This window comes from Pan troglodytes, chromosome 20 (genome assembly GCF_028858775.2).
Source record: "Pan troglodytes isolate AG18354 chromosome 20, NHGRI_mPanTro3-v2.0_pri, whole genome shotgun sequence".
Lineage (NCBI taxonomy): Eukaryota > Metazoa > Chordata > Mammalia > Primates > Hominidae > Pan > Pan troglodytes.
Genome location: NC_072418.2, coordinates 2,624,015 through 2,680,021, shown reverse-complemented (window position 1 = coordinate 2,680,021; position 56,007 = coordinate 2,624,015). Strand labels below are relative to the sequence as shown.

At 56.3% G+C, this 56,007-nt stretch overlaps 1 protein-coding gene and 1 long non-coding RNA gene across 7 annotated transcripts; one reads left to right on the top strand and one right to left on the bottom strand.

The window, feature by feature from the left end:
* Positions 1 to 20,262: 20,262 nt before the first annotated feature.
* LOC107969602 (uncharacterized) lies at positions 20,263 to 26,466 on the bottom strand. The gene is made up of 3 exons (XR_001711538.4): positions 24,395 to 26,466; positions 22,607 to 22,698; positions 20,263 to 21,243 (listed from the first exon to the last, which is right to left on the bottom strand). It is a non-coding gene; the product is annotated as an uncharacterized LOC107969602 (long non-coding RNA).
* A 6,075-nt stretch (positions 26,467 to 32,541) lies between these two features.
* Positions 32,542 to 50,069, top strand: SPMAP2 (sperm microtubule associated protein 2). Of its 6 annotated transcripts, XM_024351326.3 has the most exons (9): positions 32,550 to 32,917; positions 34,165 to 34,287; positions 34,575 to 34,646; positions 35,055 to 35,116; positions 35,886 to 35,955; positions 37,312 to 37,429; positions 42,862 to 43,021; positions 49,666 to 49,810; positions 49,845 to 49,963. In XM_024351326.3, the coding sequence occupies exons 1-9, from the start codon at positions 32,610 to 32,612 to the stop codon at positions 49,924 to 49,926; spliced, it is 1,140 nt and encodes a 379-aa protein (XP_024207094.1). In that variant the 5' UTR covers positions 32,550 to 32,609; the 3' UTR covers positions 49,927 to 49,963. The 6 variants fall into 6 exon arrangements, with proteins under 6 accessions (XP_024207091.1, XP_024207093.1, XP_054529674.1 ...); XM_024351323.2 differs by having other exon boundaries at positions 32,542 to 32,917; positions 49,666 to 50,069; XM_024351325.3 differs by lacking the exons at positions 49,666 to 49,810; positions 49,845 to 49,963 and adding an exon at positions 43,417 to 43,516 and having other exon boundaries at positions 32,547 to 32,917.
* Positions 50,070 to 56,007: the final 5,938 nt, after the last annotated feature.

Below are 56,007 nucleotides of genomic sequence, written 5' to 3'. Positions count from 1 at the left end.
TGGCTGTTTAATAACGAGAGAGTTCTGTGGTGAACTCCAGGGAGGAAGGAGGAGAGGATTCCAGATTGGCAAGGTCCTTTCCACTGCCCTCCGCATTCTCCTGCCCCGGGTGGAGGCAGGCGGGGGCAGGAGCCCAGCCCCTGATAAATCACCTCCCTTGGAGCGGCAGGTCTGGGTGCTGCTTCACGGTTCCAGCTCTGTGACTACACGGATGTCAGGAAACAGGACTCTGACCCTACACGGTGCCTACAGGGTGGGTCCCGCCTCCCCTCAGGGCAGGACCCCGTCCCCCCTCACACCCCTCAGGGCAGGACCCCGTCCCCCCTCACACCCCTCAGGGCAGGACCCCGTCCCCCCTCAGACCCCTCAGGGCAGGACCGCGTCCCCCCCACACCCCTCGGGGCAGGACCCCGTCCCCCCCCACACCCCTCGGGACACGACCCCGTCCCCCCCCACACCCCTCGGGGCAGGACCCCGTCCCCCCCCCACACCCCTCGGGGCAGGACCCCGTCCCCCCCCCACACCCCTCGGGGCAGGACCCCGTCCCCCCCCCACACCCCTCGGGGCAGGACCCCGTCCCCCCCCCACACCCCTCGGGGCAGGACCCCGTCCCCCCCCCACACCCCTCGGGGCAGGACCCCGTCCCCCCCCCACACCCCTCGGGGCAGGACCCCGTCCCCCCCTCACACCCCTCGGGGCAGGACCCCGTCCCCCCCTCACACCCCTCGGGGCAGGACCCCGTCCCCCCCTCACACCCCTCGGGGCAGGACCCCGTCCCCCCCTCACACCCCTCGGGGCAGGACCCCGTCCCCCCCTCACACCCCTCGGGGCAGGACCCCGTCCCCCCCTCACACCCCTCGGGGCAGGACCCCGTCCCCCCCTCACACCCCTCGGGGCAGGACCCCGTCCCCCCCTCACACCCCTCGGGGCAGGACCCCGTCCCCCCCTCACACCCCTCGGGGCAGGACCCCGTCCCCCCCTCACACCCCTCGGGGCAGGACCCCGTCCCCCCCTCACACCCCTCGGGGCAGGACCCCGTCCCCCCCTCACACCCCTCGGGGCAGGACCCCGTCCCCCCCTCACACCCCTCGGGGCAGGACCCCGTCCCCCCCTCACACCCCTCGGGGCAGGACCGGTCCCTGTGCTCTCAGCCCAGGCTGGGCTGCTCTGTCTCTCCTGCTGCCCATGGGGTCCAGATGTCTCTGCCATCTCAAATCCACCAGGAGCTTTTGGGAATTGGGGTTCAGCATAGCCCGGCCTCCTGACCGCGGCCTGATGAGCTCCAGTCAGGGCCTGGGATGGGTTGACAGGGCTACGGGCGCCTTGTAGCCTCTTCAGCCGCAGCCACTCATCCCTAGGCTGCGTGGGTGTGTGCATGTGCGTGCCAGGTAGGTGCACGTACGTAGCCGTGTGCTTCCGCATGTGTGTGCAGTGTGACTGCGTGCGCCCACGTTACCGTGCTCATCTGTTGGGCATATGTGACAGTGCCCGTGGCCAGGTGAGCGCCTGCAGGCACTCGAGTATAGGTGCCTGTGTGCTGGCGTGTGCACGTGTAAGCACGTGAGCTGTGTGTGCATGTGTGTAACTGCTCGTGTATGCCTGTGTCACCGCGTGTGTGCTGGCGTGTGCACGTGTAAGCATTGAGCTGTGTATGCATGTGTGACCCTGTGTGTGCTGTGTCTGTCACCGCGTGCGTGCTGGTGTGTGCACGTGTAAGCACGTGAGCTGTGTATGCATGTGTAACCCTGTGTGTGCTGTGTGTCTGTCACCGTGTGTGTGCTGGTGTGTGCATGTGTAAGCATTGAGCTGTGTACGCATGTGTGACCCTGTGTGTGCTGTGTGTGCCTGTGTCACTGCTGGTGTGCACTTGTGTGTGTGTTTGTGTGTGCTGGTGTCTGGGAGCTGCAGCTGCCCATGCCCTGCCCCCTCCACTTCCAAGCGGGCGTCATCCAGGGATGCTGCGCCTGCGTGGTGTCTCGCCCTGCCTCAGGTCTTGGCCCACTGCCCTTCAGGTCAGCCCCCACGCTGGGGGAGTCAGATGCCCTTGTTCACTCCTGGCTGTGGCCGTTTGCTGCCTTGTGATGTTGATCCTGAGCAGAGCGAATCTACTGTTTGCACCTCCAGCATCCCTGGCGCCACAGAGCGCTCGGCCCCAGTGGGTGCTGTGCGGTGAAGGAGGCAGGCACACCTGCCAGCAGTCTCTCCTTTCAGACTGGCGGCCATCCTGAGTCTCCCAACACTCAGGAAGGCCATGGGCACCACAAGCGGGGGGCACCCCATTTGGGGCAAATTACAAAAAGATGCCCCTTCTTCAGAGTGGAGCCATCATAGGGAACAACAGATGAGGAGTTAGAAGCCTGGAGACATTGCGGACACCTGGATCCAGCTGTGCATGAAGTCCATAACTGCACACCATTTCAGCTCAGAGGGTGGGCCAGTAAAGTGCCTTGTTTGCTCAAGCCGGCTTGTTTCAATTTTTTTGTTTTGTTTTGTTTGTTTTTTTTTTTGGAGATGGAGTCTTGCTGTGTCGCCCAGGCTGGAGTACAGAGGTGCAGTCTCGGCTCACTGTAGCCTCTGCTTCCAGGGTTCAAGTGATTCTCCTGCCCCAGCCTCCCAAATAGCTGAGATTACAGGTGCCCGCCACCACACCCAGCTAGTTTTTTGTATTTTTAGTAGAGACGGGGTTTCACCAAGTTGGCCAGGCTCGTCTCGAACTCCTGACCTCAGGTGATACGCCTGCCTCGGCCTCCCAAAGTGCTGGGATTACAGGCGTCAGCCACCACGTCCAGCTGATTCATTTTTTCAGCTGACAGAACACTGATCCAGTGGGTCTCTCCCATCCGAGGAGGAGTAACACCTTCCCAGGGCCCCTGCCTTGTGGCCTGTCCTCTCTGGGGCCTTGAACCTCTAACCCTGACTTGTGTGGGGAGCCGCAGGGCGAGTTTCAAGCCCCACCTGGGGTGTGGCCCGGGCCAGCGTGTGGCTTCTCTGGGTCTCAGGCTCCCGAGGCCAAAGGCTGTGTCTGTGATGAGCCCTGGCGGCTTGTGTGCAGTAGAGCTCAATCCACAGGCTCGCCGGGCGGAAGCCGGCACAAAATAGCGACGATAATTAATATAATCACATCAGGGCCATAATTACAGGCGGCCTCAGACCCACCCAGGCGGGGGCTCCCTCGGCCTCTCTCTGCGGCACCCACCGCCCCAGTGCCGGATTCGATTAAGCTTTTGTTTTCTTCTCAGCTCCTGGGGGTGGGAGGGAGGGGCTGCCCACGGCCAGTTCCGCTGACAGGAGGAGAAAAATGACTTCAATAAAAAGGAGGAGGCGGACGCCGACCCGCACACATGCTCCTCCCATGAGGGCGGGCCATTCCCGCGGGCCGGTGCCCGAGCCTCAGTTTACCCTACTGTAGAGTGACGTGGTCCCAGAGCCTCCCTCCGGGGTCACACGCAGGGCAGGGCCTGTTGATTAAGCGCATCGTGGGTGGGTGGGCGGGAGGACCCGCTGAATCCTCAGCAAGACGCTGCCGACTGCCATCCACAGATGGAAACACCGAGGCACAGAAGGCAAAGGGGCCTGCGCACACCTCCCAGCTGACAGGACAGGAATTCGGACCAGGGCTGGACCCACGCTGCCCTTCCCGGGTGGGACTGGACACCTGCTTGCATGGCCGGCCCCTGCCATCCGGCTGAGAGGGCCCCAGGGAGCTGTGCTCTGCTAGCCATGGGTCAGAATCCTGACAAGTCCCTCCGTTCTCTGTGACTCGGTTTCCTCTGCAGCGCCCTGTACCCTCCCTGCCTGCTGGTGGGGCTGGAGTGGGCACGGACCCAGCACCTGTGGCACCCAGTCCTGGTCACCGGCTGAGCCCTGCTGCAGCGCCACGGATGAGACCCTCACCTTCCCCCGTGGGGTGAGGAATCCTCTTGTGCGGGGTGAGGTCTGGGCTTTGCCTTGGCTTTGGGAGGTGATTTCTGCCCTGCCTGAGGGGAGCGTCTTGGTCTAGGGTGGGGAGGGTCACACCAGCAAGACCAACCGTGGGACTTGGGAGCGCCTTGGGTCCCACAGCGTCAGACACCCTTGGAGTTCGAGGGCAACCCCGTGGCAAGCAATCAGTCAATCAAGCCCCCACGAGGGAGCCCTCGTAGAGCTCTGGGCGCCTAGGCTGCTGTGCCCTTTCCTGGTGGTCCGTGCGCCCTGTGAATGAGCAGTTCCCGGCTTCCCCGGACAGGACCACAGGGCTTCTCCGGGATGCTGCCTCATGTGCTCTTCACCAGCCCACGGCACCTGCACCCCGGCACTGTGACAAATCCTACCTGTGACGAGAACAGCTTGCTGGGAGTTCCGTGCGTCCTCGCAAATCAGCAAGAGTGAGGGTGAGCCTGGGAACCCCTGCAAGAGTGAGGGTGGGCCTGGGGACCCCTGGAAGAGTGAGGGTGGGCCTGGGGACCCTGGAAGAGTGAGGGTGGGTCTGGGGACCCTGGAAGAGTGAGGGTGGGCCTGGGGACCCTGGAAGAGTGAGGGTGGGCCTGGGGACCCCTGCAAGAGTGAGGGTGGGCCTGGGGACCCCGCAAGAGTGAGGGTGGGCCTGGGGACCCCTGGAAGAGTGAGGGTGGGCCTGGGGACCCTGGCAGAGTGAGGGTGGGCCTGGGAACCCCTGCAAGAGTGAGGGTGGGCCTGGGACCCCTGCAAGAGTGAGGGTGGGCCTGGGAACCCCTGCAAGAGTGAGGGTGGGCCTGGGACCCCTGGAAGAGTGAGGGTGGGCCTGGGACCCCTGGAAGAGTGAGGGTGGGCCTGGGGACCCTGCAAGAGTGAGGGTGGGCCTGGGAACCCCGGAAGAGTGAGGGTGGGCCTGGGAACCCCGGAAGAGTGAGGGTGGGCCTGGGAACCCTGGAAGAGTGAGGGTGGGCCTGGGAGCCCTGGAAGAGTGAGGGTGGGCCTGGGAACCCCTGGAAGAGTGAGGTGGGCCTGGGGAACCCTGCAAGAGTGAGGGTGGGCCTGGGGACCCTGGAAGAGTGAGGGTGGGCCTGGGAACCCTGGAAGAGTGAGGGTGGGCCTGGGAACCCCTGGAAGAGTGAGGGTGGGCCGGGGAACCCTGGAAGAGTGAGGGTGGGCCTGGGGACCCTGGAAGAGTGAGGGTGGGCCGGGGAACCCCTGGGCTGCCGTTGGGGCTGGAACGGGGGCACTGTTGTTGGGCCACTGCCCTCTGATCTTTCAGCGTGGTTCACTCCAATCCCCGGGCCACAGAGTCCTCGTGGCCTCCCTGGGAGTGTGCACCTGCCCGGCCGTGGAGACACATGACCCTTGCCCCCAAGCTCCCCTCTCACCTCCCTAACCCCTTTGCCTGTGGCCCAGGCGGCTCAGAGGCACCCCCCCGCCCACCAGCCACTGTGTCCCCACCCTCCCCTCCCACCTGGGCTCCCCCAGCCAAGCCACAGAATGCTCCTTCCTCATCTCCCAAAGTCACGGGGACAGCTCAGATCAGGGACTGCAGCTCCCACACTGCCAGCCCCTCCCCCTCTCTGAGCCTCAGTTTCCTCCTGTGTAAGTGAGGTGCCCAGTGCACACTGCCCTCTAGGCTTCAGGTGATGGCAACATTGAGCTTTCAAAGCTCTCATCGCATAAACCTCATTCAGACCACGGGCCACCGTAGGTCAAAGGTGCATCCGAGTGCGTACTGAGGAACGGCAGGACTGGACTGAGTTTTATACGCAGCAGGAGGAAGGAGGCACCTGCCGCTCAGGGACAAAACTCATCCGCATTTGTCAATCCCAAGCAGCGTCCAACTCCAGAGCCGGGACACTGGCAAGAGTGGAGGGAAGCGTCCACAAAGTGACCCCCTGGGTGGCCGGGCTGGTCGAGGCTCTGGAATAGAACTGATCCTCTGGGTGATTCGGCCCCTCGGGGACATGGGGCAACGTCTGGGGCTTCTGTGGTTGTCACGACTAGGGGAGCTCCTGGTGTGGAGTGGGAGGAGGCCAGGGACACTGCTCAGCACCCAGCAGTGCCCAGGACGGCCCCACCCCAGAGAATGATCAGCTCTGGGGCCCACCGTGCCGAGGGTCCAGGATCCAAAGAGCAGGCAGTGATGTTTTTACCCCTTTCCAAGTTCTGGATAATTTTCCCAAACCTGAGGATGAAACGAGAGAAGGCACATAAGCTGCCTAGCAAGGTGACTGCACACGGTGAGGGTCACGCGTCGTCTGCACACGGTGAGGGTCACGCGTCGTCTGCACGCGGTGAGGGTCACGCGTCGTCTGCACGCGGTGAGGGTCACGCGTCGTCTGCACGCGGTGAAGGGTCACGCGCGTCGTCTGCGCGCGGTGAGGGGTCACGCGTCGTCTGCGCGCGGTGAGGGGTCACGCGTCGTCTGCGCGCGGTGAGGGGTCACACGCGTCGTCTGCGCGCGGTGAGGGGTCACGCGTCGTCTGCGCGCGGTGAGGGGTCACACGCGTCGTCTGCGCGCGGTGAGGGGTCACGCGTCGTCTGCGCGCGGTGAGGGGTCACACGCGTCGTCTGCGCGTGGTGAGGGGTCACACGTCTCGTCTGCGCGCGGTGAGGGGTCATACGTATTGGCTGTTCCCCTTTCCTTTGGCAAATGTGGACTGAGTGCTGCTGTGCCTTATGCTCGTGTCGGGGATACCACAGCTCCAGGGTGTCCCTGACATGATGTTCCCGGCCCTGCGCTCTCCAGAGCTGAGACTCTCCCCCATGGAGCCGTGGCCACTGGGCCTGTCCCCTCCAGACTGCTCCGCGCAATACAAAGTGGCAGTGGGTAGCTTCCAAACCCAGGCCATGAAAAGGAGGTGGCCCAGGGAGGCAGGTGCAGCTGGCAGCCCAGGCGGGCCCCAGCCTCCTGGTCTTAGAGCAGACTCCCAGCTGTCATGGAGAAGGGGCACTGTCCCTGGTCTGCCCGAGTTCCTTCCTGACTGAGGCTTTCTCATCGACAAGCATTGGGGTGGGTGCCTAGTCTGAGTCCTGCAAGGCTTGCCCTTGGAGGACTTCCTGGAAGAGGAGGCCAGAGGACAAAAGGGTTGTGAAGCCCCAGAGCAGAAAGGACTCAGCCCCAAAACTCCAAGGAGGCCTGTGGGTCACAGGACTGTAAGAGGATTGTGGACTTTATCCTGTGGGCAAAGGGCTTGGATGAACGTTTTAGGATGACCTGAACTGTCTGGAAGGAAGGGGCACGGCCGGGCAGCACAGAAGCCAAGGGGAGGGCAGGGCACTGGTGCTGGGTCTGGATGGGCAAAGGCGGATGCCTAGCACCAGGGTGAGCAGAGAGGAGCAAGACACATTTGGAAGAGACTGAGGCTGCAAAGCTTCCAGGATGTGCGAGGACTAGGTGTTCAGGATGGTGGATGGGGGTGAGGGGGTGCGCCGGCCGAGTCCTCTCTGTCAGCGCGTTCACCTACCTGCAAGCCCAGGAGCCTCTGCCTTCCAAACGCACCGGGAACCTTCTCAGCAAGCAGGTGGAGCCGCTGAAGGCAGGAGCACGACACGTCTCTGCCACACTCGGTGGATCACGCGGGGCAGCCCAGGCAGGAGGAATTCAAGAGCGGCCGACATGAACCTACCTGCTGCCAGCAACGGAAGTCAGGATGGGGCCCCCGGGGCAGGGACCAGGAGGGACGAGGGGCCTCTGGGGGCCGTCACAGGTGGCGTTTTCATTGGAGTGGGGGCTGCTATGGTCAGTTTGTTTATAAATGTTCACTGAGCTCATCAGGATCAAGTATCCAGAACACATAAACTATGCATACAACTCAGCAACAAAATGACCAACAACCCCATTAAAAAATGGGCAAAAGACTTCAATGGGCATTTATTGAAGAAGACACACAGCTCGTTTACATCATTCGAAACGTAGAAACAGCCCAAATGTCCATCGGCAGAGAGAGATGAACCACTGTGCGGCATATTCGTACGCTGGAATAGTACTCAATCACAAAAAAAATGGAGCACGGCCTTAAAACATGACACTCAGTGAAAAAACTCAGGCCAAAAGGACGCATATTGTCTGCTTATATTTACATGAAATGTCAAATATAGCTAAATCCAGAGGATTTCTTTCTGAGATAAGAAGAATGGTTTGGGGAGCTGGACATGGTGGCTTGTACCTACAATCCTAGCAACGTGAGAGGCTGAGGCAGGAGAATCCCTTGAGCCCAGGAATTGGAGGCTGCAGCGAGCTGTGAATATGCCACTGTACTCCAGCCTGGGCCAAAAAGCAAGACACTGAGAATTTATTTATTTATTTATTTATTTATTTATTTTTTGAGACGGAGTCTCGCTCTGTTCCCCAGGCTGGAGTGCAGTGGCGCGGTCTTGGCTCACTGCAAGCTCCGCTCCCGGGTTCACACCATTCTCCTGCCTCAGCCTCCTGAGTAGCTGGTACTGCAGGCGCCCGCCACCACGCCTGGCTAATTTTTTTTTGTATTTTTAGTAGAGATGGGTTTCACTATGTTAGCCAGTATGGTCTCGATCTCCTGACCTCGTGATCCGCCCGCCTCGGCCTCCCAAAGTGCTGGGATTACAGGCGTGAGCCACCATGCCCGGCCCGACAATTTATTTTAAAAAAATGTTTTGGAGCTTAATAGAAGTCATAGTTGCACAACATTGCGAAGGCACTAAAAGACCCTGAATTGGTCGTGTTAAAGTGGTTAATATTACTTAAGGCGCGGTGGCTCACGCCTGGAATCCCAGCACTGTGGGGGCCGAGACAGGCAGATCACGAGATCAGATCGAGACCATCCTGACTAACACGGTGAAACCCCCTCTCTACTAAAAAATACAAAAAATTTGCCAGGCGTGGTGGTGGGCGCCTGTAATCCCAGCTACACGGGAAGCTGATGCAGGAGAATGGCATGAACCTGGGAGGCAGAGCTTGCAGTGAGCCGAGATCGCACCACTGCCCTCCAGACTGGGCGACAGAGCGAGACTCCGTCTCAAAAAAAAAAAAAAAAAAAGGGAGTCTCAAAAAAAAAAAAAGGTGTCACCGAATCTCTCACTTGGTGCCCAATCACCCATCCTATGATCCCTTTCATCACCCATTCCATTCATCCTTCCCATCATCCTTCCCGTCGTCCTTCTCCATTCATCCCTCCCGTCGTCCTTCTCCATTCATCCTTCCCGTCGTCCTTCCCATCGTCCTTCCCGTCGTCCTTCTCCATTCATCCTTCCCGTCGTCCTTCTCCATTCATCCTTCCCGTCGTCCTTCTCCATTCATCCCTCCCGTCGTCCTTCTCCATTCATCCCTCCCGTTGTCCTTCTCCATTCATCCTTCCATTCATCCTTCCCGTCGTCCTTTTCCATTCATCCTTCCCGTCATCCTTCTCCATTCATCCCTCCCGTCGTCCTTCTCCATTCATCCCTCCCGTTGTCCTTCTCCATTCATCCTTCCATTCATCCTTCCCGTCGTCCTTTTCCATTCATCCTTCCCGTCATCCTTCTCCATTCATCCCTCCCGTCGTCCTTCTCCATTCATCCCTCCCGTCGTCCTTCTCCATTCATCCTTCCATTCATCCTTCCCGTCGTCCTTTTCCATTCATCCTTCCCGTCATCCTTCTCCATTCATCCTTCCCATCATCCTTCCCATCATCCTTCCCATCATCCTTCCCATCATCCTCCTCCATCATCCTTCTCCATCATCCTCCATCATCCTTCCCATCATCCTCCATCATCCTTCCCATCATCCTTCCCATCATCCTTCTCCATCATCCTTCCCATCCTCCTCCTCCATCATCCTTCCCCATCATCCTTCCCATCATCCTCCTTCATCATCCTTCCCATCATCCTTCCCATCATCCTTCCCATCATCTTCCTCCATCATCCTTCCCATCATCCTTCCCATCATCCTTCCCATCATCCTTCCCCATCATCCTTCCCCATCATCCTTCCATCATCCTTCCCATCATCCTTCCCCATCATCCTTCCCATCATCCTTCCCATCATCCTTCCCATCATCCTTCCCATCATCCTTCCCATCATCCTTCTCCATCATCCTTCCCATCATCCTTCCCATCATCCTTCCCGTCGTCCTTTTCCATTCATCCTTCCCGTCATCCTTCTCCATTCATCCTTCCCATCATCCTTCCCATCATCCTTCCCATCATCCTTCCCATCATCCTCCTCCATCATCCTTCTCCATCATCCTCCATCATCCTTCCCATCATCCTCCATCATCCTTCCCATCATCCTTCCCATCATCCTTCTCCATCATCCTTCCCATCCTCCTCCTCCATCATCCTTCCCCATCATCCTTCCCATCATCCTCCTTCATCATCCTTCCCATCATCCTTCCCATCATCCTTCCCATCATCTTCCTCCATCATCCTTCCCATCATCCTTCCCATCATCCTTCCCATCATCCTTCCCCATCATCCTTCCCCATCATCCTTCCATCATCCTTCCCATCATCCTTCCCCATCATCCTTCCCATCATCCTTCCCATCATCCTTCCCATCATCCTTCCCATCATCCTTCCCATCATCCTTCTCCATCATCCTTCCCATCATCCTCCTCCATCATCCTTCCCATCATCCTTCCCATCATCCTTCCCATCATCCTTCCCCATCATCCTTCCCCATCATCCTTCCCATCATCCTTCCCCATCATCCTTCCCCATCATCCTTCCCATCATCCTTCCCATCATCCTTCTCCATCATCCTTCCCATCATCCTTCTCCATCATCCTTCCCATCATCCTTCTCCATCATCCTTCCCATCATCCTCCTCCATCATCCTTCTCCATCATCCTTCCCATCATCCTTCCCCATCATCCTTCCCATCATCCTTCCCATCATCCTTCCCATAATCCTTCTCCATCATCCTTCCCATCATCCTTCCCATCATCCTTCCCATCATCCTTCCCATCATCCTTACCATCATCCTTCCCCATCATCCTTCCCATCATCCTTCCCCATCATCCTTCCCATCATCCTTCCCATCATCCTTCCCCATCATCCTTCCCATCATCCTTCCCATCATCCTTCCCATCATCCTTCCCATCATCCTTCTCCATCATCCTTCCCATCATCCTTCCCATCATCCTTACCATCATCCTTCCCATCATCCTTCCCCATCATCCTTCCCCATCATCCCTCCCATCATCCCTCCCATCATCCTTCTCCCTCATCCTCCTCCATCATCCTTCCCATCATCCTTCCCATCATCCTTCCCATCATCCTTCCCATCATCCTTCCCCATCATCCTTCCCATCATCCTTCCCATCATCCTTCCCATCATCCTTCCCATCATCCTTCTCCATCATCCTTCTCCATCATCCTCCTCCATCATCCTTCCCATCATCCTTCCCATCATCCTTCCCATCATCCTCCTCCATCATCCTTCTCCATCATCCTCCATCATCCTTCCCATCATCCTCCATCATCCTTCCCATCATCCTTCCCATCATCCTTCCCATCATCCTTCCCATCCTCCTCCTCCATCATCCTTCCCCATCATCCTTCCCATCATCCTCCTCCATCATCCTTCCCATCATCCTTCCCATCATCCTCCTCCATCATTCTTGTCCATCATCCTTCCCATCATCCTCCTCCATTATCCTTCCCATCATCCTTCCCATCATCCTTCCCATCATCCTTCCCATCATCCTTCTCCATCATCCTTCCCCATCATCCTTCCCATCATCCTTCCCATCATCCTTCCCATCATCCTCCTCCATCATCCTTCCCATCATCCTTCCCATCATCCTTCCCATCATCCTCCTCCATCATCCTTCCCCACCATCCTTCCCATCATCCTTCCCATCATCCTTCCCCATCATCCTTCCCATCATCCTCCTCCATCATCCTTCCCATCATCCTTCCCCATCATCCTTCCCATCATCCTCCTCCATCATCCTTCCCATCATCCTTCCCATCATCCTTCCCCATCATCCTTCCCATCATCCTTCCCATCATCCTCCATCATCCTTCCCCATCATCCTTCCCATCATCCTCCTCCATCATCCTTCCCCATCATCCTTCCCATCATCCTTCCCATCATCCTTCCCATCATCCTTCCCATCATCCTCCATCATCCTTCCCCATCATCCTTCCCATCATCCTTCCCCATCATCCTTCCCATCATCCTCCTCCATCATCCTTCCCCATCATCCTTCCCATCATCCTTCCCATCATCCTTCTCCATCATCCTTCCCATCCTCCTCCTCCATCATCCTTCCCCATCATCCTTCCCATCATCCTCCTCCATCATCCTTCCCATCATCCTTCTCCATCATCCTTCCCATCATCCTTCCCATCATCCTCCTCCATCATCCTTCCCCATCATCCTTCTCCATCATCCTTCCCATCATCCTTCCCATCATCCTTCCCATCATCCTTCTCCATCATCCTTCCATCATCCTTCCCCATCATCCTTCCCATCATCCTTCCCATCATCCTTCCCCATCATCCTTCCCCATCATCCTTCCCATCATCCTTCCCATCATCCTTCCCATCATCCTTCCCATCATCCTCCTCCATCATCCTTCCCATCATCCTTCCCATCATCCTTCCCCATCATCCTTCCCATCATCCTTCCCATCATCCTTCCCATCATCCTTCCCATCATCCTTCTCCATCATCCTTCCCATCATCCTTCTCCATCATCCTTCCCATCATCCTTCCCCATAATCCTTCCCATCATCCTTCCCATCATCCTTCCCATCATCCTTCCCATCATCCTTCCCCATCACCACCTATCCCCACCATCCTTCTCCATCATCCTTTCCCACCATCCTTTCCTATCATCCTTCACTGTCATCCTTCCCCATCATCACACACCCCCACCATCCTTCCTTATCATCTGTTCCATTGTCTGTCCCTAGACCAGCTCTGTTGCCTCCTCCCTGGTCTCTGGACTGTGAGCACCAGGCTTGCCACCTGCTGACTCTGTACACCGCCCTCCGTCTCTCCCATCTCTGTCACGGTAAAAACCCAACTCCTTCCCATTCCCACCAGGCCCTGCATGACCTGCCTGGCCACCTCCTTGCTCTCACCTCCTCCCTTTCTCTCCCTTGCTCAGTCTGCTGCAGCCACATGGGCCTGCTTTTGGTTCCATCTGCACAGCAGGCATGTTGGTCTCAGAGTCTTTGCTCATGCTGTGCTCTTCCTAGACACCCTCACGGCCTTCACCTCAGTGGCCTTCCCTGCCTCCACCCTCCCCCAACTCTCCTTTGCTTTCTTCTCAGCACTCTGTGGGGTCCAGGACCACCTCCCAGCCTCTTCCCAGGCCCAGAACCGTGCTTGACACACAGCAAGTGTTCAAGTTTTAGCGGAATAAATGTGTGTGATGGCCAAGGTGCTCAGATGTTTTTCTGAGAAATCAACAGGATGGGGGCCTGGGGCCTCTTCCCACCTTCACAGGCAGCTGCAGACACCACCTCCACGGCCCCCAGGCCCTCCTCACACCCACTCACACTGACGGGCTCTCTCTGGCTGAAAGGAAGGGCTATTTTTAACCACGTCATCCTCCGCCTCAAGTGTTTAATTGCACAATAATGAGGGTGGGCGACGGGAGAGCAAACCTCAGATTACACCAGCACATGGGGCAGGGCTGCCGGCACTGCCTGCCCACGTGGTCCCTCACGTGGAGACCCTCACACACTCCACCCCTAAGGCCAGGGAAGACCTTCGAGGCATGCGTGTTCTGAGGAGCCTGCAGGCCCAGAGAGAGCTGCTGCAGAGAGGGATGTGCCTGCTTGGCACAGGGCTGCATAGACGTCTGTCCAAACTCAGGGACGGCTGGTCCTGTAGATCCACAGGCCCCACGGAATGGGGACCACGCCGATGCCCTCCTCCCCAGCCCCACTCACCCCATTGTGTATTGGTATCTCCCCGCTGTCCCTGCAGGCTCTGGCCCCATCCCACCTCCAGGCCTTTCCTCCTGGTGCACTCTCCCCTGATCACCTCCCAGTCCCTTCCTCACCTCCTTCACTTCTGTCTTTGTCCAAAGTCCCCTTCCTGGGAAGGCCTCCCCGACCTCCCTACCTTCCTGCCTTCCCCATGACTCTGCCATCTCCTCCCTGCCGCGTTCTCCCGGCAATTCACCAATCGTGTTTCTTGCCTGTCTTCCCCACTAAGACGCCACCTCCAGGAGGGCAGGGATTTTGCCGATTTTGTTCATAGCTGGGTCCCCAGGGCCTCTGCCAGGACGGGCGTGGCACACAGTCGGTGCCCAATGTATGCTTGACGTACTCGCGAGTGAATGAACAGCTGTGCAGGACTCTGGCAGCTCTTCCGGAAGCTTTTGGACGTGGCCAGTGCTGCCCCTCCTCGCGGACTGAGCAGCCGCCACCTGGGGCTGCCGTAGCAAAGGCACACGGCCTGGGTGTTCCCACAGCAGAGATGTGTCCTCCCGGTTCTGGAGGCCAGAGCTTTGCCATCCAGGTGTCGGCAGGGCTGGTTCCTTCCAGAGGTTCAGAGGGAGACTGCGTCTGTGTCCTTCTCCAGCTGGTGGTGGTGGCCGGTGGCCCTCGGCCTGTAGATGCCTCAGTCCAGTCTCTGCCTGTGTCCTTGCACGGTCGTTGCCCCTGAGTGTGTTGTGAGCCCACTCCTCATCTTAGAGAGACGCCGGTCATCAGATTGAGGGTCCTCCGGACTCCAGGGTGACCTCATCTGAACTCATCACATCTGCAAAGACCTTATTTCCAAATAAGGTCCTACTCATGGGTTCCAGGGATGGGCCGTGTTTTGGGGGGAGACACAACTCAACCCATCATACTCTCCTTGATGCTGATTAAATCAAAGTCTGAGCCCATCTAGACCTGCAGAGTTGGGGTCTCTGTAGGAGGTAAGGTGGGGGGCTGGCCCAAGACTCTATGCTTTGGATATTGTTTTCACATCTTTTAGTTTTGATATCATTTTGACCTTACAGGAAAGTGGCAAGATTACTTGTCATACAGCAGGAACTCCCCCTGACTCTACCCAGAGTCACCAGTGGGCTGGATTTTCCCCATTTGCTGTGTCATCTTCGGTGTCTGTACCTCTATCTGTATCTACAGCCACCTGTTATCTACGTATGGTACAATATTCATATTTATACACATTTTCAGAACCATTGAAGACTATGCTGGAGGTGCAATGCCCACTTCCTCCTAAACGTATCAGCGTATCTTTTCTAAAAACCAGGATTCTCTTTTATAACCCTGGGGCTGTTGTCAACGTCGGGAAATTCCACATCCACACAACGCTCAGATCTAATCAGCTGCCTGCATTTAAATCTCACCGGCTGCTGTGGTGATGTCCCACTGTGGGTGGGGGGGGCCTTGCTACCCCAGCAGGTACCATGGCAACAGATGCTGCTGGCCAGGCCTGCAGTGGAGCAGCGTGGGCTGGGAGCCAGCCGGGGCGGGGGCCGGGGGGCCAGGCCTGGAGGTGCTGCTGGCCCTGGGGTCGGGTTAATGGCACCCTGAGGACCACAGAGTGAAGCTCCTGGGCCTCTCAGACCACTTGGCCTTGGCTAAGGGTTGAGAAGGGTTCTGAGGCCTTGCCAGGGCTCAGAGGGAAACAATGTGGCCCTCAGCATTTGGCTGCTGATGTCTGCCTCAGGCTGGCCACGGCGTGGGCACAGTGTGCTGTGTGTTTGTGTCCAGCCCTCGTGTGCACAGATGAGGAACGGCCTCCTTCTGAGTCTCTTGGCAAGCGCGGAGGAAGCAGAGCCCGGTTGCCCAGTCCACGGGCTTGACCGTACCCAAATGCTGGGGAGAAGGGGCTGCCACATCAGAGCTGCTCACAGCCGGGCCCTGGGGAGCCACTGATGTCCCTGCACCTCCGCGTTCCCATCTGTGACAGGGAGCAATGGTGGCTGCACCTTCAGGGCTGCTTGAGGACTCACCTCAGGGTTCCCATCTGTGACAAGGAGCAATGGTGGCCGTCTCGGTGTCCGCATCTGTGACAGGGAGCAATGGTGGCTGCACCTTCAGGGCTGCTTGAGGACTCACCTCAGTGTTCCCATCTGTGACAGGGAGCAATGGTGGCTGCACCTTCAGGGCTGCTTGAGGACTCACCTCCGCGTTCCCATCTGTGACAGGGAGCAATGGTGGCTGTGCCTTCAGGGCTGCTCGAGGACTGAGTGGGAGGATGTTGCTACACGCAGTTTTGTTGATGGCATCTGTGGTTGTACAGTGACCCTACTCTCAGGCTACATGGGCTGCATCTGTTACAGCCATGGGTCTGCATTGTTTAGAATCATGTCTTGGAGGCCACGCTCTACCCACCTCTGTCTCCCGTTACCGTGGGGTCTTGGCCTGTGCTGTTGTAGAACCCCAACCCCAGCTCAGGCCCCAGGAGAGAAATGGATGGGTCCCCACAAGCCAGACCGCGGCCTCCCAGAACCAGCTCATGGGGGATACGGGAGCGAGCAGAGACGCGAGGGCAGGAGCCACGGGCAGGGCACGTGCAAGAGGCCAGTGGTGGACTCAGAGGACAGGCAGACACACGGAGGACAGAGAAAGAGGGAGGGGAGAGAGAGAGAGACAGAGAGACGGAGAGGGGCATTGCCCTGTGTCTGGAGGGGAGGGGCTTGTCAAGGGCTGGGTTGGGGGTTGGGGCTGCAGAGGGATTGGGGGACTCGTCCCAGCCTCTCCTCCAAGGGCATCTTGGGCTGTTCCCCAGAAGCCGGCTCTTTGGACTGAAAATAGACCTCAGAGCTCAGACACTGTCTCTGCAGCCACCCTGGTGGCCCCTCACGTGTCCCCAGCTTCCCCGGAATGCCGAGTGTGTTGGTGAATTTTTTGTGTGAACTCGACTGGGCCGCAGGATCCCCAGAAGTTTGGTCAAACATCATTCTGGGCAGGTCTGTGAGGATGTTTTTGGATGAGATGAACATTTGCAAACCACCCGCTCTTAGGAACACACCCAAACTCTGCTGTTGTGTTGAGGGTCTCATTACCATGAGTAAATCTGGGATGAATATTCATGTGTGAACGTCACTGACTACGTGCTCTGTGACATGTTTGGACATGTGTCCCTCCAAATCTCATGCTGAAATGTGATGCCCAGAGTTGGTGTGAGGCCTGGTGGGAGGTGCTGGCTCACGGGGGAGATCCCGCCTGCAGGGCTTAGCCCATGCCCTTGGTGACACGTGAGTTGAGTTCTTGCTCACCTGAGAGCCGTTTACGATTGCGGCACCTTCCCACTTGCTACCTCTCGCTCACCTGAGAGCTGTTTAGGACTGCGGCACCTTCCCCCTTGCTGCCTGTTGCTCACCTGAGAGCTGTTTACGATTGCGGCACCTTCCCCCGTCCTGCCTGTTGCTCACCTGAAGCCGTTTAGGAGTGCGGCACCTTCCCCCTTCCTGCCTGTTGCTCACCTGAGAGCCGTTTAGGAGTTAGGAGTGCGGCACCTTCCCCCTTGCTCCCTCTCACCCATGACACACCAGCTCCCTCTTCACCTTCCTTGATGAGTAAACCTCCCTGGCCCCCCCAGAAGCGGCCCAGAGGCCGGTGTCACACTTCCTGTACGGCCCGCAGAACCGTGAGCAAATGAACCCTCTTCGTTATGAACGACCCAGCCTCAGGGACCTCTTCATAGCGACACACTCCACAAGACAGATGACCGGGGGTGAAGATCCTGGCCCCAAGGACGGAGCATCTGTGATGCAGGTACCTGCCGCCCAGTTCCCTTCTGAGGGCTGCGCCCGTGCAGGGCTGAGGGTGTGGGGCCTGCCCCCACGCCAGCCCATCCTTGTCAACCCTGCACGTCTCTCTCTCTCTCTCGGCTCAATGCAACCTCCAACTCCGGGGTTCAAGTGATTCTTCTCCCTCAGCCTCTCGAGTAGCTGAGATTACAGGCATGCACCACCACGCCCAGCTGATTTTTGTATTTTTAGTAGAGACGGGGTTTCACCATGTTGGCCAGGCTGGTCTCGAACTCCTGACCTCAGGTGATCCGTCCGCCTCGGCCTCCCAAAGTGCTGGGATTACAGGCCTGAGCCACTGTAACAAGTTAAGGCCCCGCCCTTAACTTCAATTTCTTAAGGCCGGATATGTGTTCCTAAGATCTTGGCCACCGTATTTCTTCCATTTGTAACTTGCTCATCCAAGTTCTCACTCATCCTCCTGCCGGGGTTTTGACCTGTTACTAATTTATGTGAGATTATTGTATAACAAGGATTCATGATCAAGGCCGAGGCTCAGACCCTGCCGTGTACTCACAGACACACACGGCCGAGGCTCAGACCCTGCCGTGTACTCACAGACACACACGGCCGAGGCTGAGACCCTGCCGTGTACTCACAGACACACACGGCCGAGGCTGAGACCCTGCCGTGTACTCACAGACACACACGGCCGAGGCTGAGACCCTGCCGTGCACTCACAGACACACACGGCCGAGGCTCAGACCCTGCCGTGCACTCACGGACACACACGGCCGAGCCTGAGACCCTGCCGTGCACTCACGGACACACACGGCCGAGGCTCAGACCCTGCCGTGCACTCACGGACACACACGGCCGAGGCTGAGACCCTGCCGTGCACTCACGGACACACACGGCCGAGGCTGAGACCCTGCCGTGCACTCACGGACACACACGGCCGAGGCTGAGACCCTGCCGTGCACTCGCGGACACACACGGCCGAGGCTGAGACCCTGCCGTGCACTCGCGGACACACACGGCCGAGGCTGAGACCCTGCCGTGCACTCGCGGACACACACGGCCGAGGCTGAGACCCTGCCGTGCACTCGCGGACACACACGGCCGAGGCTCAGACCCTGCCGTGCACTCGCGGACACACACGGCCGAGGCTCAGACCCTGCCGTGTACTCGCGGACACACACGGCCGAGGCTCAGACCCTGCCGTGTACTCGCGGACACACACGGCCGAGGCTCAGACCCTGCCGTGTACTCGCGGACACACACGGCCGAGGCTCAGACCCTGCCGTGCACTCGCGGACACACACGGCCGAGGCTCAGACCCTGCCGTGCACTCGCGGACACACACGGCCGAGGCTCAGACCCTGCCGTGTACTCGCGGACACACACGGCCGAGGCTCAGACCCTGCCGTGTACTCGCGGACACACACGGCCGAGGCTCAGACCCTGCCGTGTACTCGCGGACACACACGGCCGAGGCTCAGACCCTGATGTGCACTCGCGGACACACACGGCCGAGGCTCAGACCCTGCCGTGCACTCGCGGACACACACGGCCGAGGCTCAGACCCTGCCGTGCACTCGCGGACACACACGGCCGAGGCTGAGACCCTGCCGTGCACTCGCGGACACACACGGCCGAGGCTGAGACCCTGCCGTGCACTCGCGGACACACACGGCCGAGGCTGAGGCCCTGCCGTGCACTCGCGGACACACACGGCCGAGGCTGAGGCCCTGCCGTGCACTGGCGGACACACACGGCCGAGGCTGAGGCCCTGCCGTGCACTGGCGGACACACACGGCCGAGGCTGAGGCCCTGCCGTGTACTCGCGGACACACACGGCCGAGGCTGAGGCCCTGCCGTGTACTCGCGGACACAACACGGCCGAGGCTGAGATCCTGCCGTGCACTCGCGGACACACACGGCCGAGGCTGAGGCCCTGCCGTGTACTGGCGGACACACACGGCCGAGGCTGAGACCCTGCCGTGTACTCGCGGACACAACACGGCCGAGGCTGAGATCCTGCCGTGTACTCGAAGACACGCACGGCCGAGGCTGAGACCCTGCCGTGTACTCACAGACACACACGGCCGAGGCTGAGACCCTGCCGTGCACTCACAGACACACATGGCCGAGGCTGAGACCCTGCCGTGTACTCGCAGACACACACGGCCGAGGCTCAGACCCTGATGTGTACTCACAGACACACACGACCGAGGCTCAGACCCTGATGTGTACTCGAGGACACACGGCCGACGCTGAGACTCAGAGCCCCTGTGGTCCCAGCCACTCGGGAGTCTGTGTTGGGGGGATCGCTTGACCTCAGGAAGTTGAGGCAGCAGTGTGTGGAGATTCACTGTTGCACTCCAGCCTGGGTGACAGAGCAAGGCACTGCCTCAAAAATAAATAAATACATAAATACTGAAATTTTTAGGGGTGGAGGGGCATGACATCTACAACTTAGCTTCAAATGTTCAGGAAAAAACCGACAGGAGGATAACACAGGGCGGCAGGTCGTTCACAGCAGGTGACCAGGTGAAGGACACACAGAGTTCTTAGTGGGACCTTAAAGCCAGTTTGACCTGTGAAGGGGTGTGTTGCCCCTCCACACCTGTGGGTGTTTCTCGTTAGGTGGAACAAGAGACTTGGAAAAGAAAAAGACACAGAGACAAAGTATAGAGGAAGAAATAAGGGGACCCGGGGAACCAGCGTTCAGCATATGGAGGATCCCGCCAGCCTCTGAGTTCCCTTAGTATTTACTGATCATTTTTGGGTGTTTCTCGGAGAGGGGGATGTGTCAGGGTCACAAGACAATTGTGGGGAGAGGGTCAGCAGACAAACACGTGAGCAAAGGTCTTTGCATCATAGACAAGGTAAAGGATTAAGTGCTGTGCTTTTAGATATGCATACACATAAACATCTCAATGCTTTACAAAGCAGTGTTGCTGCCCGCATGTCCCACCTCCAGCCCTAAGGCGGTTTTTCCCTATCTCAGTAGATGGAGCATACAATAGGGTTTTATACCGAGACATTCCATTGCCCAGGGACAGGCAGGAGACAGATGCCTTCCTCTTGTCTCAACTGCAAGAGGCATGCCTTCCTCTTTTACTAATCCTCCTTAGCACAGACCCTTTACGGGTGTCGGGCTGGGGGACGGTCAGGTCTTTCCCTTCCCACGAGGCCATATTTCAGACTATCACATGGGGAGAAACCCTGGACAATACCTGGCTTTCCTAGGCAGAGGACCCTGCGGCCCTCCGGCCTTCTGCGGTGTTTGTGTCCCTGGGTACTTGAGATTAGGGAGTGGTGATGACCATTAAGGAGCGTGCTGCCTTCAAGCATGTGTTTAACAAAGCACATCTTGCACCGCCCTTAATCCATTTACCCCTTAGTGGACACAGCACCTGTTTCAGAGAGCACTGGGTTGGGGGTAAGGTCATAGATTAACAGCATCCCAAGGCAGAAGAATTTTTCTTAGTACAGAACAAAATGGAGTCTCCTATGTCTACTTCTTTCTACACAGACACAGTAACAATCTGATCTCTCTTGCTTTTCCCCACATTTCCCCCTTTTCTTTTCGACAAAACCGCCATCGTCATCATGGCCCGTTCTCGATGGTCGCTGTCTCTTCGGAGCTGTTGGGTACACCTGCAGACTAACAACAGACAAAACAGGCACGCAAGGATTAATATGAGATTTATAATCATAGAACTTCCGATGGTCGTAACCCAAGCGACAGGGTTAAGATTTGCGAGGCCATCAGCCACTCCTGCGATTGCCTCCGTTCCTGGCACCAAATTTAAATGGGCTTTTGATGCTTCGAAAATTTGTTCTTTTAATTTGGAAATGTCTAAAGTGAGATTATCTTCTCTTCCCTGTAGATGGCATCTAACCATGTCCCAGTGATGCTCAGACTCATTATAAATTTGGGGTGTAATACAAAAGTCTGACGTATTCCAGTCACACTGTAACTGGAAATAATGTTCTAAGCTCATGAGCCTGTCTCCCATCCAAATGACAGTTTGTCTAAGATCATTAATTTCATTTGCCAATTTTTGATCAATACTAGATTGTGAATTCCATAATCTTGTAGAATTTTTTTGCCAATCATTAACAAAGTTTACCGACTGAACAGAAGAGTGCAATGCAACTCCTGCCACAGCCGCCGTGGCTGTGACTGCAATCCCATAATCACTGCAATTAAAGTAAAAATGAATCTTTTGGATCTGTTTAAAACGCCTTTTAATACTTCAGTCAAAATACAGATGGATGGCGAGGCCTCCCACAGTCGGTCCATGGACACAGGGACCCACACGCCCTCTCTTGCCCTCACCAGCAGAATACGGTGTTGCCAAATAAAAGTTGAATCAATGCAAGTAAACAATCTGCAGTTTTCACAGGTTATAGTTTGGGAGTCTGGTTTAATAACTATATTTCCTACAACTAGCATATAAGGGGGCTTTACACAACTTTGTAAAGGAACCGTTGGACTGGAATATAGGTGGATAGTATAAAATGGCTTACGATCTCTTGTTTCTAAAGTTTGATTTCCAGACCAAATTCTAATGTGGTGTGAGGCCACAGTAAGCCTCCATAATTCTGGATGTTCAGGACCAGAAACAGGACTTATTATTTTTGTCTTGGGGTAGAGATTCCTTTTTCTCCCTATACCCAAGGGTAGAAAGACTGTAATTTTTTATGCTTATGTTTGTCTAGAGTTTCTGTGAAGTCACTATCAATAGCTGGACTCACTTGTGCACTTGGACACGACCAAGTTTGTCCTGAGCAATTGTGGTAGAATTGACTCGAGGTGCCCAATCTATAATAGTTCCGAATTCATTGTTTTGTAATACCGCACTATTGGCCACACATTCTTCCCAAACTAAAACTTCTGTATTTTTTGATCCTTTGGGAATTTCCTTGGGGCAAGGTTTCCCTTTAGGTCTAAATTTTAATGATCTTTGATAAGAAAAGTCTTGTAAATAAGCTACCCGTGGCCTGAGTGACATCCCACTTACCATGTAAGAAGTGAATCTACTGTTAGGACTGACAGTAGGTACTTCTACCAACCAATTTTGGACTGTGGGCATTAAACATCCTGGTGCTTTCCCTAGGCAAATAGGAGGATAAGGATAACTATATTTGCCGACGTGACCTCAGTGACACAAAGAAACCTTCTGCCCTCACCTCCCTCCCAGTCACAGCTCACCAGGCCCCTTCTGCCCCCACCTCCCTCCCAGTCACAGCTCACCAGGCGCCTTCTGCCCCCACCTCCCTCCCAGTCACAGCTCACCAGGTGCCTTCTGCCCCCACCTCCCTCCCAGTCACAGCTCACCAGGGGCCTTCTGCCCCCACCTCCCTCCCAGTCACAGCTCACCAGGCGCCTTCTGCCCCCACCTCCCTCCCAGTCAGAGCTCACCAGGCGCCTTCTGCCCCCACCTCCCTCCCAGTCACAGCTCACCAGGCCCCTTCTGCCCCCACCTCCCTCCCAGTCACAGCTCACCAGGCGCCTTCTGCCCCCACCTCCCTCCCAGTCACAGCTCACCAGGCCCCTTCTGCCCCCACCTCCCTCCCAGTCACAGCTCACCAGGTGCCTTCTGCCCCCACCTCCCTCCCAGTCAGAGCTCACCAGGTGCCTTCTGCCCCCACCTCCCTCCCAGTCACAGCTCACCAGGCGCCTTCTGCCCCCACCTCCCTCCCAGTCACAGCTCACCAGGTGCCTTCTGCCCCCACCTCCCTCCCAGTCACAGCTCACCAGGTGCCTTCTGCCCCCACCTCCCTCCCAGTCAGAGCTCACCAGGGGCCTTCTGCCCCCACCTCCCTCCCAGTCACAGCTCACCATGCGCCTTCTGCCCCCACCTCCCTCTCAGTCACAACTCACCAGGGGCCTTCTGCCCCCACCTCCCTCCCAGTCACAGCTCACCAGGCGCCTTCTGCCCCCACCTCCCTCCCAGTCACAGCTCACCAGGCCCCTTCTGCCCCCACCTCCCTCTCAGTCACAACTCACCAGGGGCCTTCTGCCCCCACCTCCCTCCCAGTCACAGCTCACCAGGCGCCTTCTGCCCCCACCTCCCTCCCAGTCAGAGCTCACCAGGGGCCTTCTGCCCCCACCTCCCTCCCAGTCACAACTCACCAGGGGCCTTCTGCCCCCACCTCCCTCCCAGTCACAGCTCACCAGGTGCCTTCTGCCCCCACCTCCCTCCCAGTCACAGCTCACCAGGGGCCTTCTGCCCCCACCTCCCTCCCAGTCACAACTCACCAGGGGCCTTCTGCCCCCACCTCCCTCCCAGTCACAGCTCACCAGGGGCCTTCTGCCCCCACCTCCCTCCCAGTCACAGCTCACCAGGGGCCTTCTGCCCCCACCTCCCTCCCAGTCACAGCTCACCAGGCCCCTTCTGCCCCCACCTCCCTCCCAGTCACAGCTCACCAGGGGCCTTCTGCCCCCACCTCCCTCCCAGTCAGAGCTCACCAGGCCCCTTCTGCCCCCACCTCCCTCCCAGTCACAGCTCACCAGGCCCCTTCTGCCCCCACCTCCCTCCCAGTCACAGCTCACCAGGGGCCTTCTGCCCTCACCTCCCTCCCAGTCACAGCTCACTAGGCCCCTTCTGCCCCCACCTCCCTCCCAGTCACAACTCACCAGGCGCCTTCTGCCCCCACCTCCCTCCCACTTCATCAGTTCCAGGGAGCTTTCTTTCAAAATGATACTACTTTTCTTGAAAGTTCGCAATTACTTCAAAACAACAACACAAACAAAGTCAGAAAGGCATGCAAACAAACAGCAGTGAGAACAAAACAAGGTTACTAACCAGCTTCTATGCTCTGCCCCAGGCTTGGGCCTGCTCTCTCTTTGTTAAAAACCATTGACAATGCTGAGGACAGTTGAGCTTTCATTAGCACCAAGCTGCGACTTTCCCCTTGGGGTAGCCAGGACTGGCCCTGAAGGAAAAGGGGAGTAATTTCTCATCACAGTATTTGGTGTTCTGTAGTCTGGGCCTTGTGTTGCTGGCGGCACCTGGAGGACACCGCTCCGAGCCCCTCCTCTGGGAAACAGGCTGTGAATTGTGGATGACACCGCGGGTCACTGTGCGAGGGAAGAGCACGGCTGTGCCTGTACCCAGGGGAAAGCCCGGCCCCACCCGTCACCCTCGTCCAGTGACATCTGTGGGATTTCTCCTCAGCCACGCCCAAGGCTGTTCTGTTCCTCCCCACCCAACGCTGCGAGAGCAGGCCCGGAGGGAGGTGGCAGCGAATGATTTAGGTTCTGCGGGAGCTGACGTGGGTTCGCACCCGGTCCAATCCCGGGCCAACGCACTGCCTCTCTGAGCTCGTTTTCTCCTTGGGTTCGCGCCCGGCGCAATCCCGGGCCAACGCACTGCCTCTCTGAGCTCGTTTTCTCCTTGGGTTCGCGCCCGGCGCAATCCCGGGCCAACGCACTGCCTCTCTGAGCTCGTTTTCTCCTTGGGTTCGCGCCCGATGCAATCCCGGGCCAATGCACTGCCTCTCTGAGCTCGTTTTCTCCTTGGTGAAACGAGGGTGGTAATGGGGAAAGCCGCCTCGCAGGACAGACTGTGGGGACGATGCGGTTCGGGAGCCCTCGGTCCAGGGTTAATCCCGGCGAGGGGAGACCAACTGCCCTTGACTGCGGCGGCATCTGGTGGTCGCCTGTGGTATTGCTGCCTCCTCGCCGGGGGGCCGCGGGCCGTCACTCACTCTCGAGGCTTCCTGGAATTCTCTTCTGCACTTTGGGAGGCCGAGGTGGGCGGATCACTTGAGGACGGGAGTTCGAGACCAGCCTGACCAACATGGAGAAACCCCATCTCTACTAAAAATACAATTAGCCAGGCATGGTGGCGCGCGCCTGTAATCCCAGCTACTCCGGAGGCTGAAGTAGGAGAAATGCTTGAACCCAAGAGGCGGAGGTTGCGGCGAGCCGAGGTCGCACCACTGCACTCCAGCCTGGGCAACAAGAGCGAAACTCCATCTCGAAAGAAAGAAAGAAAAAGAAAGAAGTTCTGTTCTGAATGCTGCTGGAAGTCCAGGCATGAACAAGATAAATCACAGTCTCCACCCTATTGGACCACATATGCTAATGAGATAAAGACAATAAATATGTAAAAAGGCAACACAAAGCAAGATCATGCTACATGCAACTAAGCAAACAAACTCCCCATAGATTTAGGTAGAAAAATGAGGAGGCCCTATTTAGACGAGGTGATTGGGGAAGGCTTTTTGTAGGAGGTGATATTTAAGGAGAATCTGGAAGGAGTCACGCCCCTGAATTGGGAGGGGGTTACTGAGCCCCGAACTGAGCTGGCGTGTGCAGCAGAAAGGCCCGCGTGGCTATGAGAGCAGGCCTGAGAGAGGGACTAGCCTGGCGGGCCTGGGGAGGGAGCCAGGCAGCAGGGGGTCTCCATCCTGAAGTAGAAGTGCTGGGGGCCCACAGCCCCACTTGGGTGGCTCTGACCACTGGGAACAGGAGAAGGGTGTGCTTCCGTTGTGCGTTGCTGCATGACAGGCAACCCGGTGAGCAGCTGACGGCGGGCATTCGTCACTCTTCGTGATTCTGCGTTCTGCGCTAGGACATGACCTCACTAGGCAACAGGAGATTTCCAGCTCCGTCACAATCTTACACAGCTGTTGTGGACCGAAACGTGGTATGCTGCTGAAGCTGTAATAGGTGCTCAGCAGCATCAGCCATGCTTTCCCTCTGTAGGCTTAATCTGGAGTTGTTTCAAAACGAATCTGCCATTTTAGAGACTGGCGAGAGTGAATTTGAATGCGACTCCTTCCCCTGTCTCCTCTCTCTCCTCCCTCCGTTTTCTTTTGCAAGGACCTTAGGGGCATAAAATTAGGTGAACCATAACTATTTCCATCCACCCGTTCATTTACCCATTCACAATTCAACCATGAGCTCATTACCCAACCGGAGAATAAGAATGTGATCAACCACTTCCTGCCACAGCCCCAGCAACAGCAACACCTCCTACATCTGTTTATCAATCACCACAGTTCTGCTCCACCTCCTACATCTGCTTATCAATCACCATGGTTCTGCCCCACCTCCTACATCTGCTCATCACCACGGTTCTGCCCCACCTCCTACATCTGCTCATCACCACGGTTCTGCCCCACCCCCTACATCTGCTCATCACCACGGTTCTGCCTCACCTCCTACATCTGCTCATCACCACGGTTCTGCCCCACCTCCTACATCTGCTCATCACCACGGTTCTGCCCCACCCCTTACATCTGCTTATCAATCACCACGGTTCTGCCCCACCTCCTACATCTGCTCATCACCACGGTTCTGCTCCACCTCCTACATCTGCTCATCACCACGGTTCTGCTCCACCTCCTACATCTGCTCATCACCACGGTTCTGCCCCACCTCCTACATCTGCTCATCACCACGGTTCTGCCCCACCTCCTATATCTGCTCATCACCAGGGTTCTGCTCCACCTCCTACATCTGCTCATCACCACGGTTCTGCCCCACCTCCTACATCTGCTCATCACCAGGGTTCTGCTCCACCTCCTACATCTGCTCATCACCACGGTTCTGCCCCACCTCCTACATCTGCTCATCACCAGGGTTCTGCTCCACCTCCTACATCTGCTCATCACCACGGTTCTGCTCCACCTCCTATATCTGCTCATCACCAGGGTTCTGCTCCACCTCCTACATCTGCTCATCACCACGGTTCTGCTCCACCTCCTACATCTGCTCATCACCACGGTTCTGCCCCACCCCCTACATCTGCTCATCACCACGATTCTGCCCCACCCCCTACATCTGCTCATCACCACGGTTCTGCCCCACCCCCTACATCTGCTCATCACCACGGTTCTGCTCCACCTCCTACATCTCCTTATCATCACGGTTCTGCCCCACCTCCTACATCTGCTCATCACCAGGGTTCTGCTCCACCTCCTACATCTGCTCATCACCACGGTTCTGCCCCACCTCCTACATCTGCTCATCACCACGGTTCTGCCCCACCTCCTACATCTGCTCATCACCACGATTCTGCTCCACCCCCTACATCTGCTCATCACCATGGTTCTGCCCCACCCCCTACATCTGCTCATCACCACGGTTCTGCCCCACCTCCTACATCTCCTTATCATCACAGTTCTGCCCCACCTCCTACATCTGCTTATCAATCACCACGGTTCTGCCTCACCTCCTACATCTGCTCATCACCATGGTTCTGCCCCACCTCCTATGTCTCCTTATCATCACGGTTCTGCCCCACCTCCTACATCTGCTTATCAATCACCACGGTTCTGCTCCACCTCCTACATCTGCTCATCACCACGGTTCTGCCCCACCTCCTATATCTGCTCATCACCACGGTTCTGCTCCACCTCCTACATCTGCTCATCACCATGGTTCTGCTCTTTTTTTTTTTTTTTTGAGAGAAGTCTCAGTCCGTCACCCAGGCTGCAGTGCAGTGGCAGGATCTTGGCTCACTGCAAACTCCGCCTCCTGGGTTCAAGTGACTGTCCTGCCTCAGCCTCCTAAGTAGCTGAGATTACAGACGCCCGCCACCACGCCCAGCTAAGTTTTTGTATTTTTAGTAGAGACGGGGTTCGCCATGTTGGCCAGGATGGTCTCGATCTCTTGGCGTTGTGATCCGCCTGCCTTGGCCTCCCGAAGTGCTGGGAGTCACCCCACAGGGTTCACCATGATGGCCGGGATGGTCTCGATCTCTTGGCGTTGTGATCCGCCTGCCTTGGCCTCCCGAAGTGCTGGGAGTCACCCCACGGGGTTCACCATGATGGCTGGGATGGTCTCGATCTCTTGGCGTTGTGATCCGCCTGCCTTGGCCTCCCGAAGTGCTGGGATGACAGGCGTGAGTCACCACACCCGGCCAGCACTCATCTATTTTCTTATTGATTTATAGGAGCTATTTATTCATGGTGGGTACTAATCAATTATAGATGTGACAGATGCTGCATTCCCATTCGTGGCTTCTGTTTCCACTTTTTTGAGGAGTCCTGAACATCAGGCTTCAGTTTAATATGGCCGACTTATTGGTCATGTATGATTAGCACTGTACATGTCTTGTTAAAAAAATCACTCCCTACATGGAGCGCAAAAGCATGGTCACGTTCATTTTTTTCTGTAAGTTTTGAAGTTGTGTTTCAGCTTTCACATATCCACTGAGGGCTGTTGTGTGTGGTATGAGGTAGGTGTGACAGAAGGAATAGTGATCCCCAACGGTGTCCACATCCTCGTCCTTGGAACCTGGTGTGAAACTGATGATATGGATGGGAGTTACCCAAGGCAACAGTCGAGAGACCATGGAAAAAGCATTCAGATGCACGCGCCTGCCCAGGACGGCGTCACAGGCCAGCGCCCGAAACCGCCTGCCGTGACCCTAAAGCCAATTTGACCTGGGAGCTGTGGAGGTGAGCTCAGCTAAATGAAGACGCCTTCTGCCCCCACCTCCCTCCCAGTCACAGCTCACCAGGCGCCTTCTGCCCCCACCTCCCTCCCAGTCACAGCTCACCAGCTCCCAAAGCTTCCAGTTCTTGCGAGCTTTCTTTCGAAATGATTCGCAACATTGTTCCTTCTAGTAAAAGCCCCAACCTGCTGCAGATATACCGAAGACCTCCCGGTCTGTGTACAGGCCCCAAATTGCAATTCTGTTTTTTTTTGTTTTTTTGTTTTGAGACGGAGTCTCGCTCTGTCGCCCAGGCTGGGGTGCAGAGTGGCGCGATCTCGGTTCACTGCAAGCTCCGCCTCCCAGGTTCACGCCATTCTCCTGCCTCAGCCTCCCGAGTAGCTGGGACTACAGGTGCTCGCCACTGTGCCCGGCTAATTTTTGTATTTTTAGTAGAGACGGGGTTTCACCGTGTTAGCCAGGATGGTCTCGATCTCCTGACCTCATGATCCGCCCGCCTCAGCCTCCCAAAGTGCTGGGATTACAGGCGTGAGCCACCGTGCCAGGCCTCAATTCTGTTTTTATGTATTTTCCCAAACAAAACGTCTTACGTAAAAATGCCTCTCTGTGTGCTCCTTTGAGTTTGACACTGGGAGCATGTTATTTTATGTGGCAAAATGGACTTCGCAGGTGGGACTGGGGTTGCAGACGTGGAGGGTCAGAGCACCCGGCTTATCCAGGCTGACCTGCAATCACCTGTTTCCGTAATAACCAAACGGGTTTCCCAGCCCTGCTCAGAGATGAGTGCCAGTGGAGCATCCATGTGAGGGGGCTTGACTGGCCGTTGCTGGCTTTGAAAATGGAGCGAGGGGCCAGGACTGAGAAGAGCGGTGGCCTCTGGGTGCTGGGGGGCCCCCGGCTGACACACACAGCAAGAACACAGATCTCAGTCCTACGACCACAAGGCACTGAATTCTGTGGCCACCAAATGAGCAGGAGACGGGCCTTCCTCTGAAGGCTGCAGGAACCAGCCCTGCCCACACCGTGGCTTGAGTCCAGTGAGATCCATGTTGGGCTTCTGAGCCCAGGACGGCCAGGTAATCCCTCAGTGTTGCTGGAGCCTCTGCTTGTGATATGTGTTAAGGCGGCCACAGCAGAGAGGAACACAGTAGGGACCTGGTTTATTTTCTGCCAGGCGGACGCCCCAGGTCCGGGCAGTCAGAACCCCACACATCCCACAGCCCGGTCCCCGTCCCCCTCTATTTTCTGCTTAAAGCAACATCACACAACATTCAGAAATCATGCACTTCCTTGGCTGTGAACGTCTTGCTTTTCCACAGGATGTTGAAGCAGACGTGGACCCTCCAACTCTCCCCCGAGTGCGGGCAGAGTTCTGCTGTCCCCGCGCGCTCCTGAGCTCCTCCAGCCCTGACTCCCCCGAGAAGGTGCCGGGTGCAGCTCCTCCAGCCGCGTGGCCCTGGGAGCTTCCCCATGACCCTGGAGCGCTCATCTGCGTCTCCTCTCCACAACGGGCTGCCATGAGGGCTAAACGCGCTGCAGCCTGGGTGCTGCCTGGGTGCTGAGAGCTGGAGGCTGCCAGACGCCCAACCGCGCCTCCCTGGAGTGGGTTTAGGGAGCGGCCTGGGTGCTGAGAGCTGGAGGCTGCCAGATCCCCAACCTCACCTCCCTGGAGTAGGGTTAGGGAGCAGCCTGGGTGCTGCCTGGGTGCTGAGAGCTGGAGGCTGCCAGATCCCCAACCGCGCCTCCCTGGAGTAGGGTTAGGGAGCAGCCTGGGTGCTGCCTGGGTGCTGAGAGCTGGAGGCTGCCAGATCCCCAACCTCGCCTCCCTGGAGTGGGTTTAGGGAGCGGCCTGGGTGCTGCCTGGGTGCTGAGAGCTGGAGGCTGCCAGACCCCCAATCTCGCCTCCCTAGAGTAGGTTTAGGGAGCAGCCTCGGGGTGCGGCGCCCTGCTCTGAACGAGGTCTCCTGGAAACACTGCAGTGGCCACGGGCCCTCCAGCGGCAACAATGCCTAACTCCTCTCTTTGTGAAAGGCACCCGCAGATCTTGATCCGGTTTAACTTAAGAGAGAAAAGTAAATCATTGAGTACAAGGTAAGGATTTACGAGACTTCCGGCCAAGAAAGGGGATTTTCCCATGGCCTCCTGGATGGGACCGGATCCTCCCCGGGGCCCTTCTGCCTGGAGTCCTCCGAGAGACCCCTTTCCTGACAGAGGTGATGGTGAGGCTGCGTCTGGGAGCAGAGCATCAGGGAGATGGGATGGGAGCTGGAGAGGGCTTTGCGGATGGGATGGGAGCTGGAGAGGGCTTTGTGTGTGTCGATGAACTGGGTCTCTTGCGTGCCGAGTGGTCACCATGCCCGGAGGGCCGGCCCCACGCTGGTGGCAGGGGTGAGGGACAGAGCAGTCCTCGGGGTGGGCTAGCACTGGGTGGGGGTAGGGGTGGGGGTCCTAGGCCTGGGAGCCCAGAAAGGGGAGGGATGGTCAGGGACTCTCCCTGCATGGGGGACCGACAGGCTTGAGTCTTCAATGATGAGTAGAAAACCACCAAGCACAGAAGCGTGAAAGGCTGGGTTGGGGCACAGAGGAGGAAAGGCTGGGTGGGGGCACAGCACAGAGGGGGAGAGGCTGGGTGGGGGCACAGAGGGGAAGAGGCTGGGTGGGGGCACAGAGGGGGAGAGGCTGGGTGGGGGCACAGAGGGGGAGAGGCTGGGTGGGGGCACAGAGGGGGAAGGGCTGGGTGGGGGCACAGCACAGAGGGGGAGAGGCTGGGTGGGGCACAGAGGGGGAGAGGCTGGGTGGGGGCACAGCACAGAGGAGGAGAGGCTGGGTGGGGGCACAGAGGGGGAGAGGCTGGGTGGGGCACAGAGGGGGAGAGGCTGGGTGGGGCACAGAGGGGGAGAGGCGGGAAATTCAGCTCCTTTGGCGACCTACGAGGAATTCCTGAAGGCTGCAGCCTGGGGAATACTCCAGTTATAACCATTATTTTGTTGTGAGGATCGGAACAGCCTATTTTGAAGTTATTTCTCATGAGAGGTTGGGGCTGGAAGGGTCTGTATCACTTAGGGTGCAGTTTTAGCTGCTAGGAATTGGAAACCAAGCCAAAGCGACTTAGTACTAAGGAAACTTACTGTTTCAAGTAACAAGAAGCCTGGACACAGAGTGGATTCCAAGGCTGCTAAGTTCAGAGGCTCGACGACCGCATCAAAGGCCCACCTCTCAGTTCATCTGCCCTCAGATGGCAGGCCTCATGGTCACAAGAAGGCTGCCTGGGCTCTGGACATTACCGAGGGGCCCCACAGGGACAGGAACAGGAGACGCGGTCTCTTCCTTGTGTCTCCTTTTGAGAGAGGGAATCCATAGCTAGATGCCCCTGCAGGTTCCCCTCAGGTCTCCTTCCTAAACCAATCCTGGGAGGTCCTGAGTGAGCCGTGACCACCAGGACTGAGTCCTGATCCCAGCGCGAGCCCAGGTGACCAGCATTGGAGACAGCGCACGGGTTAGAATGTGGACTGTGGGGAATGTCACGGACGCTCTCCTGTTGCCGCGGCCACCACAGACACATTTGGGTGCCGAGGGAGTGAGGCCGCGGGGGCTGGGAAGGGACCGGTGTATGGGGGACAGCAGGCGAAGGTCACTCGGGAACCAGCCCAGCTCTGAGGCTGCGGGCAGGTCGGAAAGGGAGCAGGACGGCGACCCCCGTGGCCTCCAGAGCTCTGTGTACGAGAGCCGGCGGGTCACAGACCCCGAACGCCAGGACCTGGACAATGCAGAGCTGGGACCAGAAGACCCAGAAGAGGAGCTTCCCCCCGAGGACGTGGCCGGGGAGGAGTTCCCGGAGACCCTGGATCCCAAAGAGGCACTTTCTGAGTTGGAGAGAGTCCTGGACAAGGACTTGGAAGAAGACATTCCTGAAATCAGGTGGGCACCGGGGAACGGGCCTGCCTGGGCGCGGTGGGCTCAGCCCCTGGCAGTGGGGGGAGGGCAGCAGTCCCCTGGGCGCAGGCCCCTGGGCAGGCGAAAGGGTCGCTCCCGGCCACCGGCCTGGCTCGCTGCTCCCGAGGGGCCCGGCCCTGCCGAGTCAGCCTAGCTGTGGGCCTGGTTGGTTGGCGGCCAGCACCCCTCACTGGGCCCTGAGGCAGACACCAGCAGACACTCCCCTATCCGGTGGCAGGAGGAGGAGTAAACAGCGCTGAGTTTGGAGTTAGGCAGACTGAGTTCAGGCGCCCAGAGGTCAGAGTTTAGTGAGTGATGGCCTCAAGTCAGAGAGAATAAGAAATGGGAAAAAAAAAGCCTCCCGACTCAAAAGTTGAAACCATTCTAAGCAGCACACGTGGCTAAAAGGTTTTAAATGGTCGGGAGGAACACGTTCTGGGTGAGCTAACGCTTCAGCGAATCAGCACTGGGAAGCGGTGATTTTGGGCAAGTTGCTGGAGTGTCCCCAGCAAGGCGTGCACTCTACATACCTCTGGGACTCGGCTCCCGTCCTCCCTGCAGCGTGGGCCCTGCACGTGCCCAACCTGCCCCCTTCTCACCGTGGTTTCCGTGCCGCCCAGGGAGGTTTGCCGCCCAAGAACAAAGTGGCGGCCCTGCCCTCATGGGGGTGTGCCAACCTGCAGAGAAAACAGCAGGAGTGTGAGGGGATTCTGGGGAGAACGTGGGAGCCAGCAGCTGCATCAAGCAAGGACAGGGCAGATATCCTGGCATTTGGCATCTTCACCTGCTGCCTGTTTCCCTCCCACAGTCTGTGAGCTTTCTGGGAGGCAGGAGCCGCTCTCTTTAGAGGGTGGTTGCCCCTCTGGGGCCTGGCATACAGTAGGCACTTGATAAATGTCTGTGAAATGAGTAAACACTACCTTAGCACTCACCAAAACAGCCCCACCAGGTGGGAGCTGGTCTCACCTCCAATTCACGGAGGAGGAAGCTGAGGACCAGGGGAGACAGGTGACCTGGACGAGTCTTCCATCCAGCGAGCAGTGGAGCTGCGGTTGGTCCAGGCCTTCGTGGTGCCAAAGTCCTCCCTCAGAGACCCCTCGCGGGAAAGGAGAGGCGGGTGGGCAGGGTGAGTGCAGACAAAAGGCGCTTGAGCAAGACCCACGCTTCTCTGGGCTCCCAAACGCATCGGGGCGGGAAAGCAGCTCCAACTTCAACGTGGAATTCTCCCAAAGCCGGCTGTCCATCAGCCAGAAGCTCCCCGGCACCACCATGACCAAAGCAAGGAAGAGGAGGAGGCGGAGGAGGCTCATGGAGCTGGCAGAGCCCAAGATAAACTGGCAAGTCCTGAAAGACAGGTGAGGACACGCCGGACCACGGCCTCGTAGGGGCAGCGCAGGGGGCTTTCTCTGCACCCTTCCCGGGCTCCTCCTGTCCCCACTGCTCGGCTCCCCTCCCCCAGCTGCCACCACATCCAGCAAACTTAGGGTAGGTGGGGTTGGCCAGTTAAGGAGGTGGCCAGACACTGGGAATGGCTAGGGAACGGTGGCCCTCTGGGCGGTGGCCAAAGGAGAGTGAGGAGTTTGGGAGCAAACGGGAGACCCAGGGCAAAAGGCAGTGGGGCTCGGACCCTGTCTCCTCTCAGGAAGGGACGCTGTGGTAAGGGGTATGCCTGGATCTCCCCATGTAAGATGAGCTTGCACTTCTGTCTCTGCTGGTAAGTCCAGGGCCGTCTCCGCCGTGTGCCTATGCTGGGGGACACATGTCAGGTTCCAGGGGACCCCTTCACTCCAGCCACCCTCCTGTCTCCAGGGAGGAGGATCAGGGAGGGCTCCTCAGATGTGGGGCTCTCCACCCTTGTGACCTGGGTCTGCTCCCAGGAGGTGGCCCTGGGCCCTCTTCTTAGCTATGCTTCTCCCCCAGCTACCTCCTTCTCTGGACATCAGCCTTGCTCACGATAATCCACGCATCCCGCTGGCCCCCTCACTGTCCTTCTCTGGCCTACCCCCTCTCCCAGCAACTGCACACCTCACCTCGGCCACCCTCCTGGCAGAGACCCAGGCTTGTTTCCGGGCAGGGCCAGGGCTCTCTGCCTCCCTTGCCCTGAGCCGTCTGCTTATTCCAGGCCCTCTGTGTACTGGACCGAGCGGTTCCTTGAGGACACCACCCTCACCATCACAGTGCCCGGTAGGTGGAGCCCGTGCCTGCTGAGACCCCTGCCCCCGGCTGCCGGCCTCCAGGGAACCTGCCCCGCCCCATCTAGATACTTCTGGCCTCCCTTGCCCCATCTCCTCGGAGCCTCTGTCCTCCCCACTGGAGTCTGTCCCCTGAGGAGCTAGAGCTGAGACTGGTCCTGGGGGTGAGGGGCATGGGGAACACTCTCTAGGATAGGGCCAAATCAGGGTAAGAATTTACAAAAAGACCCTTTGCTTTCCCTTCCACAATGATTTCCATGCTTTTCTTGAGAGGAATTTGGTATTGAGGTATCATAGATACCTTCAAATGAGACACTTCGAGAGTTCCCCATAGAGGAGAATAACAGTCCAGTTCTCTCCTGTGCTGTTCCTGACTTTAGACCTACAGTCATCACTAGGCCCCTGGAAACCCCAGGCTTGTACTAACTTCAGAACAAAACCCATTTTCCCAGCCTGTGGGTCCCTGGATCTGTATTGAGCCCCGTTGGGGAGCCACGGTGCTGGGCTGCTGTTCCAGCCCTGCCACTCCCATCCGGTGTCCGAGAAAGGACCTTCAAGCCTCTGAGCCCATTGTCCCTAAATCAGGGACAGCAAGTCTTTTCTCTGCAGGGTGTCTGGCCCCCAGTTGTCTCTGCCCAGAGTTCTTCCAATTCACCCTCCTGCCCAAGCTCATGAAAAGCTGAATTCCGCATGCAGAAGCCCCTGGGAACTGCAGGGTGTTGACACTGGGGTTCACTGACTCCATTTCCCATTTTGCACAGCGGTGTCCCGCCGCGTGGAGGAACTGTCTCGGCCCAAGAGATTCTACCTGGAATATTACAACAACAACAGGTGGGGGAAGGAGGGCTGGGTGGCTACTCAGAAGGCAGAGTTTGGCGGAAATGCCTTATTCTCCCCTGACAGGATGCTGTGTGGGAAAGGGTCCAGGTCCCAGCCCTAGACAGCTGGTGTTCAGACGGGGCTGGCCTGCTTCCCAGCCCACATCCCCAGCAGGCTGCTTGGCCCCGTGCAACTGCATTGCCAGCTGTGGAATGGTGGTGGAGGGCACCCGTGAACGGGGATTTGCACAGTGCCTGACACAGTGCGTGCTCAGATGTTATCACCATTGTGACTGTATTTTGTTTAGTCAAAAAAAGGTGGAAATTCTAAGACGCATTAGTATTTTATGTACAAAATTTTTTCTTACCACTTACAGCCCCTGTGCTTGTTAAAAAGTGATCTTTAGTTATTTAGACACAACATATAATTACCCATCTTTTATGCAGCGTATGAAGGAAAGCACAGCTGAAGTAGACAGCGGAAGTGTGTCCAACTGTTTTGAACCACTTCTGACACAGACGTTGATGTGGGTGTCGCACACACTGTTCTCACGCCTGTGTGCACTTTTTAACGCCAAATCATATTGTAACCTGAAGACAATTTAAACTGCAATTAAACTTAACTCCTGTAGAAGCAGCAGTGCAGATCACGTGAACAGCACACACACATGCAGCCAGATGTAGCCATGACACTTCCGCCATCTGGCTGGCAGCACTCGTAAGCTGCATCCTAACCTCAGACCTGTTCAATGTGGAGACCCTGCCTTAAAATCAATGAAATGCGGCTTTATTTCCGGGCAGAGGCATAGCTGAGACCTGATTTCAGAAGGCACAGCCCCGGGAGCTCAGCGGTCCTTCGCTTTCCCCAGCTTTGCATGGCAACCTCAGGACAAACACTTTCATCCCTTGGGTCCAAGTGCTCACCCCAGGCTCTTGATGATGGGGGTGTGTAGGGAAGGCCTGGGAGGAGCTGCCATCCCAGAAGGGAATGGAGAAGGCCTGGACCTGAGGGTGGACGTTGCACATTGAGCAGAGACAACCCTGGGAGATGGTAGCTCTGTACTTGAGAACTCTTAGAAATTCTTTATGAATCCCTGTTTGGAGACGCTTTCAAAACTCACCACTCTCCCAGGCTCTCTTAACCCCAGAAACAGAGGAGGAGCTGGGAAAGACAGACAGACACATACGGAGGAGCTGGGAAAGACAGACAGACACATACGGAGGAGCTGGGAAAGACAGACAGACACATACGGAGGAGCTGGGAAAGACAGACAGACAGACAGACACACACACACACACACACACACACACACACACACACACACACACACACCCCGAGCTGCTGGACTAAAATGGGGGCCTCCCCCAGGACGGCTCCTGTCTGGCCCATTCCTCGGTCCTCCCTGGAATACAGAGCGTCGAGTCGCCTGAAGGAACTGGCCGCCCCGAAGATTCGTGATAACTTCTGGAGCATGCCCATGTCTGAGGTGGGTGCCCCGTGCCCCCCGCGACTCACTCCCGCCAGGCGGGCTGGGACCCGGCGGAGAGTGAAGGAGGCTTTGCGTCTGGGAGTCAGGGGAGGAGGAGAAGCTGCACAGGGCGGCTGCCTTTGTCTGGGAGCAGCTTTCTTTTGATCTCTCACTGTCTTCAGAGCCGCCCAGGGGTCATCCTTCCGTGCGCTTCAGTCCGGGTGGATCCCAAAGCTTCCAGCTCACACTCAGGAATTAGAACAGTCTTATCTCAGGTGTTCAGAAAGCGCTCATCTCTCGCCCCAGCTCAGGCCGGACTCCTGGCCACCGGCAACCACTGACCTCGCTCTACGCCTGTACCTTTGGCTTTTCCGAAAGTCTGAACCCCGCAGCCTGCGGACTTGACCCGGCTTCTGCCGCCCCCCGCCCTGCATCTGAGACTCTCGCGTGCGTCGGTAGTTTATTCCTTGTCGTCGCCGGTTCACTTCCACAATTGGCCGATCCAGGCACCCACTGAAGGGTATTTGGGTGGCTTCCAGTTTAGGGCTGTTACGAGAAAACTGCTGTGAATACGCCGGGCGCGGTGGCTCATGCCTGTAATCCCAGCACTTTGGGAGGCCGAGGCGGGCGGATCACGAGGTCGGGAGATCGAGACCATCCTGGCTAACATGCTGAAACCCTGTCTCTACTAAAAATACAAAAAAAAAAAAAAAAAAAAAAAAAAAAAAATTAGCCGGGGGTGGTGGCGGGCACCTGTAATCCCAACTACTCGGGAGGCTGAGGCAGGAGAATCGCTGGAACCCGGGAGGCGGAGCTTGCAGTGAGCCGAGATCGCGCCATTGCACTCCAGCCTGGGCGACAGAGCGAGACTCCGTCTCAAAAAAAAAAAAAAAAAAACTGTGAATATCTGTATACAGCTTTCTGTGGAGGCGTAAGTTTCCATATCTCCAGGGTAATACCCAGAATTGGAATTTCTCAGTTACTGGGTATATCTAACTTTTAAAAACTGACCAACGGTTGTCCAAAGTGACGGCGCCACCTTGCATTCTCCGGGCGGGGACTGAGCTCAGGCGCGCCCCATCCTGGCCGCCATCTTGCATTCTCCCGGCGGGGAGTGAGCTCAGGCGCGCCCCGTCCTGGCCGCCATCTTGCATTCTCTGAGCGGGAAGTGGAAGCTCAGGCGCGCCCCATCTTGGCCGCCATCTTGCATTCTCCGGGCGGGGAGTGAGCTCAGGCTCGCCCGGTCCTGGCCGCCATCTTGCATTCTCCGGGCGGGGAGTGAGCCCAGGCGCGCCCCGTCCTGGCCGCCATCTTGCATTCTCCGGGCGGGGAGTGAGCTCAGGCGCGCCCCGTCCTGGCCGCCATCTTGCATTCTCCGGGCGGGGAGTGAGCTCAGGCGCGCCCCGTCCTGGCCGCCATCTTGCATTCTCCGGGCGGGGAGTGAGCCCAGGCGCGCCCCGTCCTGGCCGCCATCTTGCATTCTCCGGGCGGGGAGTGAGCCCAGGCGCGCCCCGTCCTGGCCGCCATCTTGCATTCTCCGGGCGGGGAGTGAGCCCAGGCGCGCCCCATCCTGGCCGCCATCTTGCATTCTCCGGGCGGGGAGTGAGCCCAGGCGCGCCCCATCCTGGCCGCCATCTTGCATTCTCCGGGCGGGGAGTGAGCCCAGGCGCGCCCCATCCTGGCCGCCATCTTGCATTCTCCGGGCGGGGAGTGAGCCCAGGCGCGCCCCATCCTGGCCGCCATCTTGCATTCTCCGGGCGGGGAGTGAGCCCAGGCGCGCCCCATCCTGGCCGCCATCTTGCATTCTCCGGGCGGGGAGTGAGCCCAGGCGCGCCCCATCCTGGCCGCCATCTTGCATTCTCCGGGCGGGGAGTGAGCCCAGGCGCGCCCCATCCTGGCCGCCATCTTGCATTCTCCGGGCGGGGAGTGAGCTCAGGCGCGCCCCATCCTGGCCGCCATCTTGCATTCTCCGGGCGGGGAGTGAGCCCAGGCGCGCCCCATCCTGGCCGCCATCTTGCATTCTCCGGGCGGGGAGTGAGCCCAGGCGCGCCCCATCCTGGCCGCCATCTTGCATTCTCCGGGCGGGGAGTGAGCTCAGGCGCGCCCCATCCTGGCCGCCATCTTGCATTCTCCGGGCGGGGAGTGAGCTCAGGCGCGCCCCATCCTGGCCGCCATCTTGCATACTCTGTGTGGGAATTGAGCTCAGGCGCTCCCTGTTCTGGCCGCCATCTTGCATTCTCCAGACGGGGATTGCCCTCAGGTGCTCCCCATCCTGGCCACCATCTTGCATTGTCTGGGCCGGGAGTGGGAGCCCAGGTGCGCCCTATCCCGGCCATCTTGCATTCTTTGGGTGGGAAGTGGGAGCTCAGGCTGTCCCTGTTGTCAGGCCTCGGAGCCCAAGCCAAGCCGTTGCATCCCCTGTGACTTGCACGTATACATCCAGATGGCCTGAAGTAACTGAAGATCCACAAAAGAAGTAAAAATAGCCTTAACTGATGATATTCCACTATAGTGATTTGTTTTTGCCCCACCCTAACTGATCAAGGTACTTTGTAATCTCCCCCACCCTTAAGAAGGTTCTTTGTGAGATCCACCCCTGCCCGCAAAACATTGCTCTTCACTTCACCGCCTATCCCCAAACCTATAAGAACAACTGATAATCCACCACCCTTTGTTGACTCTCTTTTCGGACTCAGCCCGCCTGTACCAGGCGATTAAATGCTTTTATTGCTCACACAAAGCCTGTTTAGGCTTCTTCACACGGACGTTCCTGAAACCCATCCTGGCCACCATCTTGCATTCTCTGAGCTCCGCATCCTGGCCGCCATCTTGCATTCTCTGAGCTCCGCATCCTGGCCGCCATCTTGCATTCTCTGAGCTCCGCATCCTGGCCGCCATCTTGCATTCTCTGAGCTCCGCATCCTGGCCGCCATCTTGCATTCTCTGAGCTCCGCATCCTGGCCGCCATCTTGCATTCTCTGAGCTCCGCATCCTGGCCGCCATCTTGCATTCTCTGAGCTCCGCATCCTGGCCGCCATCTTGCATTCTCTGAGCTCCGCATCCTGGCCGCCATCTTGCATTCTCTGAGCTCCGCATCCTGGCCGCCATCTTGCATTCTCTGAGCTCCGCATCCTGGCCGCCATCTTGCATTCTCCGGGTGGGGAGTGGGAAGTCAGGCTCTTCTCCATCTTGGCCACCATCTTGCATTCTCCAAGCAGGGAATGAACTGAGGCGATCCCCTTCCTGGTTGCCATCTTGCATTCTCCGGGCGGGGAGTGGAAGCTCAGGCGCGCCCTATCTTGGCCACCATCTTACATTCTCCAGGCGGGGAGTGAGCTCAGGCTCTCCCCATTGTGGCTAGCACTCGGTGGTAGTGCCTGCTTGCTTGCTTGTTGGTTTGTTCACCTGATTATTCCTAAACGTTTTGGCCGTTTCTCGCGTGGCATTAACTTCTATTTCCCTCACTGTGTGTGGTCGTGTCTTCTCCTATGGTGGTTTCTCAGACCCCACTTGTTTAAAGTGGGGTTTAAAGTTAAACTTGTTTAAAGTGACACCATCTCTCCCATAAAACTTCAGTAGGAATTTCTAACAGACAAGGACATTTTAAAACACGAACCCAGTGACACTGATCACACTAAAAAGTGAACAGTGGTTCCGTGATACCCACATGCGCGGTCCATGTTCCCTTTCCCACTTGTCTGAAGAACGGCTTTCTGCGGTTGGTTTGGATGAATCAGGGCCTGCCCCCTCCAGGACTGGAGCTCCTTGAAAGCAGGACTGAAATGGAGTCTCTCCACCTCAGCAGCCCGGCCTGAGCTGTGTGCATGGAGGCCTCAGAGCTGGTGGGAAGAGAGGAGGCCGGAGGGAGCCAGGGAGGGAGAAGACGGATCACTGAGTGGGAGCTTACATTGTAAACACCACAATATCTTTGCTGAGAGATGTGTCTGTGATTTTTATGGGGGAGCAATTTCAAGAAGAAAGGGATTGAAATTTCACAGTGACCTTTGGGGATGGTTTCGTTTCACCCTCTGCCTCCACGCAGGCTCTAGAGTTAGGACCAGCCAACAATCACAGACTGTCAGGTAACGCTCCAAGAATGGATGGACAGGAGCATCCAGTTAGGCGTGGGTCGCCACCTCCACTTCCCTTTTAAGGAAGAAAAATTTCAGCAGCTGCCCTCCTTCCCTCCCTCCCTCCCTCCCCAGAGGCATCAGGAATGGCCAGTTCCTCTTCCAGCAAAGCATAAGTGGGAGACGTGTGAAGCGGTCCTTTGCCTACTCCTTAGTTATTTTGCAGGCGGACTCCTACACACGTGTACGGGAGCAAGCCTGGTGAAGGGGAACAGAATGCGTATGAGGCGAGAGGAGGGAAGCCAGCTGCAGTTTAAGGGTGTCTGAGCGCCGCGCAGTACTCAGTCTCTGCGTAGGCTGGTGCAAAGTATCAAAGAACACACTTTCAGTGCACTATGGGTTTTCTGGAAAATGCCAAGAATGTGTGTGTAGATGGGGTCTTGCTGTGTTGCCCAGGCTGGTCTTGAGCTCACATGATCCTGCCACCTCGACCCCCCAAAGGGCTGCCACTGTGCTGCCCACTGCTGAGAATTGATTTGGGGAGCAAGGGTGCCAAGTTTCTGGGTGAAACGTCTGCAAGGTCTCCCACCTCGGCCAGCACTGCCCCACTGCCATCGTTTTCATATCCTGTCCCCTAGGTCGTGTTTCGTGGTGTTCGTGAACATAAATGACTTCTGTCTTGCTTTCCCTCATTACTGTTTTCTAGAGCAATTTGTGCCGATTTATGGAGAAAAAAATGGTCTAATTGCTGGGTTGCCCTCTCTTGAGAATGTGCTGCAGTCAGCTTGTGCAGCCCCCAGCGGCCGGGCGCCCGGCTCCTTCCGGGGTGTGTGCGTGGTAACTAAGCTGCAGGGAACATCCCTGCACCCACTTCCTCGGGTCAGGTGCAGGAGTCCCCGTATGTGGCAGTCACCAAGCCTGCGCATTGTTCAGCTGAACCTAGTGGACGAATTGCTCCCTGAGCTGCCTGTACTAATTTACTCTCCTTCCAGTCATGCATGAGAGTCTCTCACCAGGGCTTGATAATGTCAGACTTTTTCGTTGTTGCCAAATTTGTGAGCGTGGAGTGATATTTTGTTGTTTTAATTTACATTTGCCAACAATTGTTGATATTACATTGGTCAAAAGACAGGGTTATTGACCATTTAGGGTTTGTCTCCTGTATCATTTGCTCAGCCCTTTTGGGGTTTTTTTGGTTATTGGTTTGGAGGAGCTCTTTATACGTGATAGTTACTAATCCTTTCATGAATACGTTACAAACCAACTTCTTCCCAGTCTGTCTTGTGTCTTTTAGTGTTGCTCCTGGGGTCCTTTAGCTCCAGGGCCCACGAGGCATCATGGACTGTTTCACGTAATCCTTCTCTCTATTTCTCTTTCCAGGTGTCCCGGGTATCCAGGGCAGCCCAAATGGCAGTCCCCAGCTCGCGGATCCTCCAGTTGTCAAAGCCGAAGGCCCCAGCCACCCTCTTGGAAGAGTGGGACCCCGTGCCAAAACCCAAGCCACATGTGTCAGACTATAACCGCCTCCTTCACTTGGCCAGTAAGTAGGTGCCTCAGGCTAGGCATTTTCTGATGTCCTGTTCAAATCCCAGGGGACACCTTATACCTCTGCCTAGAGCGGGCAGAGGGAAGCTCTCCCCCATGAAAGAGAAGCAGAAATCACAGGGACGCGTGCTCCGGAAGCAGAGGGTGTTGTCTGAGAGGGTTTTCTAGCAGGAAAAAAAGGTGTAGAGGAGAAAATCAGGGTGCAGAGCAGGAGCCAGAGAGCCACGCTAAGGAACAAATGCAGCTTTAAAATGGGTGTTGGCCTGACTCCATTCCTGTCTTTTAAAACAAGTTGAATAACCATTTTCCTCAATGACAAGGGTAATGTGTGCGAATTGCCAGAGAAGTTGCTTGGCCATTTAGGTTTACTCTTCTATATCGTTTTCCCAGTTTCCTGCTGGCTGGTGTTTTGGAGTTGTAGATTGGGAGCAGCTCTTTATGTAAGACGGTTATTAATCCCCTGTTGAACACATTGCACGATAACTTCTACCAAGTCTGTGTCTTGTCTTTTAACTTCGCTTATGGGGCCTTTTCTTTGTTTATTTATTCATTCTTTCATCCATTCCCTTGATATTTGTGAAATGATGAGTGAAATGAATGGAAACAGATGAGTGCTGATGCAGCACTGCCTTACACCGTCCTGCACACACTCGTGCTCGCCACACACACGGTGAGTATAAACATCGATACACTGCTACACGCACACACTCACGCTCACCACACACGCACATGGTGAGTATAAACATCCATACACTGGTACACGCATGCATGTATACATCCATCCATGTTTCAAATGTACATACAAATATATCTGTGTGTGCACATGCATGTGTTTGTGCGTGTGTGTGTGTGTGAGAGAATGACGGAGGGTTGAGGCTTCCACCCACTCATAGTTGGGACCACCTTTTTTTTTTGAGACAGAGTCTTGCTCTGTCGCCCAGGCTGGAGTGCAGTGGTGCGATCTCAGCTCACTGCAAGCTCCGCCTCCTGGGTTCACACATTCTCCTACCTCGGCCTCCAGAGTAGCTGGGACAGGCGCCCGCCACCAAGCCTGGCTAATTTTTTGTATTTTTAGTAGAGACAGGGTTTCACCATGTTGGCCAGGCTGGTCTTGAACTCCTGACCTCATGATCCGCCCACCTCGGCCTCCCAAAGTGCTGGGATTACAGGCATGAGCCACCGCTCCTGGCCAGGAAGCAGCATTTTTAAAATGTGAAGCAGAGAGCAAATGAAGTGCACTGAACTATGTGGGGTTAGAGTGAGAGTGTGGCTGTTTCTCTGTGTGTGCTCACACTTGCTGTGTGGTGGGGGTAAGAGCAAGTGTGTGGCTGTTGGTGTGTGCTCACACTTGCTATGTGGTGGGGGTAGAGCGAGTGTGTGGCTGTATGTGCTCACGCTTGCTGTGTGGTGGGGGTAGAGCGAGTGTGTGGCTGTGCTGTTTCTCTGTGTGTGCTCACACTTGCTCTGTGGTGGGGGTAAGAGCGAGTGTATGGCTGTGTGTGCTCACACTTGCTGTGTGGTGGGGGTAGAGCGAGTGTGTGGCTGTTGGTGTGTGCTCACACTTGCTATGTGGTGGGGGTAGAGCGAGTGTGTGGCTGTATGCTCACGCTTGCTGTGTGGTGGGGGTAGAGTGAGTGTATGGCTGTGCTGTTTCTCTGTGTGTGCTCACACTTGCTCTGTGGTGGGGGTAAGAGCGAGTGTGTGGCTGTGTGTGCTCACACTTGCTGTGGTGGGAGTAGAGCGAGTGTGTGGCTGTTGGTGTGTGCTCACACTTGCTGTGTGGTGGGGGTAGAGTGTGGCTGTTTGTGTGCTCACACTTGCTGTGTGGTGGGGGTAACAGCGAGTGTGTGGCTGTGCTGTTTCTCTGTGTGTGCTCACACTTGCTGTGTGGTGGGGGTAAGAGCGAGTGTGTGGCTGTTGGTGTGTGCTCACACTTGCTATGTGGTGGGGGTAGAGCGAGTGTGTGGCTGTTGGCATGTGCTCACACTTGCTATGTGGGGGTAAGAGTGTGTGGTTGTGTGTGCTCACACTTGCTGTGTGGTGGGGGTAGAGCGAGTGTGTGGCTGTGCTGTTTCTGTGTGTGCTCACACTTGCTGTGTGGTGGGGGTAAGAGTGAGTGTGTGGCTGTCTGTGTGCTCACACTTGCTGTGTGGTGGGGGTAGAGCGAGTGTGTGGCTGTATGTGCTCACACTTGCTGTGTGGTGGGGGTAGAGTGAGTGTGTGGCTGTGTGTGCTCACACTTGCTGTGTGGTGGGGGTAGAGTGAGTGTGTGGCTGTGTGTGCTCACACTTGCTGTGTGGTGGGGGTAGAGTGAGTGTGTGGCTGTGTGTGCTCACACTTGCTGTGTGGTGGGGTAGAGCGAGTGTGTGGCTGTGCTGTTTCTCTGCGTGTGCTCACGCTTGCTGTGTGGGGGTAAGAGTGTGTGGCTGTGTGTGCTCACACTTGCTATGTGGTGGGGGTAGAGCGAGTGTGTGGCTGTCTGTGTGTGTGCTTACACTTGCTGTGTGGTGGGGGTAGAGCGAGTGTGTGGCTGTGCTGTTTCTCTGTGTGTGCTCACACTTGCTGTGTGGTGGGGTAGAGCGAGTGTGTGGCTGTGCTGTTTCTCTGCGTGTGCTCACGCTTGCTGTGTGGTGGGGGTAAGAGCGAGTGTGTGGCTGTGCTGTTTCTCTGCGTGTGCTCACACTTGCTGTGTGGGGGTAAGAGTGTGTGGCTGTGTGTGCTCACACTTGCTATGTGGTGGGGGTAGAGCGAGTGTGTGGCTGTGCTGTTTCTCTGCACGTGCTCACACTTGCTATGTGGTGGGGGTAAGAGCGAGTGTGTGGCTGTGCTGTTTCTCTGTGTGTGCTCACACTTGCTATGTGGGGGTAAGAGTGTGTGGCTGTGTGTGCTCACACTTGCTGTGTGGTGGGGGTAGAGCGAGTGTGTGGCTGTCTGTGTGTGTGCTCACACTTGCTGTGTGGTGGGGGTAGAGCGAGTGTGTGGCTGTGCTGTTTCTCTGCGTGTGCTCACGCTTGCTATGTGGGCTCAGTTGCTGCTGCTCGGGAGTGCTGGAAACTCAACAGAGTTTCAAAGCCCAGATGCCTACTAAATTCTCACAGAAGAGTTCAAAGAAGGCTAGGTTCTGGGCACGGTTCTTCCAGCCCCCTTAGGGTCACCAGGGCCCCACTGCTTGGCCCCCTTACCCTGCACAAGGGCATCTGCCAGGCAGAGCTCGCATCCACCCAGAAGGTGCAGAAGAGAAAATTAGTGTGCAGAGCAGGGGCCAGAGAAGCACTCACACCTGTACCAGTGTATGGATGTTTATATTCACAACGTGTGTGTGGTGAGCGCAGGTGCGTGCAGGATTCACGACGTGTGTGCGTGGTGAGCGCAGGTGCGTGCAGGATTCATGACGTGTGTGCGTGGTGAGCGCGGGTGCATGCAGGATTCATGACGTGTGTGTGTGTGTGGTGAGCGCGGGTGCATGCAGGATTCACGACGTGTGTGTGGTGAGCGCGGGTGCGTGCAGGATTCACGACTGTGTGCGTGGTGAGCGCGGGTGCGTGCAGGATTCACGACGTGTGTGTGTGCGTGGTGAGCGCGGGTGCGTGCAGGATTCACGACTGTGTGTGTGGTGAGCACGGGTGCGTGCAGGATTCACGACGTGTGTGCGTGGTGAGCGCGGGTGCGTGCAGGATTCATGACGTGTGTGTGTGTGGTGAGCGCGGGTGCATGCAGGATTCATGACGTGGGTGTGTGTGGTGAGCGCGGGTGCGTGCAGGATTCACGACGTGTGTGTGTGGTGAGCGCGGGTGCATGCAGGATTCACGACGTGTGTGTGCGTGGTGAGCGCAGGTGCGTGCAGGATTCACAACGTGTGTGTGTGTGTGGTGAGCGCGGGTGCATGCAGGATTCATGACGTGTGTGTGTGTGGTGAGCGCAGGTGCGTGCAGGATGGTCTGAGGCAGTGCTGTATCTGCAGTTTCCATTCAGATGGCCTTGCCCAGCCACGTGCCACGTGGGGTTCTGCCTGCCTAGTGGAAGAGACTCCACGCTCTTTTCCCCAGGAGCCTCTTCACAGAGCCAGGGCTGGTCTGCCAAGAAGTGGGTAGCCCTTATTTATTTGCGCAGAAGTTCTACGCAAAGAGGGATCTGGAAAGAAGGTGGGAGCTTTCCCAGAAATCAAAGGCCCTGAAGCCCTCAGAGACAAGGTAGAGGACAGCCCCGGCTGCTATGCCAGACTTGGTGGCCACCTTTCTTCCTAGTCTCCAAGCAGTCTGCTGCAGCTCCCTGCTATAAAGGAAGGGGTGGGGGAGAGATGGTGAGAAGGGGGTACCAGGAGGAGGGGGCCACGAGTGCCTGAGGGACAGCCACCAGGGAGCAAGACATGACACCAGCCAGGGGGAGGAGATGCCTCCTGCCCCGACCCACTTACCACCATGACATGAGCAGGTGGAGAGGGGGGTGAACCAGGGTCACCTGGGTTGGCAGCAGAGTGAGGAGACTTGAGCTCTCTTGGCTGTGGCCCCCTGAGTCCCCCTTTCAGGTACCTGTGGCCATTTTTTTTTTTTTTTTTAGAGATAGGGTCTTGCTGTGTTGCTCGGTCTGGCCTCAAAACTCTAGGGCTCAGATGATCCTCCTGCCTCTGCCTCCAAAAGTGCTGGAATGACAGGCATGTGCCATTGAGCCTGGCTGCCAGTGGCCATTTAAAATATTTTTTCTTTTTTTTCTTTTTTTTTTTTTTTTTTGAGACAGAGTCTCGCTCTGTTGCCCAGGCTGGAGTGCAGTGGCACGATCTCAGCTCACTGCAAGCTCCGCCTCCCGGGTTCACGCCATTCTCCTGCCTCAGCCTCCTGAGTAGCTGGGACTACAGGCAGCCGCCACCACGCCTGGCTAATTTTTTTTTTTGTATTTTTAGTAGAGACGGGATTTCACCCTGTTAGCCAGGATGGTCTCCATCTCCTGACCTCGTGATCCGCCCGCCTCGGCCTCCCAAAGTGCTGGGATTACAGGCGTGAGCCACCGCGCCCGACCGAAATATTTTTTATTTGTAATTCACCCTGTTTTAAGTGTAGGTTTTGTAGCTCGATGTGGCAGTGCATATGACTGTAGCCCCAGCTACTTGGGAGGCTGAGGTGGGAGGATTGCTGGAACCCAGCAATGCTGGAACCCAGGTGGAGGCTGCAGTGAGCTAAAGATCGTGCTCCAGCCTGGGAGACACAGCAAGACCCTGCCTCAAAATAAAATAAAATGGGGCCGGGCACAGTGGCCCACACCTGTAATCCCAGTACTTTGGGAGGCCGAGGCGGGCAGGTTGCCTGAAGTCAGGAGTTCGAGACCAGCCTGGCCAACATGGTGAAACCCTGTCTCTACTAAAAATACAAAAAATTAGTCGGGCATGGTGGCGGGCGCCTGTAGCCCCAGCTACTCGGGAGGCTGAGGCAGGAGAATCACTTGATCCTGGGGAGCGGAGGTTACAGCGAGTCAAGGTCATGCCACTGCACTCCAGCCTGGGCAACAGAGCAAGACTCTGTCTCAAAATGAAATAAAATAAAGTAAAATAAAATGATAAAATGAAATAAAATAAAAAATAGGCCAGGCACAGTGGCTCATGCCTGTAATGCCAGCCCTTTGGGAGGCTGAGGCGGGCGGATTGCCTGAGGTCAGGAGTTCAAGACCAGCCTGGCCAACATGGTGAAACCCCGTCTCTGCTGAAAATAGAAAGATTAGCTGGCTGTGGTGGTGCACGTCTGTAGTCCCAGCTACTCAGGAGGCTGAGGCAGGAGAATTGCTTGAACCTGGGAGGCGGAGGTTGCAGTGAGCCGAGATCACGCCACTGCACTCCAGCCTAGGCGACAGAGCAAGACTCTGTCTCAAACTAAATAAATAAACAAATAAAAATAAAAAATATGTTTCAGTGGCTTTTAGTACAGTCACAGGGTTATGCAACCACCACCACAGTCAATTTCAGAACCTTTTTATGCCTTCAGAAGGCAGCCCCGTCCCCATCAGCTGTCACTCCCCATTCCCGTCTCCCAGCCCCTGGCACCTACACGTTCACTTCCGGACTCTGGATTGGCCTGTCCTGGACATTTGTATAAATGGAATCACACACTGTGTGTCCTTTCGTGTCTCTGGTCTCTTGCAGAACATGCTGTCCGCAAGGCTCAGCCATGCTGTAGCCGGTGCTAGAGCCTCGTTCCTTTTCTTGGCTGAGTCATATTCCACTCTCTGAGTGGACTACATTTTCATCCTCCATTTCTCTGCGGATGAGCAGGCCATTTGAATGGGGGAGCTTTTTTTTTTTTTTTTTTTTTTTTTACGGTGGAGTCTTGCTCTGTTGCCCAGGCTGGAGTGCAGTGACGCGATCTGCGCTCACTGCAACTTCTGCCTCCCAAGTTCAAGCCATCCTCACGCCTCAACCTCCCGAGTAGCTGGGACTAGAGACGCACCACCACGCTCAGCTAATTCTTGTATTTTTAGTAGAGACGAGGTTTCATCATGTTGGCCAGGCTGATCTCTAACTCCTGACCTCAGGTGATCCGCCCGCCTCAGCCTTCCACAGTGCTGGGATTCCAGGTGTGAGCTCCCATGCCCAGCCTGAATGCAGAGCTTTGAGGTTTGAGATTCAGTGCTGTCCTTCTCTTCTGCCCACACTAGGGCCCAAAGCTCAGTCGGACAAGTGCGTTCCTGACCGAGATCCTCGCTGGGAGGTGCTGGATGTCACCAAGAAGGTGGTGGCCAGCCCCCGGATCATCTCCCTGGCCAAGCCTAAAGTGCGCAAGGGCCTCAACGAGGGATACAACCCCTATTACATCTCCCCGGCCTCCCTGGTGGCCCAGGCGTCCCCTCGCCTCTATGAGCTTGCCACCCCCAAAAGCATCACCAGAAAAGTGTGATCAACCCAGGCCTGGCCTCTAAGACCTCCGCTCCCAGTAAACACCCTCAGGCACCCTAACCCTGTGTATGTGTTTATTCTGAGCTTTTTGGCCTGGAGAAGGGAGGGCGGGCTGGAAGGCCAAAAGAAGGATGAGGAGGACAATAATATTTATTTTTGCATCCAACCTGCGACTTGTCCAGCTGTTTATTTTCCGAGTCACTTTCATTGACCATCTCGAGCGCCTTCTGAATCTCTTCAGTCCAGACTTGTTCGTCCACTCCTCCTGAGGGCCCACAGGACCGTCAGAGTCGGAATGACAGCCACAGTCAAAGCAGCTGACACTCCTCCTGAGGGCCCATGGGACCGTCAGAGTCAGAATGACAGCCACAGTCAAAGCAGCCGACGCTCCTCCTGAGGGCCCACGGGACCGTCGGAGTCGGAATGACAGCCACAGTCAAACCAGCCGACGCTCCTCCTGAGGGCCCATGGGACCGTCAGAGTAGGGATGACAGCCACAGTCAAACCAGCCGACGCTCCTCCTGAGGGCCCACGGGACCGTCAGAGTAGGAATGACAGCCACAGTCAAAGCAGCTGATGCTCCTCCTGAGGGCCCACGGGACCGTCGGAGTCGGAATGACAGCCACAGTCAAACCAGCCGACGCTCCTCCTGAGGGCCCACGGGACCGTCAGAGTCAGAATGACAGCCACAGTCAAACCAGCCGACGCTCCTCCTGAGGGCCCACGGGACCGTCAGAGTCAGAATGACAGCCACAGTCAAAGCAGCTGACGCTCCTCCTGAGGGCCCACGGGACCGTCAGAGTCGGAATGACAGCCACAGTCAAAGCAGCTGACGCTCCTCCTGAGGGCCCACAGGACAGTCAGAGTCAGAATGACAGCCACAGTCAAAGCAGCTGATGCTCCTCCTGAGGGCCCACGGGACCGTCGGAGTCGGAACGACAGCCATAGTCAAACCAGCCGACGCTCCTCCTGAGGGCCCACAGGACCGTCAGACTAGGGATGACAGCCACAGTCAAAGCAGCCGACGCTCCTCCTGAGGGCCCATGGGACCGTCAGAGTAGGAATGACAGCCACAGTCAAAGCAGCCGACGCGCCTCCTGAGGGCCCACGGGACCGTCAGACTAGGGATGACAGCCACAGTCAAAGCAGCCGACGCGCCTCCTGAGGGCCCACAGGACCGTCAGAGTAGGAATGACAGCCACAGTCAAACCAGCTGACGCTCCTCCTGAGGGCCCACGGGACCGTCGGAGTTGGAATGACAGCCACAGTCAAACCAGCCGACGCTCCTCCTGAGGGCCCACGGGACCGTCGGAGTCGGAATGACAGCCACAGTCAAAGCAGCCGACGCTCCTCCTGAGGGCCCACGGGACCGTCGGAGTCGGAACAACAGCCACAGTCAAAGCAGCTGACACCTGTTGCACAACTTATGGATCTTTAGAGTGACCTAATGATAGAGGGATTATCATTGTCCCCATTCCACAGACGTGGAGATTGAGGCTCAAATAGGTTAGGAAAAGACCCCCAGTCCCTGCTATGGCCTGAATGCCTGTGTCTCCCCCAAATTCATATGTTGTAATTCCCACCCTCAAGGTGATGGTATTAGGAAGTGAGGCTTTGGGGAGGCAATGAGGTTATGGAGCAGAGCTGTCATGCATGGGATTGGTGTCCTTATAAAAGAGGATCAAGAGATACCAGTGGCCCCTGTCTGCCATGTGAGGACACTGAGAAGCAGGTGGTGTGCAACCAGGAGGACCCCCGTCACCAGCACCTGATCATGCTGGCACCCTGATCTCAGACTTGCAGCCTCCAGGACTGTGGGAAATAACCTTCTATTGTTTCTAACCCACCAGTCTATGGTACTTTGTTACAGCAGGGCAAATGGACAAAGACAGTTCCCATGTTAGCATCTGGCCACTGCTGTAACAAATGCCCACAAATGGGGTGACTTAAAACACTACACATTCGGGCCGGGCGCGGTGGCTCACGCCTGTAATCCCAGCACTTTGGGAGGCTGAGGCGGGCGGATCACTGGAGGTCAGGAGTTCGAGACCTGGCCAACATGGCAAAACCCCATCTCTACTAAAAATGCAAAAATTAATTGGGTGTGGTGGCGCATGCATGTAATCCCAGCTACTCAGGAGGCTGAGACAGGAGACGCTCCTGAACCCGGGAGGTTGAGGCTGCAGTGAGCCGAGATCATGCCACTACACTCTAGCCTGGGCGACAGAGAGAGACTGTAAGACTCTGTCTCAAAAACAACAACAACAACAAAAAGCACATTTATTCTCTTATCCTTCTGGAGGATGGAGTCCAGAGCAGATCTCACTTGGGCTAAAGTCCAAGTATCAGCAGGGCTGCCTCTTCCAGAGGCCCCAGGGGAGAGTCCCTTTCCCGCCTTTTCTGGCATCTGGAGGCGCTTGCATCCCTGGTGTGGGGTTGCGGGCTGAGGTCTTTCATCTTCAAATCCAGCAGCACAGCCTCTTCTCTCTGACTCTCACCCTCCTGCCTTCTCTCTTGAGGACACTGGGTCATCAGGATAATCTCTCATCTCAGCATCCTTAATCCCATCCGCAAATCTCTTGTTATTTAAGGTGACCCATTCACAGGCCTGGGAACGTCCTTGATCATTTAAGGTGACCCATTCACAGGACTGGGGATGGGGCTGGGAACGTTCCTGAGGTGCTATTCTGCCAACCACAGACAGTGGCGGCTTCTTTGGCACTCTCAATTTCTCTGTAGCCTGGAAGTGGGTGACATGGCTGGATAGGAGAGATCTTCAGGAAGTACAGTGTCAGAACTGGGTGAAATAAAATGATCAGGGCCGGCCGCGGTGGCTCACGCCTGTAATCTCAGCATTTTGGGAGGCCAAGGTGGGGGGATCACCGGAGGTCAGGAGTACCAGACCAGCCTGGCCAACATGGCGAAACCCCATCTCTACTAAAAATATAAAAATTAGCCAGGCAGGGTGGTGGACACCTGTAGTCCCAGCTACTTGGGAGGCTGAGGCAGGATAATCACTTGAACCCGGGAGGCGGAGGTTGCAGTGAGCCAAGATCACACCACTGCACTCCAGCCTGGGTGACAGACCGAGACTTTGTCTCAAAATAAATAAATAAATAGACTGTGGCGTTTCTGAAAGAAGCAGAGAGTACCCGTTTCTCATGGGGTGGCATCACCATTTACCAAGATAGGGAACATTGGAAGAGGAGCTTTCTTTTAAACATGAGAGTGGGTAATGAATTCTGGGATTGAAACTGTAGAGTTTCAAGGTGCTTCGATTTTTTTTTTTTTTTTTTGAGACAGGGTCTCTCTTTGTTACCCAGGCTAGAGTGCAGTGGTGTGGTCTCAGCTCACTGCAGCCTCCGACTTCCAGGTTCCAGTGATTCTCCTGCTTCAGCCACCAGGGTAGCTGGGATTGGAGGCATGCACCACCATGTCTGGCTAATTTTTGTATTTTTAGTAGAGACGGGGTTTCACCATGTTGGCAAGGCTGGTCTTGAACTCCTGACCTCAGGTGATCTGGCCACCTCGGCCTCTCAAAGTGCTAGGATTACAGGCGTGAGCCACCATGTCTGGCCGGTGCTTTGCTATTTCCAAGAGAAAATATACACCTACATCTGTACCTGCAACTACATCTGTGCCTGCACCTACACCTTTGCCTATACTTACCCCTGTGCTGACACCTGCACCTAATCCTACAATGCACCTACACCTTTGCCTACATCTAAACCTGTGCTATACCTACATCTCTGCCTACACCTACAACTGTGCTACACCTAAACCTGTGCCTGCACCTACACTGTGCTACCCCTACACCTGTGCCTACACCTACACTGTGCTACACCTACACCTGTGCCTACACCTACACTGTGCTACCCCTAAACCTGTGCTACACCTACACTGTGCTATGCCTACACCTGTGCCTACACGTACACTGTGCTACACCTACACCTGTGCCTACACCTACACTGTGCTACGCCTACACCTGTGCCTACACCTACACTGTGCTACCCCTACATCTGTGCCTACACCTACACTGTGCTACACCTACACCTGTGCCTGCACTTACACCTGTGCTACACCTACACTTGTGCCTACACCTACACCTGTGCCTACCCCTACACCTGTGCCTACACCTACACTGTGCTACCCCTACACCTGTGCTACACCTACACTGTGCTACACCTACACCTGTGCCTGCACCTACACTGTGCTACCCCTACACCTGTGCTACACCTACACTGTGCTATGCCTACACCTGTGCCTACACGTACACTGTGCTACACCTACACTGTGCTACCCCTACACCTGTGCTACACCTACACTGTGCTATGCCTACACCTGTGCCTACACGTACACTGTGCTACACCTACACCTGTGCCTACACCTACACCTGTACCTACACCTACACTGTGCTACACCTACACCTGTGCCTACACCTACACTGTGCTATGCCTACACCTGTGCCTACACCTACACTGTGCTACCCCTACACCTGTGCTACACCTACACTGTGCTACCCCTACACCTGTACCTACACCTACACTGTGCTACACCTACACCTGTACCTACACCTACACTGTGCTACACCTACACCTGTGCCTACACCTACACCTGTACCTACACCTACACTGTGCCTACACCTACACCTGTGCCTACACCTACACCTGTACCTACACCTACACTGTGCCTACACCTACACTGTGCTATGCCTACACCTGTGCCTACACCTACACCTCTGCCTACACCTAAACCTGTGCCTACATGATTTCTGTAACATTCTCTATTAGAGCCAAGGACAAGTGATGCCCACCAAAACCAGCATGGTGCGGTGACTCATGACTGTAATCCCAGCACGATGGGAGGCCGAGATGGGTGGATCATGAGGTCAGGAGTTCAAGACCAGCTTGGCCAACAAGGTGAAAACCCGTCTCTGCTAAAAATACAAAAAATTCACCAGGCATGGTGGCAGATGCCTGTAGTCCCAGCTACTCGGGAGGCTGAGGCAGGAGAATCACTTGAACCCGGGAGGCCGAGCTTGTGGCGAGCAGAGATTGCGCCACTGCACTCCAGCCTGGCGACAGAGCGAGACTCCGTCTCAAAAATAATAATAAAAAATAAAATAAAAACAAAATAACCTGTATATTCTTTAAAACTCATCATTGCTGGGCTGGGCGTGGTGGCCCATACCTGTAATCCCAGCACTTTGGGAGGCTGAGGTGGGCAGATTACTTGAGGTTAGGATTTCAAGAACAGCCTGGGCAACATGGTGAAACCCCATCTCTACTAAAAATACAAAACAAATTAGCTGAGCGTGGTGGTGGGCGCCTATAACCCCAACTACTCGGGAGGCTGAGGCACAAGAATCGCTTGATGCCGGGAGGCAGAGGTTGCAGTGAGCCGAGATAGCACCCCTGCACTCCAACCTGGGTGATGGAGTGAGATTCTGTCTCAAAAATAAATAAATAAAAATAAAAATTAAAAATAAATCAAATTAAATTAAAGGGCTAGGCATAGTAGCTCACGCCTGTAATCCCAGCACTTTTGGGAGGCTGAGGTGGATGGATCACCTGAGGCCAGGAGTTCAAGACCAGCCTGGGCAACATGATAAAACCCCATCTCTACTAAAAATTCAAGAATTAGCCGGGCATGGTGGCGGGTGCCTGTAATCCCAGCTACTCGGGAGGCTGAGGCAGGAGAATCGCTTGAGCCCAGGAGGCAGAGGTTGCAGTGAGCCAAGATTGAGCCATTGCACTCCAGCCTGGGTGACAGAGCGAGACTCTGTTTCAAAAAAAGAAAGAAAGAAAGAAAGAAAGAAAGAAAGAACTTTGTGTTGAATTTCATGGCTTTTTTTCAATAGACCAACTTGCTCCTGTTTTTTCACTATGGGCACTGCAGCTTCAAACGATGCTTCTATACTTTTGGCCTCTTCTTGACTTTTGGCAACAAATTAGTCAGCTTTGTACTGGAAAACATTGCTTTGCTCTTGTTTAGGAAAAAAACAAATAAATTAACCTAAGAATTAAATGTGTGCTCTCTCTCAATGGACAGATAGATAGATAGAGATATACAGAGACAGTGACAGCTGGTATGAAAAATGAGGC

Coding starts and splice junctions, on each gene's coding strand:
- SPMAP2 (XM_024351323.2), top strand. CDS start 32,610: ATGGGGGACAGCAGGCGAAGGTCACTCGGGAACCAGCCCAGCTCTGAG. Junction 32,918..34,164: donor GAAGACATTCCTGAAATCAG/GTGGGCACCGGG, acceptor ATTCTCCCAAAG/CCGGCTGTCCATCAGCCAGA. Junction 37,430..42,861: donor GGAGCATGCCCATGTCTGAG/GTGGGTGCCCCG, acceptor TTCTCTTTCCAG/GTGTCCCGGGTATCCAGGGC.